Source organism: Cynocephalus volans, chromosome 10 (assembly GCF_027409185.1).
Source record: "Cynocephalus volans isolate mCynVol1 chromosome 10, mCynVol1.pri, whole genome shotgun sequence".
NCBI lineage: Eukaryota > Metazoa > Chordata > Mammalia > Dermoptera > Cynocephalidae > Cynocephalus > Cynocephalus volans.
In genome coordinates this window covers 111,756,647-111,826,122 of record NC_084469.1, presented here as the reverse complement: position 1 = coordinate 111,826,122, position 69,476 = coordinate 111,756,647, and the positions used below count along the sequence as shown (strand labels likewise).

The 69,476-nt window shown below is 53.2% G+C and overlaps 2 protein-coding genes across 9 annotated transcripts; both read left to right on the top strand.

Moving 5' to 3' along the window:
• The first annotated feature begins 11,691 nt into the window (after window positions 1–11,691).
• On the top strand, window positions 11,692–25,144 carry MAP1S (microtubule associated protein 1S). Its single transcript, XM_063110673.1, has 7 exons — window positions 11,692–11,813; window positions 13,123–13,224; window positions 14,585–14,667; window positions 15,756–15,896; window positions 16,567–18,940; window positions 23,811–24,046; window positions 24,878–25,144. The coding sequence occupies exons 1-7, from the start codon at window positions 11,699–11,701 to the stop codon at window positions 25,031–25,033; spliced, it is 3,207 nt and encodes a 1,068-aa protein (XP_062966743.1). The 5' UTR covers window positions 11,692–11,698; the 3' UTR covers window positions 25,034–25,144.
• Window positions 25,145–41,781: 16,637 nt separating this feature from the next.
• Window positions 41,782–62,397, top strand: FCHO1 (FCH and mu domain containing endocytic adaptor 1). 8 transcript variants are annotated; one of them, XM_063110795.1, is made up of 26 exons: window positions 41,782–41,808; window positions 46,132–46,223; window positions 47,079–47,153; window positions 48,144–48,285; window positions 49,986–50,099; window positions 50,252–50,356; window positions 51,660–51,758; window positions 51,848–51,944; window positions 53,062–53,106; window positions 53,216–53,300; window positions 53,921–53,945; window positions 54,323–54,380; window positions 54,697–54,875; window positions 54,950–54,974; window positions 55,433–55,484; window positions 56,045–56,136; window positions 56,417–56,689; window positions 58,046–58,158; window positions 58,249–58,336; window positions 58,507–58,615; window positions 59,293–59,448; window positions 59,791–59,923; window positions 60,402–60,601; window positions 61,329–61,384; window positions 61,642–61,806; window positions 62,316–62,397. In XM_063110795.1, exons 1-26 carry the CDS (start codon window positions 41,782–41,784, stop codon window positions 62,336–62,338), a joined length of 2,628 nt encoding a protein of 875 aa, XP_062966865.1. In that variant the 3' UTR covers window positions 62,339–62,397. The 8 variants fall into 8 exon arrangements, with proteins under 8 accessions (XP_062966865.1, XP_062966868.1, XP_062966864.1 ...); XM_063110798.1 differs by having other exon boundaries at window positions 49,947–50,099; window positions 56,534–56,689; XM_063110794.1 differs by having other exon boundaries at window positions 49,947–50,099.
• Window positions 62,398–69,476: the final 7,079 nt, after the last annotated feature.

The window sequence follows — 69,476 nt, the reverse complement described above, 5'->3', positions numbered from 1 at the left end:
TCATCTTGTCCCCTTGGTCTCCTCCAACCTGTGATTTTTGTTAGTCTTTTATTAATTTTCATGACCTTGACACTTTTGAAGGGTGCTGGTCAGGTATTTTGTAGAAAGCTCCTCGATTTGGGTTTGCCTGATGTTTTCTCATGATTAGACAGGGGTTATGGGGTTTTGAGGGAAGATCACAGAGGTCAAGCACCCTCGTCAGCACATCATACCAGGGCACCTGATGCCCACATGGTATCACCAGTGATGTTAACCTTGACCACCTGATTAAAGTGGTGTCTTCTTTATTTATCCATTGTCGAATTACTATTTTTCCCTTTCTCTGCTCTATTATTTGGAAGCAAATCACTAAATCCAGTTTGCCTTCAAGGGATTACACTCCGTTTCTGGAGGGGGGGTGATATCTACAAAGCTCTTAATTTTACTTTTTTTTTTCTTTTTTGGTGGCTGCTGTTATGCAAAGCTCTTAATTTTAAATTCTTTTTTTTTAATTGTTGTAAAAAACACCTAACAAAATTGACCCTTTTTAAGTGTACAATTCAGTGGCATTCAGCACATTCACAATGTTGTGAAACCACCACCTCTATCTAGTTCCAGAACATTCTCATCACCGCAAAAGGAGACCCATCCCCATTAGCAGTTACTCCCTCTCCTTCCCTCCCCCAGCCCCTGGCAGCCACTATCTGCTTTCTGTTTCTGTGGATTTAATTTTAAATTCTTCAACTTGATCAACCTTTTCCTTTGCAGTATAGGACACTATGTCCACGTCATAGCACTCTGTCTCATTTAAGGAATCCTTTCCTGCCCCAGCATCATGAAGATCTTTTCAGAGTGTCTTCTACATTTTTAGAGTTTGTCATTTACAGCGAAGTCTTGACTTGTCTTGGAACTGATTTCAGTGTGTAGAGTGCAAAAAGGTCCAATCGCATATTTTTTTCCACATGGATAATCGGTTGTCCCAAACCCTTTAATGAAACTGTCACAAACAAGACTTCACACGTGTGGACTTACTAGTGAGCACAGACCAACCCGAAGGCATGCAGTGCCACTGGTGGTCTGCCCCGCCTGCGGGCCTGTTCTGGACCCCACTTCTGTCCCTGGGGCCATCTATTCCTGTTACTAAGCTTTGTATTAATCCTTGATACCTGCTGATACCAGTCACTCGTATTGTTCACCTTCCTCATGAGCATCTGAGTTATTCATTACCGTATTCTCTGCCTTCTTCTGAGCCTGTTGGGTTCCCTGGAAAAACCCAGTTGGGACTTTGATTGGAATTGCATTGAATCTATAAATCGTATCAGGAGAATCAGCATCTTTTGTCATATTGGCTCTTCCCAAGTGCACATACAATGAATCTTTCCATTTATCTACCTTTCAGTACAAACTTACAACGTTTACGTTTATTTCTAGATGCTATATATATATTTGATGCTATGGAAAAATGGCCTTTTTAGATTACATTTTTAACCCGTTAGTTACAGAAGTATAGAATGCGATTGGCTGCAGCATCTAGCAAGCCTTCTTAACTTGGAAATGCAATCATTATATTTGCAGATTCTTTGGGGGTTCATTGTATACAAAGATGTCATCTGCAAGTAAGGGAGTTTTTATTTCTTCCTTGCCAATCCTTGGACCTTTCATTCTTTTTTTTTTTCCTTCTGTAAAATGCCAGGCACCATAGTCACAGGATTCCTCACCTTGCTCCCCATCTTAAAGAGAACATTTCAACATTCACCATTGATCACTCAGATCCAATTAACTTTTAAGCCGTGGTGCCTCATTTCACTCCCACCCACGGCTCAGCTAATTCCAGAGCTATTGACTTGAGCCGTCTGGTCCCTCCGCTTGGCTATGCCACCCCGCACCCGTCTTCCCTCGTGCTGTCTTCTCTGCAGCTCCCCCTGCCCTGCTCTCACTGTGCATCTACGTCTGTGTCTTTTGCAAGCTCTCTCTGACTCTATGTGTCTTTCCGCCTCTCTTCTCTCTTGGCTTCTGATATTTCACTCTCTCTCCACCACACTATGAAACCTACAAGAAGAATCAACGAAAGAGAAGTGATGGGAGATAATGCACAGACTGGAATAAAGGACGACCCTCCCCACCCCCTTTTCATCCCACCAGATACACCCCTCTCCTGGCTAGTCAAAGCTCCTGGCCATCCCCAATACTTGCCCATCCCCTGTGCCAAGAGCAGCTATGGAAACAGCTGGGCTTCGGATGAGAAGGATCCCCCTCCAGAGCATCTGCTGAGCTCAGCTTTTTAACAGGGAAGAGACAGAGCTTTTTCTAGCAGCCCCTGCTCGGCCTTCAAATAAATGCTCAGTCCTTGTTGGGTACACTCGATGTTCCTGGCAGTCTGTGAGTCTCCATGAAGGGATGGATATGAATGTGATGTCAATCAATTCGTTCATCAAACATTTGTTGGCACCATCTGGATGCTGGGAACTACGCTGTCACCAGGTTCTGCTGAGTGACATGGTTCCTCCTATGGGAGGTGGAAACAAAGAAACATGCACAGAGAAAATCAAGGAAAATTATGGGGAAAATAAAGAGGGTCCCGTAATAGAGGGGAGCGGTGGGGAGGGGGGAGCTACCTTCTGAAGGAGGCCACACTTGAGCTGAGCTGCAAAGGAGGAGGGGCCAGTCTTGAGGGGAGTGGGGGAGGGGCATTCAAGACAGGAAGCAGAGCATGTGCACAGGCCCTGAGGTGGGGTTTTGCCTGGTGTGTTGGAGGAGCCTAGGAAGCTGGTGTGGCTGGAACGGAGTGAGTGGTGGGCAGAAAGGAAAAGATAAAGGGGGTGATAGGCAGGGGCTTTGCAGGGCCTGGGGGCATGGGAAAGGGTGTGGGATTTGCTCTGAGATGGACAGAGAGATAGATGGAGAGAGAGAGACTGAGAGAGGGAGAAAGATTACGAGTAGGAGATAGAGATGCGGCCTCAGTCCTGCAGGGCAGGACATGGCCCAGCAGGCCCTGAGGCTTCAGCCCAAGCCCCAGTGGCCACTGAGGCTTTGTTCTCAGCCACATCTCTCCACCCCCACAACCCTCTCTGATGTCCCAAGTGCACTGACAAGAGGTGACCACCCTTGTGCTGAGAACAGAGTCAGCACACAGTTGGCGCTCCATAAATGTGAATGAGTCAGTACATGTTGCAGGGAGAGAGGGAGGGAGGGAGGGGAGGAGTGTGGGCAGGTTAGCAGGGGTACAGACTGTGCTGGGTCTCCTGGCCACAAGGAAGAGTGTGGGTTATACTTTGAGGGCGATGGGGAGCCATGGGAGGGCTTTGAGTGGAGGGGAACGGTATGTGCTTTATGATTTTAAGAATCCTTTTAGGGCTGCCAAGGGGAGCAAGGACGGTGGGGGCAGGAGTGAAGGTGGCAGGAGGCCGGGGCAGCATCTAGATGGGAGACAGCACGGCCCATGGGAATGCAGGGAAGGTCCAGTTTATTCTGGAGTCAGTGTGCAGGGCCTGCTGATGGGCTGGACACACAGGGGACAGAAAGGGAAGTGACAAGAGTGTGGCAAGAGTGACTCCAGGGATTGGGGCTTGGGCAGCTGTGTGAAGGTAGAGCCACTAACAGGATGGAGAAGAGGCTGAGCTCAGGGTGAGAAACTGAGAGCCGTGTTTTGACCTTGGGAGTCTGAGATGTCTACAAGGCACCCAGTGGGAATATCAGTGCTATTGGATACTTGAGTCTGGAGCTCAGGGAGAGGTTGGTCTGGAGATACAAACTGGATAGTCATCCACACGAGATGTGGTGTGGCCACTTGGGGCAAGAAAGTAAAGGGCCATCATGACTTCCAGGACCAACCAAACCAAGACATCAAACCCAAGGTCCCCCCTCCACACCTTGGTTCACCCCCAACCCTGTTATCAGGTCAGCACGCAGTCATATGTGCAGGGAACATGGAATTTAAGGCCCTTGGGGCTGCTGTAGGCTTTCATCTTCTCCCCACAGCACTGTTGTCAGTGACCCCGCCCTGGGGGCCGGGATGAAGAGGAGGTGGGTGGTGCAGGAGAGGGAAAAGCAGGACATGAGTCCTGTGTTGGAGGTTCTCTTGGTTAGAGATGTGAAGGGAGCCCATGGGTTTCCTGAGGCCTCCTGTGTGCTTGGTAAAGTGCAGAGCACCTGACATATGCTATTTCCCTTAATCTTCCACAACCTGGGGAGGGGTTAATATAATGCTCGTTTTGTAGATGGGGAGACTGAGTTCCTGAGAGGTTGGAGGAGCAAGGCTGGGATGTGAAGGGAGGCTGGACCGACTTCAGAGTAAGCTAGACCAACTCACAGAATGGGCTGTTTCTGCAACACCCAAGTTCACTCATCCACTCATTTAAAGAACACAGCCTGGATCCATACCCATGCCATGGCCAATGTTGGGGGTCCTATCCGGAGTCTGGGAGGGGAGTTGGGGCAAGAGAACCCAACCTCTAAAGAAGATGAGACAGATGAAGGGAGAGGGACTAGGGAGCAAGGATGCTCTGATTGGGATGTTGGGGAGGCTTCCTGGAAGAGGGGGCATGAAGAGGATCTCAGCACAGTGGGAATTGGAGGCTGGACCTCTCATTAAACCTACTTGAGGCCATCAGGTCGGCTGTGACGAAGAGAAATCGGTGAGGCCAACCTTGGTTTATTGCCTGTAAAATGGAGATTAAAAAAAAAATTGTTTCCCAGAGAACTAAGTGGCACAAGGGGCAGCATCGACCCCTTGAAACTTCCTGGCCCTGCCGTGCAACTCTGTAGGGTGAAACTCACGCGAGGACGCAAAGGGATTGAATTGGCCTGGGGAGGGCAGATAATAAAAAAGAGAGGTCGGATTGGTCAAGAGAATGAGACAGAGGCGGGAAATACAAGGAGGCAAAGGAACACGATAGATCCAGACAGAATGGGGGTGGGGCTCCGAACTCAGAGGCCGGGGCTCAGCCCGAAGTCACCACAGTGACCAGCAGGCGGCGGCACTAGGCCAGTGGCGCCAGTCCCTGGGCTGGGGGCGGCCCGGAGCCAGGGACCCTCTGAGGGGAGTTAATTATTTAACAGGTGCCTGCAGTGTGCCAGGCGCCGCGCAGGTTTCTGCACATGCTCACTCATCTAATCCCCACAATCGGTTTTACAGATGGGGCCGCAGAACAAAAGCATTAGGTCGCTCGCCCAAAGTCACACAGCAGGCGAGTGGCAGAGCTGGGATTTGAAGCCAGGCAGCCCAGCTGGAGCACTTAACCTCTACTTTCGGTCCCCCAGGTCGCCTAGCATGACGGCTTCAAAATACAATAGAGCAGAGGCTCTCACTCAACTCTTCTTCCTGGGTACCTCTCTTCTATGCCATCTCCGGAGGTGGGTACCATTTTACAGATGAGGAAACTGAGACACGAAAGACTGACTCTGTGACTCAGGGCAGTACTATGTACAACGTGAGAATCCTAGGAGCATGTGAGTCTCATCCAGGGTTGGGCCTGGGCCCAGCTCAGGGGAGGGGTCAGTGCCAACCCTGCCCTGGGTACCCTCCAGACCCCTGCTGCCAACTCTGCCCCAGCCAAGTCCCTCTAACTGCCTCAGCTCAGGGCTGCACCCCATTCATGCTGCCCGTCCATGTCCTGCTTCTTCACCCGAGTGGCTGGAGACCCTGTGGACTTGCACCTAGCCTGGGGGCTGGGGCTGGGGGTGGGGGAAGGCCTGCGAATACCTCTATGCTGTCACTTTCGACAGGTGGGAAACCTGAGCATCAGAGACGCCAAGACATTTGTCCAAACCGTCTAAGCGGTAAGAGGCACAGTGGGACTGCAACCCAGGGCTTTGGCCTCTCGTGCCTCTAAGATCACTAATAAGGCACCGTCAGGCAGGGCTGTCTCAGCCCCGTGGTGCCCAGGGCTGGCAAGCATTCCAGGATCCTATGAAAATGTTTGAGATCCAGATACATACTCCTTACCACGCTCCAAAATACAAAAATGGAACTGCAAAGTCCAAAAGATTCGATGGTTAATTACATTTAGTAACAGGTTGGCAGCCTTATTCAGGGTTAAATCTTGTGCCTCTGCAAATAGGCCTTGGGGCTGGATATGCTGTCCCTAGGAAGACCCTAGCCAGATCGCCGCCATTGTCTATTCAGAGAGTTACCTGTAGCCAGTCGGTTTCCAAAGCAACATAATAGATTACAAAAATTAAAATAGCACGTGCGGTCCAGTGCCCTGGGGGTGATTTAACTGGTTTAATCTCCACAACGACCTTAGGGAAACCGAGGCACAGGGAGCTCACACTGCTGTGGAGGAAGACAGCTGGGATTTGAGGCACACCAAGCTTGGTGTCTGCGCTCTCGACCCCTTTGACTCAACCTCTAGTTTCACGATGGGGTCATTACTGGGACAGAAGGACCCACCATTAGTGGGTCATTGGTTCCGGTCTGGATGTCAAGACACGGCACTGCTTGGAGGCGCAGACCTGCGCGGGGATGGGAAAGGGGGCCGAAACCCAGCTCGGCACCCCCCATCCCCCAAAACCGCGAGCCACCCAGGCAGGTCGCTTCCTGCTCCAGATCTCTGGACCACCAGGTGGGTATGCAGCCTCCGCCCCTGACCACGCCCCTGTGTCTGCCGCTGATTGGACTAAGGAGAAGAAGGGCTGGCGGCCAATGAGAGGGAGCCCTTTGAAAGCACCGCCCACAAAGTCCCTCTTGTGCTGTGATTGGTCCTTCCAGCCTCCATCTCCTCGCTTATCCTCTGGACCGCAGCCCCCTGGAAGTAATTAATTCCTGCGACACATCCCCCTGCAGGCCTCTGCACGCGCCGCTCTCACCGCCAGGACCACCCGTTCCTCTCTCTTCTCCAGAATAAGCTTTCTCTCCCTCTCTCGGCTGAAATGCCGTCTCCTCCGGGAAGCCATCCCTGACTGCCAAGACTGGGTGCAGGTCCCCCTGTGGGCCCTCGGCACCCTGTGCTCGTGTCATTACACCAGTTGTCTGGTCGGTCTCCCAAGCAGATGGCATGCAATTAGAAGCCAGGACTGGGTCTCAGAAAGCCTTGTCACTTCATCTCCTGGAGCATAGTGGGTACTCAAGAAATATATGTCCAGCGGAATAATAAATGAATTAATCTGGCCTGGAAGATTGGGGAGCACTGAGTTAGGAGGGCAGGGCTGGCTCACTGTGCGCCCCGCTGCTGGCTGGCCTGCCACAGAGTCTGGCGCACAGTGAGTGCTCAATACGCACGTGTGGAACGGAGGAGGGAAGAGATGCGTATGTCATCTCTGAGGATGGCGCACAGTATGTGCTCAACGGTGGCTCTCGGCACCACTTCATAGTCCTCGCAGTCTCCAGGGACCTAAGTCAGTCTGACACCAGTCCCAGCCTGCCCAGTCTGCCACTTCCCTCCGTACTCGTCCCTACCCAGGGCAGGTCCAGAGGCGGGGTGGGGGCATGACCCAAGGGGGAGGAAGAGGCGGGGACTCGTGTCGAGCCGCTATTGGGTGACCATAGCGCTGTCCCGTCCAATTCCCCATGGATGGAACTTTGGTGGGAGCCTGAGCTGGGGTGGCGGGGCAGGGACTGCCATTTCTGGAGGCATCTTCTGTGCACTGACTAGGGGGCTGAGCGAGGGGCTGAGGGACCCCGGAGAAGACTGGGTTATGAGTAAACAGTGCCGTACCCCCGCCCCGCCCCGCATCCTGGTGATTTTACAGAAAAAACTGGTCACAAGTGGGAGCCCACTCCATCCAGGTCACTCCCATCTCCTCTTCCTTTTCTGCTTGTATAGTGCGGTGTTTAGGAGCCCAGCCCCTAAAAATGAGGGAACCTGGGATCAAATCCTGTCTGCCACGTACCGTCTTTGCGATCCTGGGCAACCTCTTTAGGTCTCGGTTTCCCCACCTGTAAAACAGGATGGGCAGTAGGGTCAACCTTTCAGGGTCTCTGTGAGAATTACATGTGTTAGTCTTGTAAAATGCTTGGAACCGGTTCACGGTCGTTTCCACAGTCTGTCACCATCACATCGCCAGGCCCATGGGGAAGGAGCTATACCTGTTTTTTTCTCTCTTACATCCCAGCTGGTGCACCAGTCACTGAATCTGCCCCTTGACCTCTCCGAAACTCTTTTTCTTTTCTTTCTTTCTTTTTTTTAATGTTAAATGTGTTTTACTCAGAGACTGTGACCAGGGTTGTTGCCAGGATGAAATGAAAACACATAAAATGGACAAGGACCTCAGGTTTCCTCTCATCCTAGAATAGGAATGATTTGCACCAGAACCAACAGCTTTGTTCCCCAAAGCTTTTTTTTTTTTTTGGTTCCCGGCACCTGGAGCAAGAGTGTTGTCAACACACATCTGCTTAATGAATGTGTGTGATAAACAGGGTTGGCGCAAGGGGTGGGGAGAGAGGCAAGAAAGGCGAATATTAAAAAATCAGACAGCCTGAGCATTGTTGAGGACGTGGCATGCCTCCCTCACAGGGCACATGGGAAAGAGCCCAGCCATTTCCTACCCCATGATGCAGCTACACCACCCCTGGGCATTTACTGGGGAGAAAGGGGTACACTGTATTCACTGAAAGACACATACAAAAAGGCTCAAAACAGATTTATCCATAGTAGTGAAAACCTGGAAACAACCCAAATGTCCACCAACAGTTGAATGGATAAATAGTGAAAAATTAGTACCCAGTGGTTACAATTTTTTTTTTAATGGGGAAAAACTACCCAAGTGTTGTCAAGGATGTGGGGATATTGGAACCCTCATATGCTGCTGGTGGGACTGTAAAATGGTGTAGCCACTGTGGAAAATAATCTGGCAGTACCTCAAAAAGCTAAACATAGAATTACCATAAGATCCAGCAATTTCACTCCTAGGTATATATATACCCCCTAAAATTGGAAACAGGTGTTCAAACAAAAACTTATACAGAAATGTTCATAGCAAAAAAAAAAAAAAAATAGCCAGAAGATGGAATTACAATAGCCAAAGGGTGGAAACAATCCAAATATCCATCAATAGACAAATGGGTAAACAAGATGTGGTGCATCCACACAGTGGAATATTACACAGCAATGAAAAAGAATGAAGCTCTGACACACGCTACAACATGGATGCACCTCGAAAACATGATGCTGAGTGAAAAAAGCCAGACACCAAAGTCCACACAGTGTATGATTCCATTTACATGAAATGTCCAGAACAGGCACATCCATAGAAACAGAAAGCAGATTAATGGTTATCAGGGGCTGGGGGAGGGGCTTGGGGAGTGACAGCTGGTGCATATGGAGTCTCTCTCTTTAACAGGATGAAAAATTCTGGAACTAGATATTAGTGAAGGTGGCACAACATTGTGAATGCACTAAATGTCCCTGAATTGTACACTTTAAAATGGCAAATTTTGTTACGTGTGTTTTGTTGTGATAAAGAAAAAAATCGGTACCCAGCAATGCTGTACTACATAGCCATGAAAAGGAACACACGGCTGCTCCTCAACACCAGGAGCAACAGAAGCTGGATCCAAGACTGGACACCCTGTGTGATCCCGTTTACGTGAAGTTCAAAACCAGGTAAGACTTGCTGATGGAGGTCAGTGCAGTGGTCACCTAGAGGGAAGGGATAATCAACTGGAGGGTCCAAAGAACAAGAAGGGGCAGGGATATACTAGCTCCTTGTCAAGCTCCACTCCTGACATTTGGAAACCTGATTATGTTTATGTCAAACCTCAACAAAATGTTAAAAAGAGAAAAGAATTGTCAGGGGAAGAAGATGAGAGCATCCAGCAGTCCTGACGGCCCAAGGTTCGGTTTTCCCCACAAATATCATCACCTGGCCCCTCTGGGGACTGGTGACCTGGAAACAGGCTTGGAGCTGAGTGTGGACAAAGGCAGGAGGGCTGTGACCTGATTCCAATAGGTGGGATTTCAGAGATGATCCCCAGATGCCTTGCAATCCTGGGGAAATGCCCCCACACTTTCCACACCAGGGTCCCCAGCCTGGGGGACAGGAAAACTTCAGGGATTCAAAACACTCAGAACATTAGCCCCCAAAGAACTAAGGAGGGACCTTTCCCCCAAATCAGACTCCCTGGTGGAAACACGTGTTGGCACCTCAGGCCCTTTAAGAACGAGAATTTTTTTTTGGCGGCTGCTGGTTAGGGGATCTGAATGCTTGACCTTAGTGTTATAACACTGTGCTCTATCCAACTGAGCTAACCGGCCAGCTCTTAGGCCAACTAGAATTAATACCAGCAATCACAACTCACAGCCTTTATCAGAGAAGATCTGACTTCAGTCAGAGCTCCTAGGTTTGAATCCTGAGCCAATGAATAAATACACATGGAAGGAAAAAATGTATGAATGAATGGTGAACAAATGTGCCTTTCGCTCCCATCCTGTAAGTCTTTATCATGCTTTTCCTGGATGCCCAGCCTTGTCCTGAACAAGGACGCAGGGCCCCAGAGAGGCCTCAGCAAGTTCTGGCCCCCAGCAAGTCCCCAGCTTGGAGGGTGAGATAGCTATGACAAAGGCACCCGCACTCCCATTTCTGCTCAGAGCAACAACAGAGGACATCACAGGCAGCCAGGACACAGGGAAGGAGGCCAAGGGGGAGGGACCAGAATAGAGAAAGGATGCCAGGACCAAAAAGAGAGAGAGGAAGTGGAGTGCAAGAATGTTAGACAGCACGTGACCAGTGGGTGTTACACACTGGCCAGAGAGGAAGTTGGGCTGAACAACCCAGATAATGAACAGCAGTGGGAGGCTGATTCGGCTTCCCAGAACTTTCCCATTTCTGTCCTGGTTTGCTTTATGTACTTCCGGAGACAGGGGGCTCACTCCTTAAGGAGATAGCTCAGTCCTTTCTAGGCATTGGCGACTGTCCCAAATTCGATGCAATATGATTTTTCAAGTGGTGGCCATCATAGGTAAAACTGCTGAATGAGATTGTGTAAGGAAGGAAGAGACCCGATGTAAGCTACATAGGCGGTCCCTGCCATGGGCTGGATCTGGACTCAGATCCTCTGGGTTTCGAATCTGCTCTACCTCTTACAGGCTTGGTGACTTCATCCCTCCAAACCTCAGTTTCCTCTGAAACGACCATAATAACAGCATCAACCTTGTAGCTTTGCGCGTGTATTCAGTGAGAGAATGGAGCCAAGCGCCTGGCACACAGTAGGTGCAGATAAGTGTACTGTCCTGCTCCAGCCCTGGAGTGCTCTGGATGTGTCCTAAATACACAGGTACTGTCCTGCTTCTAAAATTCTGCATGTGCTTTAACTCCTGCCTCACCTGCTCTTGCCCCACCACCCATACCTGGAAAACTCCTACACATCCCTCAAAGCATTACCTACAAGATGCAGTAGATTGTTTTCTCTGTCCAAGCCCTGACCTAGGGAGCAGGGAGCATCCATCTGCACCAGGCTCTGACTGAGTCCACTGTGATGTGATGGGACCTACCCGAGGGCAGGGATTCTGACGGACACGTGGCAGGCGTGCGGCCAAAGCTCGTTAAGTGAATGAATGAATGAGACCTAGGTGTCCACCAACCGCTCAGGGCGGGGTCTTCGGCCCTTCCGGGGCGGCTCCTTTAGGGGGAGTGGCAGCAGGGGAGAGGCCAGGGGGCGGGGCCTTCGGGGCGCGTGGTCGGAGCGTCGGGGCGGGGTCAGCGGGCGCGCGGTCGGAGCGTCGGGGCGGGGCCAGGGGCGGGCCGACGGGGCGCGCGCTCGGAGGGTCTGGGAGGTGCGAAGATGGCGGCGGCTGGCCCCGGCGCGGCTGAGGCGCCGAGCTCGCTGCTGCTCGTGGTGGGCGGCGAGTGCGGGTGCCCAGGGCTGCTCGCCTACGTCCTGGAGGAGCTCGAACGAGGTCGGGCCGGGCCGGGGACGCGGGAGCCCGGGAGGCGGGCGCGGCCGCGCGTCTCGGCCCATGGGTGGGGGTGGGGAGGTGGAGCTGGGGATGGCGGGCAGGGGTCATCGCGATCCCGGGGGTGAACGGGCCGAGCTCGGTCCTCTCACCGTCAGTCGTACGGCGCGGACAAAGGCCGTGAGCGCCCGCGGAGGAGGCGGCGTCCAGGCCGGGCTGCCTCGCGCCGATCTCGGGTGCAGGGGACTGGGCAGGGGACCCGGGCCCGGGTTCTGGGACCCGCGCTATTGAGCAACGAACAGCTGCGTTTCTCGCCCGACGGGCCCGCCTTAGGGGAAGGGCGGGGTCGCCTAGGATCCCCGGGTCTCAGCAGCCCTGGCGTCTCGGAGCGGGGAGCGGTTATGGGAGAGGCCAGGCCTGCAGCCCCGGGGCTCGCTTTCTGTTGCTGCACGAGGAGCTGCTAATTGGGGTGTGGGCGGGTGCGGCCTGCCCGGGGGACTTGGCACCTAGGGAGGTGAATCATAGGTGCACCTGCAAGGTTCACCTGCAGCCACTTGGCACGGTGGGGCCGGCGGGCGTGGTGCACCAGCACAACCGCGGGTCGGAAGGGCGTCCGTTCCCGTCCCTCGGAATGTCTGGGCCTGCGTTCCGTCGCCTGTAAAATGGGAAGGCAGCACACACGTCCGTTCATGTCCTTGGGGAATGTTACCTGAGCACCTACTGTGTGCCAGGTTTGGGGCCAACCAGGCACAGGGACACGGCGCGAGGATGACAGACAAGCTCAGGCCCGTCCTTTAGAGCTCATCGTCTGGTTGGGGGATAGATCCAAAGTGAGTGAGGAGACGAACAAGTCTTAAGCTTGTATGGTGACAAGAGTGCTCAGATGCGAAGGGCTGAGAGGACAGCTGGTCTTATTACCTGAAGGGTGAGGGACCCTGGGGAAGGGCCACCAGGCAGTGGGAACAGCTGGTGCAGAGGGCCATTGTGGGAGCATGCCTTGCAGAGCAGAGGAGCAGCAAGAAGGGGGAGATGGAGGGTATGAAATGACCATTTGGGAGGTGGGAGCCTTGTTGTGGATGTCCTGAGCCTTGTCTGTAAAATGCTGAGGTGTGTGCTCTGCGTCCCTTCACTTAGCTACAGCCAGATCTACAGGTGTTGGGTGGCTCTTAGTCTTCAGACTGCAGCGAGTGATCAAGGACAAGTCAAGGGGAGGGGGCCAGGGCAGCCTCCACCCACAGGTGCTAGTTACGGAAATATTCTGGAAGCTGGGGGTCCAGCTGAACTCGTATCTCGACGCCCCACTTCCCACCAGGCATCCGGTCCTGGGATGTTGATCCTGGTGTCTATAGCCTGGACGAACAGCTCAAGATCTTTGTGTCCCGACACTCGGCCACCTTCTCCAGCATCGTTAAAGGTAAGACTGGAGTCCCCATGTGCCCCAACTGCTCCCCTTCTGCTTGTTCTTTGGGCAGATAGATGCTCACGGAGTGCCAGTTGGGTGCCACACTTGGGGGGTGGGGCACGGCAGTAAACAACAGCAGTAACAATACAGCCCAGACCTACCAAGTGCTGAGCACAGGTGAGGCCTGACCCAGCGATAATTCCCTTGGTTCTCAACAATCCACAAGACAGGAACTAATGTTTTTGTCCCTGTCTTACAGATAAGGAAACCTTGATGTTTGGGGTTGGGGAAGACTTCTGAAAAGGGGGCTTTTTGGATGAGAAACTGCTGGGGCTGGTGGAGGAAGGATCTCAGTAAAGGCCCAGTATCTGGAAGATGGGGGAGGGAAGTCACTGATCAGGCCCTGGAGGATGAAGCGTGGAACCCCTGCACAGGGCCACGTACACAATGGGCACTCAGTAGATGGGGAACTGACAACAAGTGAGACCAAGGAGGGCCTCACATAGAACGAAGCTCCCAGGAGCTTCTGGGGTGACCTGGGATGAACAGAGCAGCTCCTGGGCAGGGCTTGGGTGTTGCCTGCAGCCACCCTGCCCCGGCTGGTCACCTGCCGGCTGCTGCAGGAGGGGAAGGAAGTGCCCATCCTCTCTCATTGTCCCAGTGGGTCCTGGTGGCTTACTGACCCCTAGTGGAGCAGCAAGGGGGGCTGGAAATTCTGTCTGCTTTGTATGACCTCAGTGGCTACTTCCCTTCTCTATGTGCCTTGGTTTCCTCACCTAAATGGGGCAATATCCATGTGTGATAAGAAGCATGATAAACATAGAGAAGGTTGACCTCTCCAGCCTTGGGGCCTGATGCTCAGTGTTTGAAACACATCTGGGCTCTGGAGTACAGACCAGGGTCAGGAACAGGATCCCAGAAGCAACGCCAGTCCCCTTTCCACCATGCCCTGCCCCTAGCTCGGGCTTCCAGGGTTCAGTCCTGTCTCGGGGCTTTTGCCCATGTTGTACTCTCTTCCTGGACTGCCCTCATTGGTCTCCCTGAGCTCAGGCTCCTCATCTATAACACAGGGGTGCCGATGGCTTCCTCAGCTAGGGGAAGTCAAACTGCAATCCGGCCTGGGGCTGCGAGTCAGTGGTGGTGAGGGCCTTCTTGTTACTGCCGTTTCCATGGTGAGGCCTGCCGGGTTGGGTTGGGGTTTCCTGTTCTGGCCATGTCCTAACCTACAGCTACTGTGTTCCTGTTAATCCCCATATGACTCCTGGGTGGGTTCCCTGAGGACTTGTGCTGCCTGAGGGTCACACAGGGAAGAAGAGTTCGACTCCAGGACAGTCTGACCCAGAGTGAGTGACCCAGCCTGATTCCCCCACAGGCCAGCGGAGCTTGCACCACCGCGGAGACACCCTGGAGACCCTGGTCCTCCTGAACCCCTCAGACAAGTCTCTCTGTGATGAGGTAGGGATCGGTCGACATCCAGGGGGGAGCGGGCTGCTGGAACTGGTGCCGTTCCTGTCCTCATCTCTGTGTCTCCATCTTTTTTTTTTTTTTTTTAAAAAAGATGACCGGTAAGGGGATCCCAACCCTTGACTTGGTGTTGTCAGCACCACGCTCACCCAGTGAGCAAACCGGCCATCCCTATATGGGATCCGAACCCGCAGCCTCGGCGCTCCCAGCGCCACGCTCTCCCGAGTGAGCCACGGGCTCAGCCCCTGTGTCTCCATCTTTACACTGTCCCATTTTGATCTGTTGTGTCCCTGTCTTCATGCTGCCTAAAAGCCTCTCTAGATACCCAGTGCCAGTGCCTCCTGCCCAGGAAGCCCCCATGGCTCCAGCCTGAACTTCTTCCCTCCTCCAGGGTGGGGCAGAAAAAGCTGGAGTCTGGGAGGAGGGAGGTGAGCGTTCCCAGCGCAGGGTGGGGCCCGGGCAGGCAGGGCCCAACAGATGCTTGTGTCCTTTGAGGTCCCTCCAGCTGGGCCCGTAGTTGTCTGAATTGACTTATTAATACTCTTGGCTTGTGGACTCTGCACCCTTCTCCTAATTATACATTAGATAGATGAACAAGATAGAGCCCTGGGGCAGCCCACTAGAGACCCTCTTACAGGTTGATTCCTTTAATCAAAAATGTTTCCTTTTGGGCTGGCCAGTTAGCTCAGTTGGTCAGAGTGTGGTGTTATAATACCAAGGTCAAGGGTTCAGATCCCCCTACCAGCCAGCTGCCAAAAAAAAAAGTTCCTTTTTGCTCCCTCAAGGGACTCTCACTCTGGAGGAGATAGAGCCAGACACAGATACCCCCAGCCCTGTGGTGTCAGGGCTGGGCCAGAGAGAGAGGTTGGCTTGAGAGAGCCTCAGGAGGAAGGGCGTTGGAGCTGGGCTTTGTAGGATAAGCAGGAGTTTGCCAGGGGGCAGGAGGCCCAAGGCTGCCCTCCAGGCATCTAGTTGAGCACTGGCTAGGCATGGGGTGGAGAGGGGGTTGGCCTCAAGGTGAGGTGCTGGCTGCATCACTGCACAGAACAGGACCTTTAATGCCTTCCCCTTTGCCCCAGCTCCGGAACCTTCTACTGGACCCCGCCCCTCACAAGCTGCTGGTGCTGGCTGGGCCCTGCCTGGAGGAGACAGGCGAGCTGCTGCTCCAGACAGGGGGCTTCTCACCCCACCACTTCCTCCAGGTCCTGGGGGACAAAGAGGTAAGCTGCCCCCTTGTCATCATCCCCTCTCCGAGCCCATTGGGATACATGGCCCCAGCGACCTGCTGTCCTCCCTGACCCTGTCTCCCCTTCCTCTGTAGGATGGCAGTGGAGACACATGTGCCTCCTGCTTGTCAGGGGTCAGTCCCATCATCCATGAAAGGGTGTGGTGGGAGACTGGGCCTGTAGGTCAGTAGATGTCCCAGAGGCCTGATGTGGTGCCCCAGGTTCTGGGTCCCAGCAGGGATGGAGCCAAACAGGGTTCTTTCCAGAGCCCTCCGTCTGGGTAGGGCAAACAGGCAGAGACTCTGGCAAAACCTTTTCCATGTTGTTGTGAGTAACGTAAAGATGGTGAGGGACACTACGGTAGACAAAAGTGGGGGCATGGAGGGTCTCCTGGGAGGGGGCTGTGCTCCAGAAGGTGAGAACAGCAGGTGCAAAGGCCCTGGGGCAGAGAGGTATTTGCCGGGAGGGAAAGAAAGGCAGGAAGTGAGGCCAGACTGTGGGGCCTTGTGACCCTGAGGAGGGCTGAGTTTTGTACTGATGAGGAGCAGGCAAGGGATCCTCCCAGCCCCAGGAGGCAGGATTGGGGTGTCCTCACCAAGTTTTCCCAGGGGGCTGGGTGTTGTCTGGCTGTAGGTACCCCATTACCACACCCCCCTCTCTGCAGATCCAGGATATTCTGGCCTCCACACCCCCACCTGCAGAGTCGCCCACACTCACCATCACCTGTCCGACCTTCGGTGGCTGGGCCCAGCTGGCACCTGACGTGCCTGGCCTACAGGGTGTTCTCCGGTTGCGGCTGCGGCTGAACCCGCCAGCACGGCTGCCAGCCTCCGAGGGCCTGCGTGAGTTCCTGGAGTATGTGGCTGAGTCTCTGGAGCCACCGTCCCCCTTCGAGCTGCTGGAGCCTCCATCATCCGGGGGCTTCCTCAGGCTCGCCCGGCCCTGCTGCTACATCTTCCCCGGGGGTCTCGGGGATGCTGCCTTCTTTGCTGTCAATGGCTTCACTGTGCTGGTCAACGGTGGCTCGAACCCCAAGTCAAGCTTCTGGAAGCTGGTGCGGCACCTGGATCGGGTGGACGCCATGCTGGTGACCCACGCAGGCGCTGACAGCCTTCCAGGCTTGAACAGCCTGCTGCGACGTAAGCTGGCAGAGCGCCACGAGGTGGCCACCAGTGGGGGCTCCTGGGACGACAGGCTGCGCAGGCTTACCTCCCCCAACCTGGGGGTCGTGTTCCTCAATGCCCGCAAGGCCACGTCACGGCTGGTACGTGGCGAGGATGAGGCGGAGCTGGCACTGAACCTGCTGGCCCAGCTGGGCATCACACCCCTGCCCCTGAGCCGTGGGCCACTGCCGGCCAAGCCCACGGTGCTCTTCGAGAAGATGGGCGTGGGCCGGCTGGATATGTATGTGCTGCACCCGCCCTCGGCCAACGCCGACTGCACACTGGCCTCCGTGTGTGCTTTGCTGGTGTGGCACCCTGCAGGCCCCTCTGAGAAGGTGGTGCGTGTGTTGTTCCCCGGCTGCACACCACCGGCCCGCCTCCTGGACGGCTTGGTCCGCCTGCAACATTTGGGGTTCCTGCAGGAGCCCGTGGTGACACCCCAGGACCTAGAGGGGCCACGGCGAGCAGAGAGCAAAGACAGCCTGGGCTCCCAGGACAGCTCAAAGAGAGAGGGCCGGACGGCAGTGCCCGCCAGGCCTGCCCAGGAGCGCCCTGGGGTGGCCCACAAGGAGCCAGCTCGGGCTGAGGCTCCACGCAGGGCTGAGAAGGAAGCCAGGTCCCTCCGAGAGGTGAAGAAGGACACCAAGCCAAGTGCACCCCGGACCCAGCCCCGGGAAGTGCGCCGGACAGCCTCTGCTGTGCCCAACCTCAAGAAGGCGGGCACCCAGGTGGCCCCCAAGGCCCGCAGAGTGCCCACCACACCCCATCTGGGCACTCAACCAGTGGAGAATGGGCCCCGCAGTCCCCCCAGCTTCCGATGTGGACAGGCCAGCCCCCCCACGGCGGCCTGCAGCTCCCCAGCCTCCCAGCTGGTGGCTACACCCAGCCTGGACAGCAGCCTGGAGCTGGGGCTGAGCCTGGCCAGTCATGAGGGTGGCCGCTTGGAGGAGAAGACGCTGGAGCTGCTGTCGGCTGCCAGCAGCCCCCGGCCACACACGCCCTCGCCCACCGAGCCCCACTGGAGCCCCACTGAGGGCAGCGGGCAGCTGTCGCTGAGTTCACTACGGGGTGGGGAGGCTGGGCCTGACGCGTCACCAACGGTGACCACACCCACGGTGACCACGCCTTCATTGCCCGCTGAGGTGGGTTCTCCGCACTCCACAGAGGTTGATGAGTCCCTGTCTGTGTCCTTTGAGCAGGTGCTGCCACCACCTACCACCTCAAGTGAGGCTGGGCTGAGTCTCCCGCTTCGAGGCCCCCGGGCACGGCGCTCAGCCTCCCCACATGACGTGGACCTGTGCCTGGTGTCGCCCTGTGAGTTTGAACACCGCAAGGTTGTGCCCACAGCGCCAGCACCTGCATCCCCTGGCAGCTCCAATGACAGCAGCGCCCGGTCCCAGGAACGGGCAGGTGGGCCAGGGGCTGAGGAGACGCCACCCACATCTGTCAGTGAGTCTTTGCCCACCCTGTCTGACTCGGACCCACTGCCCGCTGCCCCCGGTGCCATGGACTCAGACGATGACACAAATGGCTTTGGGGTCCCTTGCCACGACCCTCTGCCAGACCCCCTCAAGGTGCCCCCCCCACTGCCTGACCCACCCAGTATCTGCATGGTGGACCCTGAGATGCTGCCCCCCAAGTCAGCCCGGCAGACAGAGAGTGTCAGTCGCACCCGGAAGCCCCCGGCCCGCCCCAGCTCCGCCACTGCCACCTCCAAAGCCGCTCCGGTAGCTGCTGCCAAAACCAAGGGGCTTGCCAGCAGAGACCGGGCCACCCGGCCACTCAGTGCCCGGAGCGAGCCCAGTGACAAGGGAGGCCGGGTGCCCCTGTCCAGAAAGCCCTCAGTACCCAAGGCTGCCATTCGAGGTCCGTCTGGTGAGTACCTGGGGCTGGAGCCCTGTGCTGGGTTACCAGCTGCCTAGGCTAGAGAGAATGTGGCTCACGTCCTCCTGTCCCCACTAGCCACTTGCCGTGTGACCTTAGCCATGCTTGTCTTCCTCTCTGGGGCTCAGTTTCTCCTGTAAAATAGAATTCTTGGCCTCACTGTGGAGGCCCTTTTCATGGCAAAGCCTGAGCAGCACTGTCAATGGAAACAATGGGTTTTCTAGTAGCTGTGAGAAATACAAAGAAACAGGTAGCATTTTAGTGTATTTTATTTAACCCATAGTGGCAGGGTTACCAGGAGCACCCTTGGGTGTGCTGGATTGGCTGGGAGGATTCAGGCAAAAGTGGATCACAGCAAAAGGAAAAGGAGCATAGGGTGAAGCCCAGGGAAACCAGGCACAGGCTTCCAGAATTTTCTGCCAGTGGAGTCACATACCATGTACTTCATTTCCCCAGCGAGTTATGAGAACACAGACAACGTGACTATCATGGAAGCTTGTTAGAGACTCGGCGCCCAGGCTTTTTGCTGGGGCCGGTCACGTAGGCGCCCTCTGCCCATCATGTCCTCCCCAGAAAGAGGGGCGCAGGTGGCCAGTTCAAACCACCTTGTATAAACGGTCTAGGCCCAGGGAGTCCCTCTTCTCCATTAGGAAATAGTAGGAATCCTTCTGAGTCCCACATTGCCAGATGTCAGCTGCGGGCCAGCCTTGTTAGCAGACCCCATCAAGAACAGTGTGTCTGGCCTGCTGTGCTTTTTTTTTTGCCCTCCAGTTTTTAAAAATTGTGATAAAATACACGTGCAGTTTACCGTCTTCACCATTTTTAAGTGTGCAGTTCAGCAGCATTAAGTACATTCATAGTGTTCTGCAGGTGTCATCACCATCCTTCTCCATAACTCTTCCGGCAAAACAGAAACTCTGTCCCCATTAAACGCTTACTCCCCATCCCCCGCCCCTAGCCCCTGGCACCCACCATTCTGCTTTCTGTTTCTATGAATGTGACTCCTCTAGGGACCTCACATAACTGGAATCATCCATATTTATTTATCTTTCTGTGACTGGCTGCTTTCGCTTGGCACAATGTCCTTGAGGTTTGTCTGTGTTGTAGCACGTGTCAGAATTTCCTTTTTAAGGCTCAATAATATTCCATTGTATGGATCTCTACTGCATTGTATCCATTCATCCCTTAGTGGACACTTGGGTTGCTTCCATCTTTTAGCTATTCTGAATAATGCAGCTATGAACATGGGTGTACAAATGTCTCTTCAGGACCCTGATTCAATTATTTTGGGTATATACCCAGAAGTGGAGTTGCCAGATCATATAGTAAATTCAGTGCTTAATTTTTTGATGAATTGTTATACTGTTTTTCTGTTGTTGCCTGTGGTTTGGTGTCATAGCCAAGAAATCACTGCTGAATCCAGTGTTGGGAAGTTTTTGCCCTGTTTTCTTTCAAGAGTTTTATAGTTTTAGGTCTTAAATTTAGGTCTCTGATCTATTTGGAGTTAATTTTTTGATTGGTGTGAGGTAGGGGTAAGGGTCCAGCTTCATTATTTTGCATGTGGATGTCCAGTTTTCCCAGCACCATTTGTTGAAGAGACTGTCCTTTCCCCATTGAATTGTCTTCGTGTCCTTGTGGAATCATTTGACCATATATGTGAAGATTTCTTTCTGGGCTTTCTATTCTATTCCATTGGTTTGTATGTCTGTCTTTATGCCAGTACCACACTGGTTTTTTGTTTGTTTGTTTTTTCTTTTGTAGTACCATGCTGTTTTGATTACTGTAGCTTTGTAGTAAGTTTTGAAACTAGGAAGTGTGAGTCCTCCAACTCTGTTCTTTTATTTCAAGATTGTTTCAGCTGTTTGAGGTATGCTGAGATTCCATATGAATTTTAGGATGGATTTTTTTTTAATCTGCAAAAAAAGGTCAGTGGGACTTTGATAGGGATTGAATTGAATCTACATATTGCTTTGGGGAATGTTGACATCTTCATATTAAGTCTTCCAATTCATGAACATGGCTGTCTTCCCATTTGTTTACATCTCCTTCAATTTCTTTCAGAGTGTTTTGTAGTTTTCATTATACAAGTCTTTCCCCTCCTTGGTTAGGTTAATTTCTAAGTATTTTATTTGTTTTGATGCTGTCGTAAATGGAATTCTTTTCTTTATTTCCTTTTTAGATTGTTCATTGTTAGTGTATGTAGATGCAATTGATTTTTGTGTGTTGATTTTGTATCTTGATATTTTGATGAATTTATAAATTCTAATGGTATTTTATTGTGCAATCTCTAGAATTTTCTACATGTAAGATCATATCATCTACAGACAGAACTTTACTTCTTCCTTTCCAATTTGGATACCTTTCCTGAGCCTGCACCTTTCCCTGCACATGCACAGTGTCTTTCTTTTTACTTTTTTTTGGTGGCTGGCCAGTTCAGGGATCCAAACCCATGACCTTGAATTATAAGGCTGCGCTCTAACCAGCTGAGCAACTGGCCAGCCCCATGGTGACTTTCTAAATTTCCCCATATATGTAATGGCTTTTGAATGTCCTAATCCTTAAATACATGACTCCAAAAAGGGGAAGAAGAAAATTGAAGAGGAGATTTAAAAAAGAAGGAAAAAAGCATCAGCTCTTTAAATCACATGGAAGTGGCCTTATGGGGAGAGGCTCCCAGTACAGTCGTTTTCTACATGGAGAGATGGCTTTCTGCTGCTTCCCATTCCACCATATTTCCAGAATCCTCTTGCCATGTTCTCTTTTCTGCACACCATTATACCAAAACAATATTTCAACATGTAATTGATACAAAAAATGATTAGATATTTTCCATTATCTTTTCCACACTAAGTCTTGGGAATCCAGCATGTTTTACACTCACAGCTCAGCTCACAGTTGCCACATTCCTGGTGCTCAGTATCCATGTGTGACCAATGGCAACCAGGTTGGTCCCCACAGGTCTAGGATGATCAGGGTAGGGCTGGTGATAAAATAATGACAACAGTGACAGTAACGACAACTGTGGTGTATTAGTCCATTTTGTGTTGCTTATAACAAAATACCTGGATCTGGGTGATGTATAAAGAAAAACGACATTTATTGCTTACAGTTTCTGGGGCTGGGAAGTCCAAGGTCCACCTGGTGGTGGCAACAGTGACCCAGGGGTCTCACATTGCAAGATGGTGGAAGCAGAGAAAGAGAAAGACAGAGTCTCCTCTTCCAAAGCCCTCAGAACCACACCCCTAGCCACCATTTTTAATCCATTCACTACTGCATGGTCCTACAATCCAATCACCTTTTTAAGGCTCCAGCTTTCAGTTACCATAATAGGATCTCCCACCCTCTCATCAGTCACAGTGGGGGCTAAGTTTCTAACACATAAAACTTGGGGGACACAATTCAAGCTTCAGTGAGTTTTGGGGGGACATAATTCAATCCACTACATGTGGTGTGTGATTGTTGAGCACTCATCCTGAGCCAGGCCCTCTCCCAGGTGCCCAGGGTGTCCCTGTCTGGGAGCTGACAGGCATCTCTGACTTCTCTCCCCACAAGTGTATCCCCAGCTCCTGGTCACCACCTCTGGTCTTTCTTGTGCAGATTCTAAGGGAGGTACCTGATGCCCCCTGTGACCTATGTCAGGTCAGGGGTTCCTAGCACAGTGGCACGGAGAAGGTGGCTACCCAAGGCCCATGGGCAAGGCTGGCACCCAGAGGCTGGTGATTATTGGAGGCCCTATCTGCCAGGGCTTTTGGCCTCTCTCCAGAGGCCACAGTCTCAGTCACTCAGGATTCCCTGTACAAACTGCCTCAGATAAACCCACCCTTTACACCAGAGTCAGCTAGAGATTAAGTGTTTTCAGCTTCACAGGCCACACGGTCTCTGTCGCAGCTACTCAACCAGTCCGTGGTAGCTCAATACGTAACCAAATGGGTATTCCAGCAAAGCGTTATAAAAGCAGGGGGTTGCTGGATTTGGCCCTCGGGCCATGGTTTACTGGCCTCTGCTCTGTCTCCTTGCCCCTGCCCCATGTCACAGACAGCCCCTCCTGTCTCCCTCGTGTTGACCACAGCCACGATGGCCTTCTCTTCCTGAGACTCCACTTGGGATCCTTGCCATCGCGTCCCGAGTGACAAGACTCAGGGAAGGGATGCTGCTTGCCCAGTGTTGGAGGTTTCATTCATCCTGCTAATGCCCCAGCCCCGCTCTGGGCCCACACCCTGAGCTGGGAGACTTCCTGTGCCCAGCACCCAGCTGTGTCCTTTCAGTCAGTTGATCATCAGTTCTCTCGCCCAGGACCAGTGGCCTTGTCCCCTTTGGTACTGACCTCAGGTCCAGGGACTAGGCCCAGAGAGCAAAGCTGCTTTGTCTCCATGTAGCCCACCCCGTCCTGGGTCCCCTCACAAGTCCCTGGTTCTCCCTATTGCCCTCAGGGGCAGGGGTTTTTCTTTATCTTGGTCACTGCCATATCCTCAGGGCCTGGTACCCAGGAGGTCTTCATACACACCTCCTGAGTGAGTGAAGGGATGGATGTTGCAGAAACAGCAGAATGTTCCAGGCACTGGCTGCGGGGCTCAAGCTCTATAACCCCCTCTTCTAGGAAGCTCTCCCTGCTTGTCCCCTCCCTCCCTCTGACCCTGGGATGTCTATATCCAGGGACTAGCCAGGGATGACTCACCTCAAGGTCATCCTCAGGCTCCTGACATGGGGGTGGGGTGGGGGAGGGGGACTGGTGGTTTTTGCAGAATGAGTAAAGATTTACCGGAGTAATTGCCGCCACAAGGGAGGGCTCGTCGGAGGAGGGAATTGCTCAGGTCCAGGTGAGCCAGGAGCTCACCACTGACCCCATCACTCCTGCCTGCAGGGTCAGCTGGCAGCCGGCCAGGTGGCTCAGCCACCCCACCCAGCTCCCCTGTCTACCTGGACCTGGCCTACCTGCCCAGCGGGAGCAGTGCCCGCCTGGTGGACAAGGAGTTCTTCCAGAGAGTGCGCGCGCTCTGCTACGTCATCAGCAGCCAGGACCAGCGCAGGGAAGAGAGCATGCGGGCCATCCTGGACGCGCTGCTGGCCAGCAAGCAGCAGTGGGACCGCGACCTCCAGGTGCGTGCCGCCCTGGGGCCTCTGTCTGATGACAGTAAACGAGATGGGCCCGGCCTTGTGTGGTGTGCTCTGGTGAGGTGGGTGAGACTGAGAGGGACAGCTGCATGCCCAATGCTGCACCCAGGGGTTGCACCCAGCTCAGCCTCCAGTTGACTCAGGTCACCTTCCTGGCTGGGTCTGCAGGAAACCGAGGGGAAAGATGCAGGGCCAGGGTGATTTTATCCCCTCCCCTGACACACTGTCCCTTAGCCACTCTGTTGTGAGGATTGGCTAGGATGGAGTAGGTGGGCCGTGCAGTGTCCATGCAGCTGAGAACTCACCCCTGAGAGCTGGGGTCATCCCCAAAGCTGTATGAAGCCATGAGGTTGAAACCAAGACTTGAAGGATGAGGCGAGTGTCAGGACGGGGGACCATGTCACACTGTATCTGAGCGTGCAGCCCCTGCACTCACGCAGCTTCTAGTCCATCTCGGAAGAAGTTGGAGGGCATTGCCCAGGCAAAGGCTCAGAAGTGGGTCCAAGGTTGGTGTGTCCAAGGAGTGGGAAGGAGGCTGGAGCGAGCGAAGGGGGCGGTCAGCAGGGGAGCACAATGCACAGCCTGGTCAGGGATTCCTGAGTGTCAGAGTGTTCTAAGAAGGTCCTTTGGGCACTGTGGGGCAGAGGAGGGACTTCAGGGGATGGGCTGGCCACCAGCTGCAGACATCCAGGCAGAGCAAACCAGGTGAGAAAAGCAGCCAGACAGGCCTTGAATGCCAGGAAAGGAAGGAGTGTGCGGCTGGGCCAGGAGGGCAGAGGGTGCCCCTCACTGCTGGTCCATCTGTCCCGCCCACAGGTGACCCTGATCCCTACCTTTGACTCGGCGGCAATGCACAAGTGGTATGAGGAGACGCACGGCCGGCACCAGGCACTGGGCATCACGGTGCTGGGCAGCAACAGCATGGTGTCCATGCAGGACGAGGCCTTCCCCGCCTGCAAGGTGGAGTTCTAGCCCTGCTGGCAACACACACACTGCACCCCCCCGACCCTACTGCCGCACACATCCCCTATGGCCTCTGTGCTGACATTCACCCGCCCAACAATAAATCGAGCACTCCACTCAGTTGTGGCCTCTGTTCTTTCAGCCTGCGGGAGACTTGGCATGTGACCCTGGCCCTCGGGGACAGCTTCCGTGGAATCCCCAGTGACCCTGCAGGTTTGGCTTGCTCTGGCCTCTGTGTCGCAGACAGGGAAACAGGCTTGGGGAAAGAGGTGCCTCAGGTTAATGACCATGGCCAGTGGAGCTCACTGCTGACCATGGCCTCCCACCTGACCCAGAACCGTGAGGGGCCTTGAGTTACAAATGGGAAACAGTGCCTAACCCTGTCACACAGCCAGTTGGTTGCCAAGGTGAGATTTGCATCCTGGTGTCTGTGCTCCCAGGCCATGAAACGAGTCAACCTTCTGTCCTCAGACATGATTGATGCTCATTTCAGGAAAGTCACTCTCTACAGAAAGGTTTTTAAAGAGGAATCTGAAACCCAAAGATTATAAAACATCCACTTCCTGCCAAACAAACTCCCCAATCCCTCTCTGCATGTACAGAAACATTTAGATTTAATATTAGAGAAGATGCCATTCCATTCATACTGGGTTGAATGGTAACCCATAAGAAAATGTGTTGAAGCTCTAACCCCCATGCCGGTGAATGTGATCTTATTTTGAAAAGGGTTCTTTGCAGATATAATTAAGTAAGGGATCTCAAGATGAGATCATCTTGAATTATCCAGGTCGGCCCTAAATCCAACGTCAAGTGTCCCTGTAAGAGACCAAAGACAGACACAAGAAAAGAAGGCCATGTGACAGTGGTGGCAGGGATTGGAGTGATGTGGCCACAAGCCAAGGATCACCTGGAGCCACCAGAAGCTAGAAGAGGCAGGAAGGATCCTCCCCTAGAGCCTCCAGACAGAGCCAGCCCAGCCAACACCTTTCAGACTTCTGACCTCCAAAACTGAGAACAAATTTCTGCTTAAAGACACGTGGTTTGTGATCATTTGTTATGGCAGCCACAGTAAACTAACACACCATTGTATGTCCTAAACTGGTCAGCAAACTGCCCTTTTCCCTGAATCACTTTTGCAACTGTGTAAGGTTTTGTGCTGCAGACTTCCTCCTCTAGCTCTATCATTCGGTGTCAGCTGCCATAACAAAATACCACAGAATACACAGAATAAGTGGCTTAAACAACCAGCACTTATTTCTCACAGTTCTGGAGACTGGGAAGTCCAAGATGAAGCTGCTTGCAAGCTTGGGTTCAGGTGAGGGCTCTCCTGGCTTGCAAACGGCCACCTTCTTGCTGTGTACTGTGTCTTTTCCATTAAGGCCACTAATCCCATCACGAGGGCCCTATCCTTATGACCTCATCTAACCCTAATCACCTCCCAAAGGCCCTATCTCCAAATACCATCACATTGGAGGGTTAGAGCTTCAACATATGAATTGGTGGGGACACAAACATTCAGACCCTAACAGTGGGGGTTCAGAGTCATAGGGCCACTGGCAGGCACTAATCTCTACAAGGGATTAGTTACAGAGCATCCAAGTGGGAGCTGGTCTCTGACCATCTTCGTGTGGGATGTTGGGGCTTCACGGCTGCGGGTCAGAAAGAGCAGATAGACTCCAGGGCAGCATCAGCCAGAGGCCATGAGGGAAAATGAATCATGCTGGCCTCCTGCCGGAATCTCAAAGAAGCTAGAGCCCTTTGTCACCGACCTCAATGCATTCTTGGCCCCCACTGGCCCCAGAGTCAGAAAAACCCAAGTAGGGGCCCTAGGGGAGGTGGAGCAGCTTGGGGCCAGAGCTGCAGAGCACCTGTTGGCCCTGAGCCAACTTTCTGGCTGCCACTCACTCGCAGCCACCCTCCACACCTACGCAGTGAAAATTTGTGGGATTGGAGTCCTGGGAGAAGGGGGCCCATCCTAGGACTGGCCAGTCCCCTGGCATTCAGGTAATGGCCCTTTCCCCCTTGTGGCCAGGTAAGGATGGACTTCTGGGGTCATTTATAGCAGATCACCCCGATGTTTCATTCGGGCTAAACTGAGGTGATGGGTGCTGCCTGCTTGTCTGCACTTCCCTTCTTCCACCACTGGGGAGCTTTCCTTCTACTTACTGGTCTTTTTTCTAATTAGCCGATTCAATTTTTTCTCATTGGGTGTTTGTCTTTTTCTCATTCATGCATAATTATCTTTTTAGATGAGGGATAATAAACTTTTATATGGTAAACGTTTTCCAAATATACCTTTCCATTTTGTTTATGGACAATTTTGCTATAAATGTTTTATTTTTATGGTTTTCAAACCACAGTCTTTACTTGTCTCTTTTGTGCTTTAAGATGCCTTTCCTGCAATTGGCACAAATTCTCCCATGTTTTTTCTTCCTGTTTATGATTTCAACTTTTATCTGTCTAGGACTTATGTGGGGATGAAATAGAGTTTGGTAGAGTTTGTCTCACCCTGAAGGGATGCCTGATTGTCCCAGGCCATGTCCAGATTGGCCATGTCCCAGGCCAATGCCCCCCTCTGCCTCAAATAAGGTACCCTGTGTGTGGACGTCTGTTTCCAAATCTCTAATGCATTGCTGAAATTTCTGGCCATGTCTTTGCTGTTTTAATAGGCATAGCTTTGTGTGCCAGTATATTCCCAGACAGGTACTTTCTCTTCCATTGTTTTTTTTTTTAAAGATGACCGGTAAGGGGATCTTAACCTTTGACTTGGTGTTGTCAGCACCACGCTCACCCAGTGAGCTAACCGGCCATCCCTATATGGGATCCGAATCCGTGGCCTTAGTGTTATCAACACCGCACTCACCCAAATGAGCCACGGGCCGGCCCCTCTTTCATTTTTATTTATAAAAGATCTTCATAAATTTCCAGCTATTTGTATATGTTGCTTCCTCTTGGAGTTCTAAAGTCTCCATGGAGGGGGCCCAAACACTGGATAAGAAATGCCATAAACTTTGGCTTCTGACTATACAGTAGACTAGGTTCCCAAGCTGATCCCTCAATAAAAACAACTAAAAGTGCTGGATAAAAACAAGTTAAATCTTTATTAACACATCAGCAAGCCAACCAGGAAATAAGGAACAATAGAGGTGAAAACATCATCACAGGCAGAAGCCCTAGGAAGGGGACAGCTTTGGTGTTAGAAGAGGTGGTTTTGAGGCTGATAAGACCTCGAAGGGTACCGGCTCAACATAATGGTGAACTAAAAATCAGAATAAGTTCTTTTACCCACATGCACACCCCAGGAATGGAAAGGAAACTTGGGTATCTCAGACCTTGCTGTTTGTAGGAGTCGGGGAGTCTCATCCAATGATTCATAAACTCACATGAGTCTGGAACTCCAGCCACATTATCTGGGTGTCTGAAAGTCCTCAAGTGGACAGCATGGTTTAAAGTGGTTCAGAATGTGGTGAGTCTGGACATCTGCTGGAAGAACCTTCAACCCTAGCCTCAAAGAATTCCCCTCGATCACTCTCAGGATATATGAGCCAGCATTGAAAATCCCACAGCAGGAATAACAGCAGCAAAGACTTCCAGTGTTACATCATGAGACCCAGAATTGTTGTGTTTAATCCTGAAATGCGAACAAAGAGACAGACATTTGTAGACGCACAAGTAGAACTAAGAGAAATTTAAAAAGCTAATAACTAAGATTAAAAACACTGGACAGGTTTAACAGTGGACTTGAGAGCACTAAGGAGAAAACTGGTGAACTGGAAGATGGAGCTGGTAAAATTTCCCAAATGTGGGAAGAGAAAAGGGAAGTTAAAAGACAGAGGAGAGAACAGAGACAAAGTCCAAAGGGACAATGGCCGAGAATTTTCCAGAACTGATGAGAGACATCACTTGCATATCCAGAAAGTCAATCAAATCCCAAGCAGGATATATAAAAAGGCACAACCAAGTGAAAATACAGAAAGCCAAAGCCAGCCAGAAAAGCGAGAATGATAGACTGAGACCAACTCCTCAGTCCCCAACATGAAAGTCAGAACACAGTGGAGTGACATCGTTTAGGTACCGGATGAAACTAGCAAACCAGAAATGCTCATCCAGCAAAAGTTTCTTTGGAGGATGAGATGAAATGAAGACAATGGCTGAGGACTTACCACCTGCAGACCCTCACTGAAGGAAATTCTGAGGACATTTTCTCAGGCAGAAAGAAAATGATCTAGGTAGAAGGGCTGACATGCACGAGGAAACAGTGGGCAAAAAAGTAGGAAATATGTGGGTGAACCTAAAGAAACATTACCTCCATTAACGATAATTATAATGCCCAATGCATAAAATGAAAAAGTAAACTAAAATTAAAATAATAAAAATACAGTTATGCATTGCATAACAACATTTTGGTCAATAATAACCCAAATATATGACATGGTCCCATAAAATTATAATACCATATTTTTACTATACTTCTTATATGTTTTGATATGTTTAAATACACAAATACTTACCATTGTGTTACAACTGTCTACAGTACTCAGTACAGTAACACACTGTACAGGCTGTAGCCTAGAAGCCAGAGGCTATGCCGTATAGCCTAGGCTATACCATATAGCCTACTATACCATCTGGGTTTGTGTAAGTACATTGTATGATGTTCACACAATGACGAAATTACCTAATGATACATTTCTCAGAATGAATCCACATTGTTAAACAATGCATGACTGTACATAGAACTTGCCAGCAATTATAATAAATGTAAATGGACAAAAAGCTCCAGTTAAAAGACAAAAGATTGTCAGGGTGTATTTTTTCTTTCTTTCTTTTTTTTAAATCAACATTATGCTCTAACCAAGTGAGCTAACTGGCCAACCTTTTTTTTTTTAAGGGCATATTTTTTAAAATTCAAGTTTTATACTATTTACAAGAAACATCTAAACATAAAGATCCTGGCAAATACTAAAAAAGAACAAAATTAAACTGATATAGCTGTGTTAATAAGGTTATTGCTATAGACTGAATTGTCTCTCCAAAATGAATATGTTGATGCTCTTACTCCCAAGATAACTGTATTTGAAGATAGGGTTTTTAGGAGATAACTAAGGTTAAATGATGTCATAAGGCTGGGGTCTTGGGCTGGCTGGTTAGCTCAGTTGGTTAGAGCATGGTGCTGATAACACCAAGTTCCAGGGTTTGATCCCTGTACAAGCCTGTTGCAAAAAAAAAAATGGGGTCCTAACCCAATAGGATTGGTGACCTTATAAGAAGAGGAAGAGAGAAATCATTTTCTCTCTCCATGAACACACATCATGGAAAAGACCATGTGAGAAGGTGTACTTCTGCAAGCCAGGAAGGCAGACCTCACAAAACCCGATCCTGCTGGTACCCTGATCTCAGACTTCCAGCCTCCAGAACTCTGAGAAAATAAATTTCTCTTGTTTAAGCCACCCAGTCTCTGGTATTTTGTTATGGCAACCATGCTCATATAATAGTTATATTTTTGGTATATTACTAGAAATAAGGAATATTGAATCAGAGCTTTTAATTCACCAAGATGATATAACAGTTCCAAACTTGTATACACCTAATAACAGAGCCTCAAAAAAATATATAAAGTTAAGAACCACTGAAGGGGATCACAAGTTTATCATTTGGGGTTTTTTTTGTTTTTTTTTTTAACCTGTTAATAGATCTTCTAACACTGACATATCCTTACAGTTTTAGAAAGAACTCCGCTTTGTCTGACTGTATTTTTATCTTAATGAGCTGTGGGATCGGGGCTTTTGCCGTCCATATTGGGTGACTATTACCCTGGCCTTCAGCTTTCTGATGTTGCTGTGTACCTCATCATCCTCACTCTGTAGTCCAACATGACAGAACTTTCACCACCTAGAACATCACAGGTCTCAAGAGAGGGGAAGGGGACGTGGCCAATCACGCACCAGCTCTTAAGGGCTTCCTCAGTGGAGTGACACGCATCACTTCCTCTCTCATCTCATGGCCAAAGCAAGCCACCTGACCCTTCCTAACTTCTGGAGCCAGAAGATTTACTCCTCCATTATACCTGGAAGGAGAACCAGAAATTGTGGTGAAAATCACTGACTGCTGACAACTGTCCCCAAAAGAGACTACTTTGTCCTGGGCAGGAGTTGACAAACTTTTTCTGTAAGGAGGAGCCAGAATGACTTTTTTGGTATTGTGGGCCAAACAGTCATTGTCGAGACCACTGAACTCTGCTGTTGTGTCTGAATAAATGAATGTGTCTGCAGTCCAGATAAGACTTTGTTCACAAAACGAGGCCATGGGCTGGGTTTGGCCTGTGCGGTGTAGTTTGCCAACCCTCTTTCCAACCTGCATGCTAGAATAGTCTTGGTCTCTGTTCCTCCTCCTCCGTCCTCCAAATCCCTGCTGGCAGCTGTCTGACCCAGCCTCTGCACCCCTCTGCTGCAGCATGCACTAAAAATATCCCGGCTGCTGCCAAAAGCACCTGGGGACCTTGAGGCAGGTGGCAGGAGGCGGATGTGTGACCTTGGCCGAGGCTCATCCCCAACCCCTCCCTGATACTCGCCCTGAGCGGCAACCACTCGGATTTCTCAACTACCCGGATTTCTCAGTATTGCTTCAACATCCAGTCCCGCCTCCAGCCCTCTGCACCCGCGGTGTCCTCTCCCCGGAACGTGCCGCCATCCAGTCATTTATCAGTAAACAGATACTGGATGCTGCCCTCACGGGGCAAACAGTGTCAAGTGAAAGAGCCGCACACGTACAAGGAAACAGCAACCCACCGCCCACGGTGTCGGGGGCGTGGCGAGGTGGCGCTCGCCCAGAGGGAGCCCAGAGGGGGCCCCCAGTGCCGCCGCCCGGGGCTCAGGGGAGACTTCCCGAGGGGGAGCCTCGTTACTGTAAGAGGAAGAGCACTCCTGGAGGGGGGCCGGCAGAGGCCAAGGCCTGGGCTGGTGGAGGAACCGAGAGGAGACCGCTAACTTAAAGCTCCCAAACAGGGGGAGGCTGCGGGCGGGGCGGTCCCTGCAGCTGCCTGCGCGCCCCACCGAGCAGTTGGGACTAAGCTCCGAGGGTCTGGAGGAGGAGGGGAGGCGGCTGTGGGCGTGGACTTGGGGGAGGCTCGGGATGGGCAGCGGGGTGGGGGTAGGGGAGCTGGTGGGGCGTGGCTGGGGTACTTTTCTAGGAAGATGTCAGCTCTAGGAGGGGGTGACGAGGAAGGGCGCAGTGGCCTCGTCGGGGAGGAGCAGCTCAGGAACCCCTCCTCTTCCAAGCTGCCTGTGGCCCCTCCTCCAGGAAGCCCTCTTCGCCCCGTCTCGGCGCGCTGCATGGGCCCTTCCTGACCTACTCCCTTTAAAATGTTGCTCTGGCCACCCGCACATCACCTCTTGCTTTTCCTAGTCTGTAACCCTTCCAGACTCTCTTATTTGTTTATGATATTTCTATTCCCCTCACTGTGAGCCAATGAGAACCCCACCGGTTCTGTCTTGGTTGGCGCTGGGTCCTCAGTGCCTGTACAGAGTCTGCCACCTGCCCACGCCCAGTAGGTGCTCAGGAAATGTTGGTTGGGTCCCAGCTTGGCAGCACTGCTGGGGTGACCTTGGGAATGTTACTTAACCTCTCTGGGCTTTTCCGCCTCTCCCAATCTCAGAAATAAAGTTGGTGGCTGAACCTCGAGGGGCCCTTGTGCAGTGTGGGTGGCGACTGGACCCTGAGTTTCCTTCCCTGCTCATCCCTGGATACTCCAGACAGGCCTGTTCTGCATCCTGTCCTCCCACCTGCCACAGCATCTCAGAATCTGAAGCCAGGGCAGGTGAGCGCTTTGACACCAGCACACCTGGGTCAAGTCTTGCCTTTGATATGTGTTCACTGTGTGACCTCAGAGAATAGCCTTCTGTCTCTGAGCCTTGGTTTCTTCAGCTATGAGATGGGACTCATCCACCCTCTGCCACTTGGCTCCTGGCCCAGGCTTGGGAGAGGAGTGTATGGGGACTGTGAATGCAATCCAGACCTCACCTGACAGGCGTGGGTGGTTCCAGGGCCCCCAAGGAGCTCCCAGGCTGGGGGAGAGGGCAGAGCCCAACATAACGTCCCAGTCCTGGGGGGTCAGTGCTGGGCTGGAAGGAAGTCAAGATGAGGACTCAGGAGACTGGGAGGCCAGACAGAGGGCTTCTTGGAGGAGGAGACCACATAGGAACCAAGAGGTAAAGGTGGGGAAATTCCCAGTCAGATGTGGAACAGGGAGAGGGGCACTCTAGGCGCAGGTAATAGTAAGGGCAAAGATAGGACTGGTTTTGTGCTACCTGCATTGAGGGATTGGAGACAGATGAGGACAGGGACATGGGCAGGGCCAGACCACTCATGCCTGGTGGGTTGTTGGGAGGGGTGTGGAGTTTTTACCGAGGACACTGGAGAGTTAGGGAAGGATTTGGAGGGGGAGAAGATTATCGGTTTGGAACCCCCTCTGTGCGTACAGGTTAACTTTCTGAAACTACTGCACATGTGCACTGGAATGAAACAATTAAGCACAGGAAGAGTGGCTGGCAGGAGCCAGGTTTCTCACTGTTGATATGGGAGGTCACAGATAAGCAAGAAGAGGTTAGAGGGATTCATGTGTGGAAATGGATTACATGTGGACACAAGTATGAATTCATGCTCAGCCCAATATAGATACAGTTACATATTGAAATATTTATAGAGATGTGCATATACACGGTTAGTACACACACATATATTTCCTTGCTCTGCTAGCTGAGAGAGCCTACAAACAATGACACCCCAATAGCCTCAAGCACCTCGACTGCCCAGATGTTAGTTTCTACTACCTATTTCCAGTAAAGGCACCAGGACTGCTCCTTGTAGAAAAGGCTAAATCTAGGACTGGGGCAAGGAATATACAAGATAAGCCAAAAGCATCTTGTAGTGCCAGAAAGTAAAGATGTGCTAAAAGAAAGAAACAGCCATGCGGGGTGTCAAAGGGATATGGGAGCCAATCGAAAGAGCTTCTAGTGGCCAAAGCTGGAATAATTTGAGCAATAAAATCAACACAGTAGTACTGGATTATATCCCGAGGTGCAAAATAAATATCATGAGTTCAACTGATATAAGTGACTGAATACATAAAAATGGAGGAGAAGTGACATATTTCCCATGCAGAGGAATTCCAAATAATTTATGCGGTTACTGAGTCCTCAAGTAAGGTGAGTATAACTTACCATCCCTTAGGTGTGGGCTGGGCATCCCTTAAGTGTGTACAGGATGGAAAGGGGAAAGCAGAGACTTTACAGTGGACAAGGCTGACAGATACCACCTCAGCCAGGTAATCAAGGTCAACATAAGCCATGAGAAGTCACGTTGACAGTACGTACCTTTGATACGATGTGACCAGAAGGGCATTTCACCTCTGTGGTCTTCTTCCCACAAACCCATTACCCCATCTAACCATGAGAAAAAAATTAGACAAATTTTGATTTAAGGGCATGCTACAGAACATCTGACCAATACTCTTCAGAATTGTCAGGGTCATCAAAATAAGAGTTTAATAAACTGTCACAGCCCAGAAGAGCTTAAAGAGACTAAATGTAATAAGGGATCCTGGGACAGAAAAAAGACATTGGGGGAAACTGAGGAAACATGAATAAGGTATATATCGACTTTAGTTAATAATAATGTCTTGATGGAGCTGGGGGAAGCCTAACCCAGCTGCAACCAGGTAAAGAGCACACCAAAAACACCATTTCCACACAGGTACCCCCCCATCGCCTCCGCAATTGCGATGGCTGCCGCAAAAGCAGCTAGTCACTATAGCAGTAGTCACAGCCACCGTGCAGATGCCATGCCAGACACTCGAGTGCATTGACACAAGGAGAGGCACCAGCGGAGACTCACCCCCCCCCCCGCCAAAAAAAGAAGAGGTCCTCTCTCTCCACAAAGCACACTACAGAGTAATAGAAGAAGCATCTGCTATACTATAATAGTGGGGGACCTGAACACACCTCTCAGTACTGGACAGATCATCTAGGCAACAAACCAACAGAGAAACCATTAATCTGTCAGATGGAGAGAACAAATCTATGGTTATTAGAGGGGTGGGGAGAGGGGAGGGCAGAGACTGGATAAAGGTCATAAAGAATAAGCATGATTTGTAATAATGAATATGCTAATAAAAAATAATGTCTCAATATTGGTTCACTAACTGTGGCAAATGAACCATAATAATGTAAGATGTTACTAATAGGGAAACTGGGTTTGGGATATAGGGGAACTCTGTTACTTCTTAACAATAATTCTGTAGATCTAAAACTGCTCTAAGATTAAAAACAAACAAACAAACAAACAAACAAAAAAACTATAGTTGCCATGGGGAACAGAGATTATCTGGGTCAGGAGTGGAAGAAACAAGAAACCAGGTGGGAAGATGAAGGAGTATCCAGGCTGGGGATGATTGGGTCTTGACCTGGGCCACTTGGGGGTGCAAGAAAATGAGCAAATTTGGTGGTGTTTCAGAGACACATGGTCTGCAGGAGGAAGTGCTGATGAAGGGAAAAGAATCTCAGGGACTTCCAGGCCTCCAGTCCATGTTCCTAGGCTCCCCTTACTGAGCTGAGGAGCCGGGAGATCAACTGGACGATCTGTCCCAAAGTGGAGGGTTGGAAGGGGGACTGGCAGACATGGTAGGATTCTCATTTATGAGGGCCTGGCCAGAGGAAACGGAAGCCTCTCAGGATTGTCATATGACACGATAGCATAAGCGGGATATTCCTCCCCAGCCTGGCTGCCCTCAGCAGGCTGCTGACTCGCTGGTGTCTTCCAAGCAAGTCCTTGCCCTCTCTGAGTCTCAATTTTCCCCATCGATAGAATGAGGATCAATGTCTCGCTCACAGGTTTGTGAGGGGCATCAAATGAGCCGAGCTCAGCGCGTGGCACACAGTGGACGCTCAATAAACACTGGTCACCTCTACCCCTGAGTCTCAGGCGGCAGGAACGGCGCATACCTCTTTAAATTACGCAAATAAATTGCGGGTGGAGGGAAGGCGGGAGGATAAAAGAGGGTCTCCAGCCAATCAGCGTGCTGGGCTGAAGGAGCAAAAGGCCGCCTGACTGGCCCAATGGCGAGCCGCGCGGACTCGAAGCCCGCCCCCGCCTCCGGGTGCCGTCGCGGGGGCGGGGACTTTCTAGGCCACGCCTCGGGGGCGGAGCCAGCCGGCGGCCGCGCCGCAACCGCGGAGGGAGGGGCGGGGCGGGCTCGGGTGTCAGCGACCGAGCCGCAGGTGGCGGCGGGCGCGGGGCTCGGCTGGAGCTCAGGAGGTGAGTGCTGTCCGCGGGACACCCCTCTGGGACCCCCCGGCCCGCAAGTCCTCCCACGCGCACCGTGCCCTACAGCCCCAGCGACTGCGGCGGGCAAAGGCGCGGCGGGACGCGAGGGATGGCGAGCAGGGGGTGGGGGCTGCGCGGTGGGCGCCCCGGCCTTTCCTCGGCGGCGATCGGGGGTCTGCAGGCGGAGATGAGGACTCCTCCCCAAGTCCCCCGTCTCCTGGCCTAGAACCGAAGCGTGCAGGGGGGCGGGTACCACCGAGACCCCTCCTCAAATCCCTTTATTCTAAGCCTGGATTCGGTCTGGGTTCTGGGGCTGCAAAGAGGGGGCGCCGCTCCCCTTCCAGTCTGGGACCCTGGGCGGCCGAGGTGTAGACTACCCCCAATTTCCCTCTGTCTAGCTCTGGCCTGCAGACCCCCAGCGACCGAGATGAGGGACCCACTTCCCCTTTTCTGCAGGGTGAACCCCGATCCAGGCCTGGGGGCTGGAGAAGCTGGGGAACTCCTGGCGCCTTGTCCAGATTTTCCCGTCCCAGTCCCCCTTGGGGTGCGGGGTGTTTCACTGGCGTCCTCTGTAGGACCCCAAGGTTGAAATTCTGAGGAGGAGGTCAGTGTGGGGTCCTCTGCCTGGCAGGGACTGGCCAGGCTAGGCATAGGAGGGCCTGGAGTCTGGCCCTGGATGGGGGGGTCCCTCTCTCAGTGAGTGTGTGGGGGGTGGCAGCCGAGCGTCTGTTCTAGGGAATTAAAATAAATTGAGGTAAATTAGGATCTTGCCGGAGGCTGGCTGCGAGTGGGGTGCGGAGGAAGGTTGGGGGGTGGGCAGCCTCTCCATCTGCCTCGGATACCCAGAGTCGCTTGCCCCAGCAGCACTGGGGACCAGAAAGCAGCATCGAATGAACCTGCTTCATGGTGACCTTGGGCAAGTGACAGCACCTTTCTGAGCCTCGGTTTCCTCTTTTGAAAATTAAGGTTGGGGGCTTCCGACCTTGCATTCTACAGATGCTGAAACCATACACCCCACCTTTTGCCTGATTGTGTTAACACTCTTTTTGCTTAAGATGTGGGTGGTTTGGGGTGGAGAGAGTAATGGGTTTGGAGATCCCCCAACATACCTTGCTGGCCCCTGAGCCTCAGTTTACAACACTGCAAAATGGGTTGATTGTCACACTCTGGCCTTGCTGGAAGGGCTAGGAGCAGGGAGGGAGCTGTCCTGCCAGACAGTAAAACATGACCAAGCTGCAATCGTTGGAACAGGGGCTCAGCCACCCTGGTCTCACTGGCGGGGCTACCTGGGGCACACCCTGACCCACATACCATCACCCACGCCAGGGGCAAACCTGTTCCTGGGTGGGGTCCTGGGCAGGAGGCGGGGGAGGCACCAGGTCAGCCCATCCCCTGTACCTTGGAGCTCTGACTTGCTGGTGGGCACAGGGGTGAGCACTGGGTGGGGAGTCTGACACCCCCAGGTTTGAATCCGCCTCTACCTGTGTGTGGCTTTGCCCCCATGTTCCTTGGTTTGTTCTTCTGTGAAACGGGCTAAATCCCTCTGAGAAGATCAAAGGAGACTGTGGGAGAAGGGGAGCTCTATAAAAGCAGACGTGATTATTACAATATTAATTATAACATTAGTGCTCATTAAATGTGGTCACAATGGAGGAGAGAGGGGAGTTTGCAAAGGGTGTTGCTGCGGATGTCCAGTGCCTCGTCCAGTCAGGTACACTGTGCTCAATAGGTATTTGCCAAATGAAGTGACAAAGAGGTAGGGGACCATTGGGGAGGGCTGAAAAATTCCTGAGCATGAGCTCAGGAGCCCACTTGGCAGCTGTGTCACTGTGTGTCTAGGGGCTGTGCCTCAGTTTCCCCATGGGGTGCTGAGCAAGATGAGACACTGCCTCAAGGTGCCATTGTGAGCATCAAGCCAGATTGTAAGTGATCACAGCCCTGGTGGCTGGGCCGAGAGGGGAGATATATGGCAGAGCTGGTCATTGAAACAGCAGGGTGCCCAAGTGGCCAGTCACTGGGAAGGAAGAAACCCCCCAAACTGGCCCTACTGTGTGCAAACTGGAATCCAGGGGGGGGAGCAAAATGTCATTTCCTGTTTCACAGGATCCTGGAGGCTCAGAGAGGTCACTCAGCAAGAGCTCAGGGGCTCTGGACAACTGGCCGGGCCCCACCCGATTTCCAGGGTAGGAGCTTGAGCCCCTGCCTTCTTTGCTGATTCGGCTTCTGTCCTGTTTTATCTGTTCCTGGGCTGTTTGCCTGAGCCCTGGGTTTTTGAGTATTGGTAGTAGGGAGATAGGCTGGGGGGCGGGGCATGTGGGTCAGCTGATAACATGCTGTGTGACCCTGGACAAGTCCTGTCCATCTCTGGGTTTTGCCCTGACACTGCAGAGGCCTGGAGGCCTGGGTCCCAGCAGGGCTGACTTCTCCACCAAACACCGTATGCATGGTGTCTCAGGCTCACAGTACTTTTAGGGGCCCATGGTGATGCTTTAACTTCTTTAAAAACTGGGAAGAAAAAAAAATGAGCTTCTGGGTCGAAGGAAATATTTTGTCTTTATGCCAATGCATTTGTAAAATATAACTTTAAATTTCTTCTTTTAAAAAAATAATAAATAAATAAATTTCTTCTTAACGGAGGAAGAGCCCCACGAAGGCAACAGAGCCTTCCCCTCTCGGAGTGGATCCCCCTCTCTGAGCCTCAATTTCCCCTCTGTGAAACAGGCATCACTGAGCCGCCTTGGAATGGGGAGATGTGGATGCCTAGGCCAGGGTTGGTGCTCAGTGGCAGGTGTTACTGTTTCATGATCATCGTTAAGATGATTATTTGTTTGGTAATAATAGCCGCCGGCTGGGAGCCCCGGGTTCAGGCACCTCGGTTTACCTACCCATGTTCCAGGGAGGTCCCAGGGGTGCTGGTTGTGGGGGGAGATAAGGTGACGGTTGGGTGGCAGGCGGGGTAGGGTGAGCTTCCTGTCCCCCCTCACACACGCACATACACACGTACACAGGCCTCCGCTTGGTGCTGACGGAAGTGGCAGAGATCTCGTGGCTGTCTCCTGGTTCCTGCCCATCAGACAGGAGCTCCAGTCCCACTCCCTGCCCTGTCTGGTGAGTTGGAGCCCTGGCCAAGAGGCCCCCATGGCCCCACCTTGCCCCTCTCAGGAACGGAAAGGAGGCCCCTTTGCCCGGCCTGAGTAGCAGGTGTCACTTCCTGGGCCAGGCCAGGGCCTGCATGGGCCCTTGGCTCTGCCCCCCCACCCCCCAACTAAGGCTCTGAGCAGGGGGTTGGGCTGGGGGAGGCTGTAGAGGGGACCTGGAAACCCAGAGGCACACATGGTGGTTCTGAACAGGCCAGGAGCAAAGTCGCGGTCACCAGAGACCAGTGACCGACCTCTCTCTGTCTCCGTTTCCTGTCTGTAAGGCTGGGATCGGGTCCCACGGTGTAGCTGTGACTGTGGAAGGAGAGGACACGTGCGAGGTGCTGGGCACAGCACCGCACACATGTTGGCGCTTGGTGTGCATCTGTGCGTGGGGTGGGGCAGGAGGCAATCAAACAGAGCTGTAAAAACAGTAGTGAGATTCTTGGTTTCTGGGGAACTTGGGCCTGGTGGTTTCTGGGATCCTCTACAGCAGTGTTGTCTGGCAGAATCTTCTCTATCTGTGCTGTCCAATACGGCAGCCCCCAGCCCCATGTGGCTACCACGCCTTGGAAAAGGGGCTGCACACTGAGCAGCTGGGTGTTTCATTTTACTTGGTCTAAAACGAAATTGACACATGGGGCTAGTGGTTCCGGTATCATTCAGCACAGCTCTTGGAGATGCTCAGAGCCAGAAATTTTAAAATGATATGGAAATCTAGGGCTTTTCCCCCTTGGGAGGTCAGCCTAGGATGCCTCTCCCCCCTGGACTAGGTTTCCTCAGAGGCTGTGTGGGGGCTGAAATTTCCCAGGGGCCTCAGCATTGCCCAGCACAGGGTGGTGGTTGGGAACATTTGTTGAAACAAATACGTTTCTGCCTGGTGAACTCCTATTCATGCTTTAAAACCCCAACTCCCATGTCCCTTTCTTCAGTTCAAGCTCCCCCAGTCCTTGTCCCTCCATCTGGCCCAGCCCTGACTACGTAAGACAGGGGTTGTCTGTGTCCACCTCTGTCCTCCTAGGCCAGGGGTTCCTCAGAGAGCAGGCCCACTGAATCATTTCAGGGACCCTGGCATTATCCTGGCCAGGGTGGACACATCTACAGGGTAGATGCTGGGTTGTCTCAGAAGTCCAGGGACTGGAGGCTGCATGATAATGGGTCAAATCAAAGTCATTTTGAAGATTAGGTTAACTGGGGATCAGTGGGGGACAGCCTTGCCCAAGGTCCTCCATGGTCCTTTCCTGGTGAAGCCCAGGGAGCTTCCCATCATTCAGTCACCAGTCCCTGTCCCTGCTGCCACTGCACCTCCCAGGCTCCCAGCTGCTGCTGAGCTGCCCGAGGGGTCATGAATTATGGATGAGGTCTGCGGGCTCCAGTGACAAGCCTGGCCTCGAGAACATGCCAAGGACACCGCGTATTCCTCCCCCGCTGGGCAACCTGGCCCAGCCCCCTGTGCAGAGGGACCTGGGGTCCCTTGGCAAGACCCCTGTTAGCCATTCCCTCTTGTTTTGCAGATGGGGAAACTGAGGCACAGAGCTGGACAGTGATTCAGACACCAGGTGAACACTGGCTTCTAAGGGCAGTGTTGGGACTCGTGGGGGCACCAATGCTGGCTGGGTCACCACGGTGAAGGGTGAGGTCCATCCCAGGAGTGTGCATGAGGCAAAGACTGTTGTAGAAGGATCCCTCAGGGCCACTTCGGGAACCCCAGCCCCATGTGGCTGATCACAGCCCCAGCATCCATCTCTCACCAGACCCTTTTCCTGCAGGAGCTGCTCGGCGTGGAGTTGAGAGCTCAGATCTGGGCTCAGCCAGCCCAGGACACAAACCCACTGTCATTTCCTGGCTGTGTGACCTTGGCAAGCAAGTAGCTTCCCCTTGCGGGGGAGGGGAGGGCGGAAGGGAGGCTCAGTTTTCTCATCTGTGGAATGGCCCAGAGCTTCTCTGCCTAGGCTGGGGCTTGTCCCACACTGCTCCTGTCCCCACCTGTGAACTCATATTCATGTTTACAAACCCTACCTCCCATGCCCCTCCTCCCACCTAGACTCCCCAGCCTCTGTCCCTCCATCTAATTCAGCCATGACCCCATGAGACTGGGGGCATCTCTGTCCAGTTCTGTCTTCCTAGACTGGGGACTTTCAGTTCCTCCTTTGTCCACTCTGTCCCTCCTCCACAGGGAGGACAGTTAGAATTTCCCATCTGCTGGGCTGCACTGGCTGTGACTCTGTGGCTCAAACTTGCCTCTCTCTTCAGACAGGTGCTGGACAGGGGCCTGCGGAGATCTCCCCAGAGGTCATCAGGATGTCATATTTTGGGGAGCATTTTTGGGTAAGAACTACTTTTGTTTTGGTGGGGGCCCCTGGCAGGGCTATGGGTACTTTTATGGAGATGGGAGGATTGGGCATCTGTGGGCAGAACCTTGGGCAGGTAGAGGGTCTACAGGGGGTAGAAGTTAAAGTGGGAAGAGTCAGGCTGGATTTGAATCCAACCCTAGACTTCACAGGTACTGCGACCTTGGGAAAGTCATAGCTTGCACCACAGGGAAACCAAGGCCCAGAGGAACAACCTTTTACCTGAAGTCACCCAGAGAAAAAGCGCAGAGTCAGGGCTCAAATCCTGGGCCAGATTGAACTTCCAGGATCCAGGGTCATTCCAACCAGGGAATTTCCACATCCTTCCCATCCTGGAGAGTTTGGGGGTTTTCTTTGCTTGACCTCTCACAGCCCCTACACCCCTCCACCATCCAGGCTGGGGGCCACCTGCTGTGACCCGGGGGAGGGGGTTGAGTGATAGCACCTGTTTTCATTCATTCATTCACTCCCTCCCTTCCTATCCCCATGACCCCATGCCCAGCCAGCTCTGGGACATGCTGGGGCCCCCAGACTACTCCATTCCAGCCCTGGCCTTAAGGGAGTAGCCCCCAGTCTCAGGGACACAGAGCCAACCAGACACCCCCGGCCCTGCAAGGTCAGGGCTAAGCCCAGCCTTGGGGGCACCCAGAGGGGAAGCCAGGACATGAAGAGCGGTGTTTGCTGTGGGTTTGAAGGCTGAGATTTTCCAGGATGTGAGGAAGGCATTTCATGCAAGGGGAACAGCCTGGGCAAAAGGCCAGAGGTGTGACATTGGGTTGCAAGTTCAGGGAACAGGGACTCTTCCTGCTATGCCAGGCTAGTGGGGAACCACAGAGAACTATGAACAGGAGAGGGCCCAGGAGTCAATGAAGGACCACAGCAGAAAACCCCTTCCCCAAGATGCAGGCCCTGAGCTTGCAGAGAGGAAGGCTGTTGCTAGGCAACTGGTTGCCCCTGGCAACAAACTCCATTCCCTCCCTTTCTCCCTCCCCAGTTGGGGCTCCTCTTACTGGCACTTGCTTTCTTAAAGGGGCTGCACTCACTTGCCACCTGCAGGGGGCCAGACCTCTGCCCCCTTCCCAAGGGTCAGACTCTCCAGATTTGCCTCTGAATGTCTGTGTGACCCCAGTGAAGGGCTATCCTGCTGAGCCCCTCTCAGTGCCTCTGTGTAAGGGAGTTGACCATTTGAGGATCAAAAGTCACCCACGTTTTGGAACCCTGACAGCAGCACCTACATTTATTTTACATTTCTTTTAATGGCATGAGGCACCTACATTTGTTTTAAATTCATTTTAACTACATGAGGCATTTGAGCTCGCTGCAGAAAATTCAGATCAACAAAGAAAATAGAAGCCACCCCGACTCCCCCTCTCTACCCAAAGATAGCCTGGCGCAGAGTGGTTGACAGCTTTGAGTTCAGGATTTGAATTGGGCTCTGCTGGGAGCCCTTGGGCAGGTGACTTTGCCTCCCTGAGCCTCAGTTTCCCCATCTGGGAAAGGAGAATGAAATTCTTGCCTCCCCAGGACTCAAGGAGGGCTCTGTGACATCTGTCACTGGCCATGTTTCTTTCAATCAATTGCTCATATTGAAGTCTCCACATATGCCTGGCTCTTTGCTGGGTCATGCTGGGGCCCTGGATGGCCTGAAGGAGGCTCCCATCAGGGGAGATCAAACCAGATAGGGACTGGGGCCAGCCCACGGCTCACTCGGGAGAGTGTGGTGCTGATAACACCAAGGCCATAGGTTCGGATCCCATATAGGGATGGCCAGTTAGCTCAATGGGTGAGAATGGTGCTGACAACACCAAGTCAAGGTTTAAGATCCCCTTACTGGTCATCTTTAAAAAAAAACAAAAAACAGATAGGGACACCCCTGTCCTGTTGGACCAGGGCAGGGCCGGAGACATAGAGGGCACTGAGGAGCCATGGGAGAAGTGTGAGCAGGAGAAGAACACGGTCAAGCTATGTTAGAAAGATCCCACTTGGGCTGGCATGGGGACAAGACTGGAGTCTAGAGGTTCTGGTAGGAGACACAGGCCCAAGACAGTCCCTCCTAGGGCCCTCGGCAGCCAACCCAGTCCGAGGGAGGCAGACACCACTGGGGGTTTGCCAGGTCTGGGAAACGGGCCAGCAGTTGGCTCCAACTCAGCCCCAGATGCTGGCCTGGGCAGCGGTGCCTGGTGCAGCCTCACCCGAGGATCCCCTGGCTGGGGCAGGTGGGGGCTGTTGGAGCTGTTTGCTGAGCCCCCATGCTTCTACCCAGGAGGCTCCTGTGTCTAGCACTGTGCCAGCCTCATCTCATCAATACCCTTGGGAGTCGTGTGCTGTCGTTATCCCTATTTGTGAGACAAGGAAACTCAGCCCTAAAGAAATGAAGTCCCCAACCCAAAGTGATCCAGGGCATATAAGGGGGACTTGACACTTGAACGTTGAAAGCACAACTCCAGACTTGAGAAGAGAGAAAATATATTCCTGGGGAGCTGGAGGGAGCGACAATGAATGTTCAGGGAAGTGGGGGATCTGAGGATCTGAGCAGGGTTAGGGAAGGTGGGCCTGCCACAGATCCTTGAGAGGTGGAAGGAGTTGGATGGGTGGAAGGAGATGTAGCCTGATGAGCAGATGGTGGGAACAGCCTGGGCAAAGGTGTGGTGGTGGAAAGACTCAGCGGGCACAACCAAGAAAGAGCTGGGAGGTGAAATCGGAAAGGTAATTCCAGGCTAAGGATTTGGGGCTTCAGCAGCTGGTGGGCAATAGGGAGGCATTGATGATTCTAGAGTGAGGGTTGTCCATTGGGAGATTTGGGCTTGAGGTTGGGCTTTAGCCAGTCTTGGTTTCAGTTTCTCCATTTGTACAGCAAGAGGGGTTATCTGGCAGTGGCTTCTGGCTTTATCCTTCAAGCTTACAGACAACTGGGAGGGAGAACCCAATAGGTTGGAGGAGGATGGAAGAAACCCCTACTTATGGGGAGCCTGCCAAGTGGCTTCCAGCGGGATGGCTTTAGTGATTTGTGTCCAATTAAATAGCATCAGGTCCCTCCACAAGCCTCGTCTTTCAGTCCTAATTATAAGGCCTCATTTGGTGCCAAAATGTCTCCAGTCCCTCGGACCCCAGCAGATTGCCCTGTTTAGTGGACAGTTCAGTGTTCACACGTGGTGTCCTTCACAGACGACAGGATCTGGCTGGCATTAAAACACAGTTGTTGCCTAATTTTTCCCTGTTCTCTTCATATGGCAAGAGGTCCTGGTTTTCCTTTTAGAACAGCAGTAAAAATTGCCCTTTTACATAAATGTATTTGGAGAAGAAACTTGAGCAAATTTAAAGCAAAATGTTAACTAATATCATACATTAGCAAAAAATTAAAGTTGCCTTTGGGGCTTTGGGGTACCCTGTCATCCTGGTATTTACTTCATCCCCATATAAGAGGTGGATGAATCCCTGCCCCATCTTAATGAGGAGTTTCTAAAAGTTCAGAGAGGGACAGTGGCCTGTGCAGGTCACACAGCACAGCACTGTGACAACCCCAGAACTTGGAGCAAAGAGGTTTTGTGTGAGGCATCAGCAGGCACCAGGGTGGAGGCTCAGTTCTCACAAACACTAAGCAGATGACAGCAGAATAACTCACTTATTCAACAAACTCAAATGCCCTTTGTATGCCTCACCTTGTGCTGGGCTTTGCTAAGTCCTGAGAACTTAGACCCGGACTCTGCTCTGGGTTCTCAGATTGGGAATTTTGATGCAGAACAGAACAAAAAACACAATCACAGTGACTTAATCAGTTGTTGGATAATGTGGCTTTCAGGGTTGGTTTGATCCAGCAATTCAACACACTTTTAAAAAACTCAGACTATTTCTGGTTCAGCATCTTTGCAAAGTCCGTGGTTTCCACTTGGCTTCCAGTATCTCTGACACCACATAATCCCTCATTTATGGAAAGATGCCGAGAGAAAGACACAGAGGAAGAGACTGATCAAGATAGAAACAAACAGAGGCAGAAATACACAGAGAGACAGGGAGACAGAGAAAGATGGAGACGAAAGGACAGAGAGAGAGCAAATGAGATGCTCTCACTCAATTATGGTACAAAAATCCAGGCTTCTCTCTGATGGGACCAATGTAACGTGCATGAACCAATCCCTGTACCCAGGGGGAAATGCTCCTGCTGACTGGCTCAGGCCTCAACCAATTCCTGCAGCCAAGGGGATGGACTCCTGCTAGTTGGCTTCTAGGCCACACCCCTGTTGCTAGGCAACCTCGATATCCTCTTCATCCTCCTCCTCAATTTCCATCCCCATCCCTGCAGGGCGAGAAAAACCATGGCTTTGAGGTCCTGTACCACAGCGTGAAGCAGGGGCCCATCTCCACCAAAGAGCTGGCAGACTTCATCCGGGAGAGGTGAGGTCCCCAAGTCCCACCCACCCTCAGCCACACCCCCTATGCAGCCACGCCCATATGCAGCCACGTCCAGTTCGTGACCACGCCCCCTCCTCTGGTCACACACCCCAAGCCCTGTTTCTACTTGTCCAGGTCCAGATCTCTGGGGGCTCTAGGACCCAAAGGGGTTTGAAGACCCTGGAAACCAGAAGTTCTCAACTCTGTCAGCCCCATTCCCCACTTTAAAGAACAATCACCAGGTTTCACCTCCCTCCTGAAGAGCAGATAATATAACCTACTTGGGGTAGGGAGAGGGAGAGGTTTTTAAAACTCAATCTTGTGCCCTGAGTATGATGAAATAATCTGCATCTCAGCATCTGAGTGTGCAGACATCCGTATTCTAGAAAACAGTGAAATTGATTCTCAAGGTAGCCTCTACTCCCCTGGGTTTTGGTTCTCACTGGGCACATTACTGCCCCTAATAAAATCGAGGTTCTGTTAGGACGAGGATGTGAGTGAATATCAGGTGGGCATTTAGCACTGTCTGTCCAGAGGGGAAAAGGAAAGATGAGATTTTTCTCCTGCAATTAGATGAGACAAACCATATAAATCATTGAGCACAGTGCCTACCTTATAGTATGTGCTGGGTTTTTCCTACCTGCTGCTGCTGCTATGATTACTACTGTTCTTCATGAAATATATTATTTAAGAAAAAACAATCAAAAGAATCGCTCTTCCATGAATTTTCAAAACGTCCCCCCACCTTGGAGAGCCACCACGCAGATGTTTGAGATGGGGAAGCTGAGGCCCGGGGATTGGTGCCTCTCCCAGAGGGGCCCAGAAGCTTCCCCATCTTTTCCCCATTCTTCCACCCAGGGCCACCATCGAAGAGACCTACTCAAAGGCAATGGCAAAACTTTCCAAGCTGGCTAGCAATGGGACCCCCATGGGGTGAGTGGGGTAGGGGTTGCCAAGGTGGCTGGGACCCTGGGGACATCGGGAGCCTTCCCTTAGGTGAACATCTCTTCACATATGTGATATGTAGAACAAGGTGACATCCACTCCACTTACAAGGCTAATCGGATAGTGGAATATATATTACTCATTCACTCACTGGCTCATTCATTCATTCAATACACAGACATTCACTGAGCCTGGGCACTTCCTCTGGGGTGGGCCCAGCTTCTGTGAGCTGAGACCTTAATAAGGAGAAGGAGCTGGCCATGGCCGTGTCTGAGGGACAAAGACCCAGGCAGATGGCTTAGCCAGTGCAAAGGCCCTCAGGTGGCAACACACTGGCATTTCAAGAAAGAGGGAGGAGGCTGGCATGGCTGCAGGACCTGGGCAAGGTGGAGTTGAAGTGGCGGAGGTGCGGAATGGAGGGGGAGAGGCCACAGGGACCTGACGTCTAAGTGACATTTAAACGATGATGTGATGTGGTCCCCTTGGCATTTGCAAAGTTCCCTGTGGCAGCTGTGAGGCAAAAGTCCTTTTAGGAGGGCAGGAGTGCAGGCAGCAGAGAGGGAAAGTACGGGGGAGGCTGAAGGGGCTTCTGCAGAGGTTGGAGGATTGCACAGACTTGGCCGGGGTATGTTGAGTGTTGGTTACCCATGAATATCGGGTGGATCCTGGAGCCCAGAGGGATGGTGGGTCCAGAATGAGGACTCTGGAGCCTCAGAGCCTGGATTTAAATTCCAGTTCTGATGTTTATTTGCTGAGGGGCTTTAGGTGCCTTATGGAGCTTCCTATGCCTCAGTTTCCCCATCTGTCACAGGTCTGCCTCTTACTGTTGTAGTGGGGATCAAATGAATTAATACACTTCTGTGCTTGACAGGGCCCGGCACACAGTAGGTGCCTGAGCCCACGCCAGTCGTGCTGCTTCAGGGGACCCCAGGGAGGCTGGGCCTGCTGGGCCCTGGGTGTGACTTCACCTGCCCCCAGGACCTTTGCCCCGCTCTGGGAAGTCTTTCGTGTCTCCTCGGACAAGCTGGCACTCTGCCACCTGGAGCTGACACGGAAGCTTCAGGATCTCATCAAGGATGTGCTCCGATATGGCGAGGAGCAGCTCAAGACCCACAAAAAGGTGTGTGCCTTGGGCGCTGCCCAGCCAGGTGGGTGGGGGACACCAGCAGCCCACAGGATCCCAGAACTTTGGGGCCTTCAGACCTCCAGCCCCTGGTGTGTGCCTCTGAGAATTCTGTTAATCCACAATATCAAACCCAAAATCTTACAGACCTGAGTATTGTCAAATTCCAGACTCGCAAAATTCTACACCAGGAATCGGCAAACTCCAGCCCCTGGGCCAAGTCTAGCCGATCGTCTGTTTTTATACTGCTAAAGAAAGTTTTTACATTTTTTAAGAGTTCGAAAATATTTTTTAAAAGAGTAATATTTCTTGGCAGAGAAAATTATGACACCGAAATTTCAGTGCTGATAAATAAAGTTTTATTGGCACACAGCCACACTCATTCATGCACATATTGTCTGTGGCTGTTTTTGAACTACAAAGGCAGAATCCAGTGTTAGTAACATTTACTATCTGTCCCTTCACAGAAAACATTTGCCACCCCCTGTTCTAGAGTACTGGAAGCTACAGATCTTGATATTCAACATTTCTAGATTCTTACAAACCTAGAATCTCAGAAGATTTGAGCTTTAGACTTTTAAGATCCCACGATATCCAAAGCTTCTAGTTGTAGAATTATAGATGCTTTGCATTTACAGAGTCCCAGAATCTGCATATTTTTAACCCTCCTTAAAAAGGGGATTTGGTAGTAGTATTTAATATCACTGAACTGTACACTTAAAAATGGTTAAGACGGTAAATTTTATGTGATGTGTATTTACCACAATTTTTTTTTTTTTTTTAAGATGACCGGTTAAGGGGATCTTAACCCTTGGCTTGGTGTTGTCAGCACCATGCTCACCCAGTGAGCAAACTGGAACCGGCCATCCCTATACAGCGATCCGGGCCTGTGGCCTTGGTGTTATCAGCACCACACTCTCCTGAGTGAGCCACGGTCTGGCCCACAATTTTTTTTTAAAAAGTGGAGAATTGGGGGATGGGAAAGTTTTCTATGGGGTAATATGGAATATTCTTGGGAGTGGACTTTTTTTTTCTTTTCTTTTTCGGTGGCTGTCAGGTATGGGTATCTGAACCCTTGACCTTAGTGTTACCAGCACCACGCTCTCCCAAGTGAGCTAACCAGCCAGGCTGGAAGTGGTGAAGCAGCAAGTTAAGCAAAACAGACTGCTACCACTTGTCATAAAAAATGGAATAGAACAAGCAGTTTGGTTTGTCCATATACCAATTATTTCTGGAGAAGTATCACAGTAATAACGGAGTACTCCTAGGCAGGATCCTGGGAGGCTGGAGGGTCAAGTGTTGGGAGGCTTTTTCCTGGGGTCACCCCTTGGAAGTTTCTGAACTATGAACCATGTGTAAATAGTACCTATTTAAAAGGTTAAAAATGGGGCTGGTCGGTTAGCTCAGTTGGTTATAGAGCAGCCTTGTAACACGAAGGTCACAGATTTGGATCCCAGTACTGGCCACCAAAAAAAAAAAAAAAAAAAAAAGTAACAAATGTTTTGAAACTACTAAAATTAATTCAATTAATTAAAATTAATAAAATACTCAGAAAAAGACCGTGGACCTTGAATTGCACAGAGGGTTTGGGAAGCCAGGAATTTCACAGCCCCCTTCTAGGGGCACGTGGCACCCACGCTCTCCCCCTGCCCCCGCAGTGCAAGGAGGAGGTGATGGGCACCCTGGACGCGGTGCAGGTGCTCGCCGGTGTCGGCCAGCTCCTACCCAAGTCCCGCGAGAACTACCTGAACCGCTGCATGGACCAGGAGCGGCTGCGGAGGGAGAGCACCAGCCAGAAGGAGATGGACAAGGTGCGCACGTCACAGAGCGATGCTCCTTGAACCTGTGCATGGTCACCGCCCCCCGGGTACCCCGAGGAGTCTACCTGCCAGGTGTGGGGAGTGAGGGGGAAGCCCCCCGAGTGTCCCCCTTTTGACCCCGTCCCCTCCCCTGTGCCTCCTAGGCGGAGAACAAAACCAAAAAGGCTGCAGAGAGCCTACGGCGCTCGGTGCAGAAGTACAACTCGGCCCGGGCCGACTTCGAGCAGAAGATGCTGGACTCGGCTCTGGTGAGAAACCAAGCTTCTGTGCGTGGGAGACCTACACATGCCTTGACCCGTAATGCTGGGGGCCTCAGAAGTCCAGAACCTCTGAAACCCTCCACTCCCAGGAACCTTAGAAATATAGGCTTAAAGCCCATTGTTATTATTGCTGACATTATTATTTCAAAAGCCAAATCATTTGTACCTCAGTTTCCCCATCTGAAAAATGGAGACTGGAATAGTACCTGCCTCACAGAGTTGTGAAGATTACACGAGTCTCTCTCTATATAAAGTGCTCAGACTAGTACCAGGTGCATAGAAACTCCATAGCTATTATTATTTCTATAATTGTTTTCGGGGGGGGGGGGGGGGTTGTCTTTTGCGACTGGCCGGTACCAGGATCCAAACCCTTAGACCTTGGTGTTATAACACCGTGTTCTAACCAGCTGAGCCAGCTAGCCAGCTCTATTTCTCTTATTGATAATGAGTTTTTTACATGAGACAGGGAAGAGTTTAGAAGCTGAGAGTCTCCTGACATTTTTCTTCCTTTTTTTATTTTTTATTTTTGGCGGCTGGCTGGTACGGGGAACGAACCCTGGACCTTGGTGTTATCAGCACCACGCTCTAAACAACTGAGCTAACCAGCCAGTCCTCCTGACACTTCTTGGTGGCTGCAAAGCCTGGGTTCCAGTCCATCTCTTGCCAGCTTTGTAACCTTTTGCAAGGTTACCACACCTCTCTGAATCTTTGTCCACCCAATTGTATGAAAAGCAGATTGGAATGTCAGGATTAGGAATGAGAATTTTTTTCAAGTTGCAAGTGATAGAAACCTTCATTCAAACTGACAAGGAATGAATATATACAGTGTGTAGGAAAAAAAAATAACTGACAAGAAGATGTATAGGCTCAGGGAACTGAAAAGTTTTTTGGAGAGTGGGAGGTTTCAGGCATGGTTGGATCCAGGTGCTCAAATGGTGCTGGCAGGCAGTTGTGCCTCTCTGCTTCACAAGTCTGTTTTGCTCCCTGGGGACTTTACTCCCACAGCAGACATGCCCTTGTGTGTGTGTGTGTGTGTGTGTGTGTGTGTGTATGTGTGTGTGTGTGTGTGTGTGTGTGTGTGTGTGTCCACATCCCACCAACTCACTGGCTCAGGAGTGAAAGTGTCTCTTTTCTCATAGTTTTAGCAAAAGTCCTAGGGCAGACTCTCATTGGCTGTTCCCCAAATCAGTCATTGAGGCCAGGGGTTGGGATGTTCTGATTGGTCAGACTGGGTCACATGGCCATTCTATGTGGCCTTGACTTCTCATTTGCCCCTTCCCTCCTGCCTCAGCGCTTCCAGGCCATGGAAGAGACCCACCTGCAGCACATGAAGGCACTGCTGGGCTCCTATGCCCACTCAGTGGAAGACACCCATGTGCAGATTGGACAGGTGGGTCAGGCCTGGTTTGTGGAATGAGGCTGGGGCCAATGCTGGGCAAGAGGGCCCTGCCAGTCACACACCCCACCCACCTGGCCCAGGTGCATGAGGAATTTAAGCAGAACATAGAGAATGTCAGCGTGGAAATGCTGCTCAGGAAGTTTGCAGAGAGCAAGGGCACAGGCCGGGAGAAACCAGGTGAGTTGGGGCAGTTGTGGGGATCGGGCTGTGGAGCCACCACTGCAGATAAAGAGCAGGACTCAAGAGGCAGGAGACTTATCCTCCCTGGGGCTTGGTTTCTTCATCAGAAAAATGGGTTGATGACAAGTCCAACTCTCCAGCCCACATAGCGAGAGGATTTAATGCTTGTTCTTATGTGTAAAGCTCTTAGAATCAGATCCCAGAGGACCTTGAATGTCAGGCTCAGCTGTTCAGACTTCACCCCAAGGGCCTAAGGGAGCCATTGAGGGTTGTTGAGCAAGAGAACAATTTGAAAATGCCCAGGTGCATGACTGGGGAGGAGTTGAGGGCAGAAGTTTTAGAGTCAGACCTGGGTTTGAGTCTTTTCTTCATGGCTTGCTATGTGACCTTGGATCTGTGTCTTGACTTCTCTGAGCCTCAGTTTCCTCATCTGTCCAGTGGGGATGATAATAAGCTCTGTTTAATGTTTCAATGTTCAGTGATTTGATGGAGGTAAATGGCAAAGCACACAGTAGGTACTCAGTAAATGCTGTATGCAGTTTATTTCCCCTATATTGCTCTAGTCAACAAATAAGACCTGTCCTTTCTCCCTCCTGTCTATAGAAGACATATAGAAGACCCATCCCGGGTCAGGCCACCCCTCCCTGTGTAGGTCCCCACTCTCGCCTTTCACTGGCCCCAGATCTGTCATGCCCTGCTACTGCTTAAACACCGTCCATGGCTCCCCAATGGCACTGTCCATTGTCCTTGAGAGAGAGTCCCAGCTTCCCATGCTGGCACTCAAGGCCCGGCCCACTGCACAGACTCATGGTCCATCCCCCAGCCAAACTCAAGTTCCAGCCAGAAATGCTGGGAGTGCCTAGAAGTAGCTCAGGCAGCACCTCCTGCAGCCCATTTCAAGGTGGCACCACCCAGCTGGGACAAACACCAGCCCCTTGGCCCATCCTACTCACGACCATCTGTGGGGCTGGTTTGGCATCTTGGCTGTGGCCCTAGAACCTGACGGACCTTGATCTCAGATCCAGGTGCCATTGTGTGGCCAAGGGTGGCTGCTACCCTTCCCAGGCCCAGTCTCCCTGCCCTCAGTCGAGTTTCTTAATCTACTCTGTTTCAGGACCTGTGGACTTTGAAGCATACAGTGCAGCTGCCCTGCAGGAAGGCAAGTACGTCTGGGCCTGGATGCCCAGGCTGGACCGTGGGGATGAGGGAGGTGAATCTAAGTGGAAAAGAGGATGCCAGGGCTCAGCTGCCCCCTGATCTGTCCTCAGCAATGAAACGTTTGCGGGGAGCCAAGGCCTTTCGTCTTCCAGGACTAAGCTGGCGGGAGCGGGAGCGGGAACAACCTGCAGCTGTGTGAGGAAGTGCCCTGCCCAACCTGGGATCCCCTCACCTGCCTGGGCTAGCCCAGAATCCCTTCACCTGCCCAGGCTAGCCCGGGATCTCCTCTGCTGCCCAGGCTAGCCCAGAAGTCCCCTACTTAGGGTAGCCCAGGATTCCATTTAGCCAGGTTAGACCAGGGGTATCATTGTCCCAGGCTAGCTCACTATTACCACTGCCCATGCTAGTCCAGAATTCTTCCTTTTGCAAGGCTAGGCCAGAAGCTGCCTGTCCCAAAGTCACATAGAATTATCCCTGCCCAGGCCAGCCCAGGATTCCTCTCTTTGCCAAGGCTAGCCCTGTTATTAGCCTGCTGAGGCTAGCCCCCACATTCCCTAGCTCCTTAGTCCAACCCTCCAGATTAGTTCCAGGGTTCCTCCTCTTCCAAGCTGTTTGAGAGCACCCCTCCCCCCTCAGCTAACTCCAGATTCATCCTCCTTCCCGAGCAAGTGCCAGGGTCTGACTGCCTGCAGGACTAGTTTGAGACAGTATGGCAGCTTGGGAGCTGCCCCTGGGTTCAATGTCCAGTGTTGGGGGCAGAGAAGGGGCAGCAGATCAGGTTGGGGAGCTGACACCGTCTCTTCCTCCATCCCCAGCGATTCCCTGGAGCCTGATTCAAGGGTGAGTGCCATGAGAAGGACCAGGCTGGGCTGCGAGCGGGAGGAGTCCTATCCCACTCTTGGCCCCCAAAGTCCAGGTCCTGACTTGAAGCCAAAGAGCTGAGCTTGAGGGGTAGGGCGGGCTGAAAGTAGCACAGCTCGGGGGCTGGGTTCAAATCCCACGTCAGCTGCAAACTCCTGTGGACTATGTGGGAGGGGGTGGTGTTCCCACAGAGCCTCAGTTTGCCCCAGGTACCTGCCCACTCACCAGGGGAGATGGTTATTGCCATCAGGGTTGTTTTTAGGTCTGACTTGGAGCTTGGAGGCAGGGGAAGGGGCACAGCAGATGAGCTGGCAGATTTGGTAATGGGGATTCTGACTGACCACTTGCCCGCCCAGATGTGTCCAGAGGTGGATGAAGAAGGTTTCACTGTCCGGCCCGACATGACCCAGAGCAATATCCTTCTGGCACCCCCTGCGGGCAGTTCCTGGCACAGCAAGGACAAAGCTCCACCTGTAATGATCAGTCCACCCTCAGCACCCTCTCAGTGTATTCCCTGGAAAGAGTCTCCATGTGCTCCAAGGAGACTCAAATGGAAACCTGCACAGTCAGGGCTGGGCAAGAGGGAGGGAGGGGGTTGGGTTACCCCAGAGGGAGAGCAGAGGGCTTCCTGGAGGAGGGGACGCCCGTGTTGGGGTTAGCAGCTGAATCAGAGTTCACCAGTCAGGGAAGCTTGTGCTGGGATCTGCTTGGCCCCTTGACTGTGGTCTACGCACGGCCGAGCTCTCCCGCTTCTCATCCAGTGACTCCGACTTTGATGACGAGGAGCCCCGCAAATTCTACGTCCACATCAAGCCCGCCCCGGCCCGGGCGCCAGCCTCCAGTCCCGAGGCTGCAGCTGCACAGCTCAGGGCCACAGCTGGCAGCCTCATCCTTCCTCCTGGCCCAGGGGTGAGCAGTGGGAGGGTGCTCTGGGTGGTGCTGCTGGATACGCCCGTGCCTGATGTCGCTCCCTTTGTCTACAGGGCACCATGAAACGCCATTCTTCACGTGAGTAGCCTTTGGTCTTCAGTCCAGGGAGGAGCATGAGGACGGGAGGCTGGGCCTGGATTTGAGTGTGGGTTCAAATCCTACCTCTGCTGTGTGACTTGGGGCAGGCTGCTTAACCACTGGGACCCTCAGTCTCTTCTGTAAAATGGGACCATTATAAGAATTAAATGAGAGCTGAAAGGAGGTACCTGGAGCTAGAAGAGCCACAACCTGTAGACACATTGGCTCAGGTTCAGATCCCTCTCTGCCCAATTTGCTGGTCACCTTGGGCAGCTGGCTGGACAAGCTGACCGAGCCCTGGTCCCCTGGTCTGTGGAGCAGGAAACGCTGCAGGCAGGGTTCAGACATGAAGTTCAAGATGGGGCCAAAGAAGTGGGGGCTTTGCAAGAACGGGAAGTGACTGTGGGTGGATGGGCGGGACATTGGTAGAGATGGAAGTAACCAGTGTATCTCTGCAGGGGATGCTTCTGGGAAACCTCAGAGGCCTCGGTCTGCCCCGAGGGCCAGCAGGTGGGTTTCACAGGGTGGGACATGGGGCTCACACGATTGGACGGGTGGAGGCTGTCTGCATCTCCTTCCTCCTTCCCCCTCCCTCTGCTGCATTCCAGTGTATGTGGCCCGTGTTCTCTTGCTCTGGCCAGGAGTTGAGGTTGTGCTATTTTTTGAGGGACCGCTTAGTCATTCATTTGATGAACATTTATTGAGCGCCTACTGTGTACTTGCACTGGAGATATATGACCAGGATATGTCTCCCTTCTCAGAGTCACGTTGTAGTGCCTCAGATTTGCAGGACAGCAAATAAGTTACAGTGAACTTGGTACCTATAGGCGCTATGCAAAAACTAAAACGCGATGTGATGGAGACACGAGGGGGGTGACTTCAGTTGCAGTGGGGTGGCAGCCTCGCTAAGGGGGTGACTTTGAGCTGAGCCCTGAAGAGGAACAGGAGGTGGCCCTGGGGAGAGCTGGGGGAACGGAGCTCAAGACCAGGAACAGCATGTGCAAAGGCCCTGAGGTGGGAGGAGACATGGAAAGAGTAGAACCCACTCTTCTTGGCCTCCCGGTCCCCAGTTGTGCAGAGAAGCCACAAATGGATGAGCAGGTGTCTAAGAACCTCTTTGGGCCGCCCCTGGAGTCGGCCTTTGACCACGAAGATTTTACAGGTGATGGGGTAGGGGTTTAATGGGGGACATGGGCGTGGCCAGTGGGGGATGGGTGGGGCCGTTTTAAAAATAGGCGGCTCAGGTTGGCAGGAGATAGGACAGGTCATGGATGAGTGGGTGGTGACGTGGGTGGGTGGGCGGGGCATCCGTGGAGATGGAGGTAATCTGAGGGCGTGGCCTTGGGGTGGGCAGGGCATTTCCTGGACATTGGCGTGACCAGCGGGAGGTGGGCGGGGACTCTGTGGGGGCGGGGTCTGGAGCTGACCAATTTCTTCCCCAGGCTCCAGCAGCCTCGGCTTCGCCTCCAGCCCCTCTCCTTTCTCCTCTTCATCGCCCGAGAACGTGGAGGACTCCGGCCTTGACTCGCCGTCACACGCAGCGCCTGGCCCCTCTCCAGATTCTTGGGTCCCCCGGCCCGGTACCCCGCAGAGCCCGCCCAGCTGTAGGGTGCCCCCCGAGTCGAGGGGGACACGGGCCTCACAGCCACCGGACTCACCACAGCCCCGCGCACCATCTCCGGGCCCCTGGGGGCTGGAGGCTGTGGCCGGAGGAGGTGGGTCCCTCGGCCTCTGAGTGTGAAAGTTGTCGGAGCTCTGGGCTGAGGGGGGAGTGTCTGCTGTGGGCAGGGCCTGAGCGGGCTGCTGGGGACGCAGCCGGGGTGACACCACTCTTGCAGGGACAATAATGAGATGGATATTTAACAGACAGGAGGTAGCAGGTGCTGGGTGGGTGCCACCCTGGGTAAGGAACATCTGAGCTGAGATTTGATGGAGGTGAGGATGGAGCCGTGTGGACATGAGAGGAAGGACACGCTGGGCAGGGCGTACAGCCTGTGCAAGGGCCCTGGGGTGGGAGCCTGCTTGGCATAGTTGAAGAACAGCAGGGAGGCCGGTGGAGAGGTGGGGGCGTTTCAGCGCAGAGACGTCCTCATGGCGGGGTGTGAGTTTTACCCTTGGTGAGGTGGGAGCCACCGTAAGGCTGTGAGTAGAGGAGAGACGGGACCTGGCTCAGGGGTCATAGGCTCCATCTGGCAGCTTGGGGAGCAAGGGCAGGAGGTGAGGTGGCTCCTGCGCTGGCCCAGGTGATTGGTGATACAGGTGACAGTGGCACTGAGAGAAGCAGGCGCACAGACTGCTGAGGGTGAGAGGACAGAGGAGTCAGGGTGGACAGCCCAAGGGCAGCTGGAAGGATGGAGAAGGGACAGGGCCTGGGGTAGTAAGAGGCTGCGGTGGGAGCATGTCAAGACAGAGCCTTTAGATGTCAAGTGGACGGTGGACCCGTGACATTTTTGCTTGTCACCACGGGGTGGGGGTGCTGCTAGCACCCCCTACAATGCACAGGGCAGCCCTCACCGCAGAGAATGATCCAGCCCAAACATCAGCAGCACCGAGGCTGAGAAGCTCTGTGGTAGAGGGGGGCACAGTATGGGTTGTAGGTGGGAGGGGAGGTGGGCAGAGCTGGGACCCTGGGGAAGCAGCCTGGATGTTGCATTGTGACACGTTAGATAATGTAGAAGGAAGAGACTCAGACACAGACCGTGGTAGGTGGTGGCTCTCACATTTTCAGAGAGGATGAAGGCCATGAAATCGCTGAATGTTGGCTAAAGACCCACTACTGAATCCCCCCTGTGGTGTACCTGCCTCCTAAGCCACCAGCCCGTGCTTGTATACCCCCAGTGACGGCGAGCTCACCCCTTAGTGGGCCACCAGTCTGGTGTCTGAGAGGTTCGGGACTCTGAATGTCATCTACAGTCCTGTCAGCTATATAGACCTAGGACTTTAGACTGTCGGGGGGTGTCCCCGAAATACCCCCACCTTCCACTTTGGAGCTGAGTACCTGCCTCTCAGGGAGGCCTGAGAGGCCCAGGGCGGCATCTCAGCGGCATCTGTTCTCTGCACTCGCTTCCCAGACCTGATGCCCGCATCTGCTGGCCCCACAGCCAGGAAGGGCCTGGCAGCCCCACCCCGGAGACCTCGCTCCAGGAAGGTGTCCTGCCCCCTCACGTGCAGCAACGGGGACCTGGTAGGGCAAGGGGGCATGGCAGGGCTGGGGGTCACATCTGGGACCAACTTTTGGGGTGCTCACAGCCCAGTCTATCTCCTTCCCTTCCAGTCTCATTCCGTGAGCCCCTCCCCACTGGGCTCTTTGGCCCCCAGTACTGTCGTAGAACAGCCCAGCTTCTCATCTCAGATGGGACATGGTATGCTGGGACAACCCTGGGCTCCTCTCCGGGCCTTGGTTTCACCTTCTCTGGTCTGGGTGGGTGGCTAAGTGATATGATGGAGGCCCTGTTGGCAGGGAGCTGGTCTGTAGCCTGGGACCTATACTCACTGTGTCTGTCTGTCCCCTATTCCCTCCATACCACCACAGGAATCTCCAGGGGCCCAAGCCCTGTGGTCCTGGGTTCCCAGGATGCCCTGCCTGTGGCCACAGCCTTCACCGAATATGTCCACGCCTACTTCCGTGGCCACAGCCCCAGGTACGCAGTGACGGGACAGTGCAGACAGTGACAAGGGCCAATGGGGTTCCCTGGGGGCTCCACATCTGGGTCTAGCAGGGATGGCCTTCAGGTGTGACTCATGGTCTGTTATATGGTGGCAGGGTCTCAAGCACTGAGCGACAGGCCCCTGTCCCGAGGGCAGTGGGAGCCATGGAGGGCATTTGAGCAGGGTTACCCACTGCTGTAGACTCCTCTGAGGCTGCAGTGGACATCAAGCTGCAGGGAGCAAGACTAGAGGCTAGGGCCAGTAGGGAGTGGGTTAAGGCAAGCTGAGAGGTCAGGGATACACTGGGGGAGGCATCTAACAAAGCCCTCAAAGTCAAACCACAAAGGAGGGGAGAGTGTTAGACCCGACACCCAAGCTGAAGATGGTTAAAAACTGAACATTTTGTTTTGAGCTTCCTGGTGGCCTAGGAGAAAAGAGAACTAGGGAAGGGGATGTTCCTGCCTCCTTCGACCCAGAGTGGATTCCTCCTGTCCAGGCAGGGGTGAAAGAGGAAGAGCGTGGAGGAAAGGATGCTGGGCATGATCAGGGCCTTGCTGTATCTGAGGGGTCTGAGAAGCTGTAGGCTGCAATGGAACCAGGAGAGAGAGGGGAGGATGAGGTGCCCAGCAGAGCCCTGAGCCAATGGCCAGTCCCCCCTCACCCCTCCCAGCTGCCTAGCTCGAGTAACAGGGGAGCTGACCATGACCTTCCCTGCCGGCATCGTGCGTGTGTTCAGTGGGACCCCACCCCCGCCTGTCCTCAGCTTCCGGCTGGTACATACAGCCCCTATAGAGCACTTCCAGCCCAACGCTGACCTGCTCTTCAGGTATTGTGCATGGGCAGTGAGAGGGGGTCTCAGAGGCCGGTGGGGACCAGGGGCTCCCCGGCTCTGAAGTTCTCTCTGCCTCTTGGGATTTGCTGTGTGGCTTGGGGCAAGTTGCTTGCCTTCTGTGAACCTCGCTTTTCTTCCTTCCTTTACTGCCACATCATACATACACATGCACACAAAAGCACGTGCACATTCACACACACCCCCGGGTAGAGCTTTGCTGGGCCAGGGGTGGACCAGGAAATCACATCTTTAGGAAGCCTTTGGGGCTGGTTGGATGCGAGAAGCCATGGGAGGGCATTTACTGAGGGTTAGGGTGATACATGTGGGTCTCTGCAGTGACCCCTCCCAAAGTGACCCCGAGACCAAAGACTTCTGGCTCAACATGTCTGCTCTGACCGAGGCCCTGCAGCGTCAGGCAGAGCAGAACCCCACTGCCTCCTACTACAACGTGATGCTGCTGCGATACCAGGTGGGCCACATGTACTGGGTGGGATGGAGGGAGCGGAGGGGAGGCGGGGTAGGGGACAGGGTGAGCAGGCAGCAGAAAAGGCCAGCCGGGATGGCTCAGTGAGCTGGGGGAGGTAGGTGGGGTGGGTGGGATGCATGGTGGCCGGGTAGGCAGTGTGGGAGGGCCGTGCCTCCGCTAGTGCAGGTGGTACCATTATGCAAATTAGGCAAAAAGGTCCATCCCCAGAACCTTGGACTTGCACTTTGCAAGACTTTGTTAGAATGAGGTCCTCTCCTGCCCTCTGCTGGCAACATGGGATACAGGCTGCAATCCATAAAGCGTCTGGGAATGGGCCCCCGGGGTGCTGCGTGTACCACAGGGTCCTGTGGTAGGATGGATGGTGTTCGGTGAGGTAGGAGCAGGGTGGCTGAATAGTGCACGGTGTGGCAGGACATGATGGCTCAAGCCATGTCCTCTCTCCTGTTCCCTTTCCTCCTAGTTCTCCCGGCCGGGTCCCCATTCCGTGCCTCTGCAGCTGAGTGCCCACTGGCAGTGTGGGGCGACCCTCACCCAGGTCTCAGTGGAGTACAGCTACCGGCCCGGTGCAACAGCCGTGCCCACACCGCTCACTAATGTCCAGATCCTGCTGCCCGTGGGGGAGCCTGTGACCAATGTCCGCCTGCAGCCAGCCGCCACCTGGTGAGGGCGTGCGGGAGGCCGAGAGAGGTTCAGCAGTGTCCCCCAGATCCCCCAAACCTACCCTTGCTGCAACAGCTAAAGGGTCCATCCTAGACCTGACCTTTAACTGTGAGCCCGGCTTGCTTAGAGCTAAGGGTGATAGTAATAGTCCTATCTGACACGGACAGCTTTCTACATGGCAGGCATGTTCTGTACGCTTATATGCACTGACTGGCTTAGTTCTCTTTGCTATCCCATGAGGTATGGACAGCGATCATCCCCATTTACAGAGGGGAAACTGAGGCCTAAGGAGGCTAAGTCACTTATCTAAAGTCACACCAAGATTTATTTTATTAATTAATTTTTTTGGCAGCTGGCCCGGAAGGGGATCCGAACCCTTGATCTTGGTGTTATCACACGGTGCTCTAACCAATGAGCTAACCAGCCCAACACACCAAGACTTAAACCCATCTCCCCACTCTCGGCCCTGGGCTTTTAGTTGCTGCATAGTGTTGCCCTTGTTTTGTACAAAGGTGGAACCTGCCAGATTTATAGGACCAAATGCATCATCTAAAAATGCTGCCAGCCTGCGGGGCCCTATGGCTGCTCCCTACCCCACCCCCATTTCACAAATAGGGAAATTGAGGCAAAGTTGGGACACGGGTTTGCTGGGGTCACGCAGCCGGGAGGTAGCTGAGCTGGGACCCCGGGTTCCCAATGGGCCTGAGCAATCTTCTCTCACTGCCAGGAACCTGGAGGAGAAGCGGCTCACGTGGAGGCTTCCAGACGTGTCTAAGGCAGGGGGTGAGTTATGGCTGTGCAGGAGGGCTGGGGCTTGAGTCCCAGATGGGAGGCATTTATTTAAACTGGGGGAAAATTGGGGGTGTTCTAGGTGCGGGGAAGTGTGGGAATTGAGGAAGGCTTGGAAAAGCTGGAGGAGAGGGCATTCTAGGGGCAGGCATAGCAGGTGCAAAGGCCCTGAAGTACGACTCCTTTGCAAACCACACAAAGCCCAGTGGGGTCGGAGGAGAAGGGCCCCAGCTGACCTCATGTGTCCTCAGGCTCTGGCCGCCTATCTGCCAGCTGGGAGCCGCTCTCAGGGCCCAGCACCCCCAGCCCCGTGGCTGCACAGTTCACCAGCGAGGGGGCCACTTTGTCTGGTGTGGACTTGGAACTGGTGGGCAGTGGCTACCGCATGTCTCTGGTAAAGAGGAGGTTCGCCACAGGTACTCCCCAACCCTGCCACTGCACACCCTGGGAGCCAAGACCATGCCGGCCCCAAGCCCACCCCTGCTTCTGTCAGGGGTGCGGGGAGGGATTTGGTCATGGAGGTTATGGGAAAGAGACCCAAGATGGGGGACATTGGCAGGGGGCAGGGGGATGATCAGGGCCCCAGTGGGAGTGATCAAGAAGGAAGATGTAGGGCTGACCTACAGGTGTAGGGTTAGCTCAGTTGGTTAGAGTGTGGGCTTGTAACACCAAGATCAAAGATTCAGTTCCCTGTACCAGCCACTCAAAAAAAAATTTTAAAAAGGAAGATGCATTTGTGTGGGTCTGCCCCCTGGAGGACATCCTTAGAAAGACCTAGGGCAGGGAGCCAGAGATCCCACTGCCACAGCCGCCCAACCCCCACCCAGTTCTCCTGCCCTGACAAGGAGCTGCTGGGGCCCATGGGGCAGCAGAACAGGAGCAAGAGACACCCCCCACCCCTGCCCTCACGGCCCCACCCCTACAGGGATGTACCTGGTGAGCTGCTGAGCCTGCAGAGGCTGTTGGCCCCAGCCCTGCACTTCGTCCTGGTGCTCGCGGACCACTCCCTGCCCTCCTGCCAGACATTGGGGACCCCCACCGCAGCCTCATGGAGGCCCAGACTCCGTGGAGAGGAGCCCCCCGCCCAGTCTGGCTGAGCCTGAGGTTCCCTGGTCCTCATACCAACTCTGTGCTGGCCTTTTATTGTTCTTTGAATAAATACTTTATTTTCTAATAAAATTTAAAAAGGAAACCTTTTCCTGCTCCAGGAAGTCTCCTTCATTGCCAGAGAAGGGAGGAAGGGATGAGTGGGGGAGACCTAACATCCTTAATACGCTTTCCTGCCCACTCCACCCCTACCTCGTTGCATCCAGCCTGTACAGGGCCACTGTAGGGTAGGAAGAGCTAGGCACAGGTACTCCAAGCCCCACGGGCTTGGAGCTGGGCTAAGAGGAGGGAGGATGACTAGAGGATCCCAGAAGGGGTGCCAGGGCTCTTCCCAGGGAGTCAGGAAGACTTCCTAAGGAGGAGGCATTATAAATGGGATTTTGAGGTATGCATAGGAATTTGCAAACTAGGGAAGGGCCTCCAGGCAGAAGGATGGTGAGAGTTGTGAGATCCATGAGGAAGCAATTAGACAACCCACAAACATCCAATGAGCACCTCCTGTATGCCAGGGGGTGGCGACATGGCTGTGAGCAGGACAAAGTTCCTGGAAGCCATGAGGCTGTGGAACCAGGCCTAGGTCTCGAGCCTGCCTGGCCACCACTGCCTATGTGACTTTGGTCAAGTGACTTGAGCCTCGGTTTCCTCACCTGAAACCTACTTCACTGGGTGCCTGTGCAGAGGTCACACACTCAGAAGGGCGCCCGATTCAAAGTAGACCCACCAGCAGTGCCGGTGACTTTTATTCGTCAGGAGTCTGGGGTGGAGGGTGGACTCTGTTTGGGTGGACAAGATTGGCCTGGGTGGGGCCACGACAGATGTGGGAGCCAGCAGACTCTGGTGGGGAGCAGATCTAAGCTCAGTGGACAACCTTGGGTCCTGTGGGGACATGTGAGGACACTCAGTACCCGACCCTGCGGCTATGCAGATTCCAGGGACAAAGCCCAGGACAGAAGTAGGAATTCCTGCTTCCAAAAGCAGGAAGCAGGATTTGGCCTGAGACCTGTCTTGCCCTCTCTCTGATCCTCCCACCCTGTTTTCCAAAGAGAGCAGGGGGTCTGGCTGTGCCTTGGTTTCTTCATCTGTAAAGTGGGGAAAATCCTCTAGTGGGGAGAGGCTCAGGGAATGTCCTCAGCTCAGGGAATGGACACAGTCAACACTGGCTACATGAAGGGTGATTACAGATGTTGCTGCATCCAGAGGGGGCACTTCAGGCAGAGGGGGCTCCAGCGCATGCATTTTCCTGCAGCAAAGGGCTCTCAGACTCTGCAGTGCTCTGAGGACGTTCTCCCTGCTCGAGGGGCCTTAGCTCTAGGCTGTACGTTCAGTGCCCACAGCCACCCTTTGGGGCCCTGCGATTCCCTAAGCTCCCTGAGCTCGTGGGTGCTGCAGCTCCATAAAAGGGATGGAATCAAAGTGTAATCCTGTGAGGTGTCCCCTCCATCCCAAGTCTTTGCACACGTGTGTGTGCACAGGCTCAGTGGCCTCAGTCCCTCTGGGATGGTCCCTGTGCTGATGCAATGTGGCTGAGTGGTTTGGGTGCCATCTCCAAGCCTTGGGCCACTGCATGAAGGGACACTGTTTGCCAGCACCTCCTCAGCACTTAGCTTTATCTGGGTTTGAGCTCTTGCCCATCTGATAAGTGGCAGGGACATGGCACCTCCTGGTGGCTTTAATTTGCTTTCCTTGGGTCATAAGTGAGGCTGGGCAGTTTTTAAAACTCAGAAAGCTTTTTAACTGGGTGTGGCCTCCCAACTATCCCAGCCTTCCAGAACAGTGGGACATGTGCCTATCTCGGGACGGTGAGTCCTGAAAGGGAGGGCCAGGGATCCATTTAGTGGGCCAGTCCTAGGCAGCCAGGGTGTCACTAAAGCGATTTGCAATGCTCTGGTCTCCTTCACCTGGGTGGCCCCCAAACCTCAGCTCTGGCACAGAGTGATTGATTGGCATAGAGCGATTAATTGGATCACTTGCCAGAGGCCACCCCCAGCCGGTGAGTGGTGTAGTCAGATTTTTTTTTTTTTTATTGTGAAATTCACTTAACAGAAAATTAACCATTTACAAAATGTACCTTTCAGCAGCATTCAGCACATTCACAATGTTGCACAACCGTCATCTCCATCAAGTTCCAGAACATTCAGAAGGAAACCCAGTGCCCATCAGCATCACACCCCATTCCCCTCCCCCAACCCCTGACACCAACACTCCGCTGTCTGTCTCTAGGATGTGCCTGTTCTGGACATTTCGTATAAGTGGAATCACACACTGTGTGGCCTTTCGTGTCTGGCTCCTCTCAGCATCATGTTTCCCAGGAACACGTTTTAGTGTGTGTCAGAACATCCTTCCTTTTTATGGCCGAGTAATACTGCACTGTATGGATACACCACATTGTCTTTATCCATTCATCCCTGATGGATGTTCGGGTCGTTTCCACCTTTTGGCCGTTGTGGATAGCACTGCGATGAACATTCTTATACAGGGATTTGTCTGAATACCTGTTTTCCATTTTTTCGGGTACATAACTAGAAGCAGAATTGCTCAGACATATGGTAATTCTAGTCTGGATCTGCACCCAGGCCATCCCCAAATTCACTCTATTGTGCCCAGGGGCTCCTGGAAGCACCGCTTTGAGGGGACCAGGAGCTCAGGGAGTTTCTGGGCCTAGCTCATCCAGCTGGGGAGGGAGGGCAAAGTTTCTAGGGCCTGGGGAGGGGCCCACCAACTTCCTCTTTGGCCCCAGCCCCTATCTCGGGGTTAGGGCACCCTCAAGTTTCGCAGCAGTAGGGGCCTTGTCTGGTGGAGGCGGACATGGGCGGGGACGCTCCCACAAGATCAGTCTTTAGATTCTGGCTCCATTTTCAGGCTCCATCCCTGGGGTTCACGAAGGAACCTGGGGCCCGACAGGGCGAGCATGGCTCTGAACCAAAGTCCAGGTGCTTATCGCATTTATGGCGTCAAGAGAGTGTGTGCGCCCTCGGCTGCTGCTGTCGGGAGTGCCACCATTGGATGCTGTGACGTTTGACATAACTGCCCTCCATAAAGTCATTTGATTACTCATGTGCTCTGAGCAGTTTGCTCCCCAGACCTCTCCCAAGCAGAACACCTGCGGGCCACTTCCTCTGTTTTTACAGGTGAGGAAACTGAGGCACAACCAGGCCACCACCCCTTTCCTTTTCAGGGACGAAATAGGGATGGAGAGGAAGCTGGGTTGACTCAAACCATCACTCAGCTCACACATCTGGGACTCCCCCACCCCGGAGCTCCCAACCCCAACGTGTCCAGGCTAGAAACTTCTAGAGACTCAGACGCAGCACGGGGCAGGGTTCGAGTCCTCCCCAATCCCCCAAAGCCACGAATCTGATCTTCGACCTCCAGAACCTTTCGGAAGACTAGCCCGCTGCACCTAGAAGTCTCGGGGTGCAGGCCAGGTTTTTCGAGTTCTGGAACTTTCGAAGCCCTGGCAAAGGCCTGAGGAGTGACTGGGCTCGACCTGCCTCCCTGCCCCACATCTGATTATTTCTCCATCCGACACGCGAGGTCCTTACTGGCGGGGACCGGCAAGACGCCGCTTGCACACCCCCAGCCGCGGGGAGCTCACTCCCTAGCCGCGGGCCGGACCCAGGCAGGGCCGTTGAGAGTGGAGAGGGAGGCGACAAGGGGACGTTGGTGGCCGAAATCTGCCGGGAAAGGGGAAGGGGCGGGGCCGGGGAGGGAGGGAGGAGCCGGCGGGGGTACTCCTCCCGGGCCACCAGGAAACTCGGCCCAGCTGGGAGGGCCCGGCGGGAGGCGGGAAGGAGCGGGCCGGGGGAGGGGACGCCCGTGCCCAGGTGGAAACTCTCCCTTGTGCTCCCGGGCGACGAGCGCAGGAACAAGAGGCCAGAGGCTGGCTCGCCGTCTGGAGTGAGTGTCCGGGGTCCCTGAGGACCTGGCGGATCCCCGTGGTGGGGATGGGAGGGTGGCTGGAGGGGACAGTCGGGGCTCTGGAGCAGCCCAGGTAAGTGTGACCGCCGCGTTTGCCCTGAAGATGCGGGGACACCCCGGAGCCCCGAGTCTCCGTAACCCGGTTGCCCTTCCCATCCGTGACGGTGGCCGCTCGGGTGCTGGTCGGGGGAGCCTCCCGCACGCCTCCCAGCACTGGGCGGGATGGGACCCGAGCTGCGGAGGGCGCCCGGTGCGCGCGGCGGTTCCTATGACCGTCGCTGCTGTCGTTGCGGAGGTTGTTAGCGCGCCGATGGGGAGGGGCTGGGCGGGAACGGCCCCCGGGTCCCCGGGACCCCGGGCTGGGTTTACTATGGTTTCCTGAGTGAGGACCGCGGCGGCTCTACCAGGCACTGGGCCACGTGCGGGAACTGGGGACTGCAGCTGGAGGCTTCCCCTGGCGTTCACGTCCCAGCGTAGCCAGCAACTGCCTGTGTGGCTTGGGCAGACTGCTCCTGGTTCTTTGAACGCGCCACAGTTTCTCCTCTGTGAAATGAGAAAGTGACCCAGCTGTGATGAGGATACCTGAAGTGTTTTATGATGGGGCGTACTTCTGGCCACCGGGAGACCTTGAGTGAGTGGCTTTAGGTCTCCCAGACTCAGTTTCCTCACGTGTCAGGTGGTGCTCATGTTGTCAACCAACACTGTGGCCAGTAGCCACCATTCTGGTCCCTTCCCGAAAGGTTCCTGACCAATTTTCTCTTTGGGGCAATTTTTTTTCATGGCCACTCTTGAAATGTGGAAATTGACCCTCATGCTCCCCCTGCCCATGAGCCTGCAGACTGAAGGCTTCCTGCAGTCCAGATCTGGGATTCAGGGCCCAGGGGGAGCTGCCCAGGTCTGGGGCCAGCCCTGGGGTCTGCTGCTCCCTCCCACGGTCCAGTTGGTTTCCAGCCGGCTGCAGGCACAGCTGATATCGCTGGAGTCAGGAGGAAAAGATGTAGCCCCCAAGTCAGGCAGCACAGCGCCTACCTGGCCCCTGGCCGAGGTGAGCAGCTTGCGTTAGCCCAGCCCAGACCAGACACCCCCACTTCCCCTCTGCCTCACCCCCAGGGTGTGGCGGTTCCTGCCAAGTGTGCTGGGTGTGGGGGAACCAAAAGGGGACCTTAGAACTTCTCTGCTCAGACCAGACAAGCTGGCTCAGCCCAGAGACCCTGGGGTGAGGCTGGGTTAGCTCAGGAGGAGCAGGGAAGGTCTCACCAGGTGACTTCTGCCACCAGCCTCTGAGGTCCAGAGCAGGGCAGGAACTTACCTGGGCCCTCCATGAGCCAGGGAGGATGCCCTTGGTGGCCTTTCTTCCTGGTAGGATTCTGGCTTGTCTTGATTGCCTCCCCGTGATGGGGAGCTCACTACCAGTTTAGCAAACTAAAGGAAGTCTTATCGAATGGTAGTTAAAGGCAGGGACTGGGCTTCCACCCAAACTTCCTTAGGTGAGTGCCTTGACCGCTCTGTGCCTCAGTTTCCCTATTGACAAAAAGGGGGCTAACACAGCCCCACCTCCCGGCACAGGTTGGAGTTTAAATGATGGCGACAAGGCCACACGTGGGACATGGCAGGTTAACTCTAATCCTGATTTCCCAACTCAATATGTTCTCACTCGTGACACTTATCTTTGCATGAAAGAAATAATACAATAGTCCTCCTTATCCTTGGCTTGACCTTCTACAGTTTCAGCCCATGAAAGTCTAAATTTTATTATCCCACATGATCACAAGAAGAAGGGTAAGTAAATACTGTACAGTGAGATATTTTGAGAGAGAGAGAGACCACATTCACATAACTTTATTACAATATATTGTAATTCTTCTATTTTATTAGTTATTCATTTCTTACTGTGTGTATTTATAAATTAAATTTATCAGATATGTATGTATAAGATAAACATAGTATATATAGGGTGCTGTACTGTCCATGGTTTCAGGCATCTATTAGGGGTCTCGGAATGTATTGCCCAAGAATAAGGGGGTGACTGCTGTTTTGAGAATACTGCACTCTAAGTACAGGGTCCACAGGAGGGCCTTGGCCAGCCTGAAGGTGTGTGGATCCAGGAAGTCCCCAGAGGAGGTGCCCATGAGACCTGTTTCCCTATCAGCCCTGGATTGGGGGAAGGGTCCAAGTTTAACTGAGATGCACAGTCTGCCTCCCCCAGCCTCAATTTCCCCATCTAGGAAGGGAACCCAGAAATGCCCTCTGAGGCTCCACTGGGCCAGAGCTAACATTTATTTAGGGGCCCCTGTCCAGCCTCAGATCCCTTCCTGGACCTGTCCCAGGTGCCCCAGGCAGTTCCTGTGGTGGGGAAGGCCAGCTCATCCAATGAGTCACCTGTGAGGGAGCCTCTGGACCTAGAAACTAGGGACACCAAGGTCTAAAGGGCATCACCCTGCCTCCACCCCAGTGCTTTTTCCACACCCAGGTATTCATCCTTGTGTTGGGCACATGTTGACCTAAACTCACTCTCACACATGCTTTCACTAAAGCAGAGTCTGGCGATAAAAGCTTTCTAAGGAATTATCTTTACTAGGCTTTTTCTTCTTTTTTTCTGTTTACAAAAGCAATTCCTGTTCCTTGTAAAAAGGGACCGGCCCTACATTAATGGGATACCAAGCTGGTACAAACCAGTAAGGAACCACCTTCAGGGTCGGGCAGGTCAAGGTTCAAATCCCACCAACCCTACCCAGCCTCAGTTTGCTGTGTGACTTCAGGCAGATGAGCACCCTCTCTGTGCCCAGCTCGCCCACCTGGAAACTAGAGCCCCTCCAGAAGATTCAGTGAGAGTCCTGGGGGCTCATCCACAGGCCAGGGACTCACATTCTCTCCTGCAAGTGCCTCTGACTCCCACCCTGGGTTTCTCCACTCTGGAGTTTGCTCTTCTCCAGGAAATTGTCTGGTTTGCTTCCTCTCTGTCCCCCATTAGTGCATCAGCTCCTCGTCATCTTGGCTGTGTCCCCAGAACCTAGGCCACTGGTGTGGCACACACTAGGTGCTCAGAGAAGTAACCAGTGTG

What these genes read in the sequence shown, in the direction of transcription:
- MAP1S (XM_063110673.1), top strand. Translation starts at nt 11,699, where the DNA reads ATGGCGGCGGCTGGCCCCGGCGCGGCTGAGGCGCCGAGCTCGCTGCTG. An exon ending in CCTGGAGGAGCTCGAACGAG is followed by an intron (nt 11,814 to 13,122) that starts GTCGGGCCGGGC and finishes ACTTCCCACCAG; the next exon opens with GCATCCGGTCCTGGGATGTT. An exon ending in AGTGGGACCGCGACCTCCAG is followed by an intron (nt 24,047 to 24,877) that starts GTGCGTGCCGCC and finishes TCCCGCCCACAG; the next exon opens with GTGACCCTGATCCCTACCTT.
- FCHO1 (XM_063110794.1), top strand. Translation starts at nt 41,782, where the DNA reads ATGTCATATTTTGGGGAGCATTTTTGG. An exon ending in CGGGAACAACCTGCAGCTGT is followed by an intron (nt 53,301 to 53,920) that starts GTGAGGAAGTGC and finishes CTCCATCCCCAG; the next exon opens with CGATTCCCTGGAGCCTGATT. An exon ending in CTCATCTCAGATGGGACATG is followed by an intron (nt 58,337 to 58,506) that starts GTATGCTGGGAC and finishes ATACCACCACAG; the next exon opens with GAATCTCCAGGGGCCCAAGC.